This window comes from Antechinus flavipes, chromosome 1 (genome assembly GCF_016432865.1).
Source record: "Antechinus flavipes isolate AdamAnt ecotype Samford, QLD, Australia chromosome 1, AdamAnt_v2, whole genome shotgun sequence".
Taxonomy (NCBI): Eukaryota; Metazoa; Chordata; class Mammalia; order Dasyuromorphia; family Dasyuridae; genus Antechinus; species Antechinus flavipes.
Genome location: NC_067398.1, coordinates 370,775,623 through 370,847,711, shown reverse-complemented (window position 1 = coordinate 370,847,711; position 72,089 = coordinate 370,775,623).

Below are 72,089 nucleotides of genomic sequence, written 5' to 3'. Positions count from 1 at the left end.
CTCTGAGTTCTAAATATGGTCAATTTTTGTAAAAGTTCCATGAAGAGCAGTAGAACCAATGAAAGATCATCTGTCATACAGGGGTGAGAGTGGAATACAATTTAGCACAGGCAATACTCAGCAGGACAGTAGCAAGTTACAGTCCTTAAAGGCAACTTCCAGAATTCTTACCTCATAGATAATGAGAGCCTTGAACAACTAGTCAGAGGAAGATTACAGGGGTCCCTTTGCTAGCTGTAGGTGCAGGAATCTGTTGCTTTACTCATAAGCAGTTCTTGCTTACAATCCCAGGATGAGAAGGAACAAGAAGGAGGAGCAAGAGAACACTAGAGCTTGTGGCTACAAAGAAGTTTAGAACATGGTCACAGTTCGGGGAAAAAAAAGTGATTGTAGTTGTACACAGACCAGACCACAGGCAAGGATAGTAGTAAAGGCATTTCTCCTTAAATCATACCAACTTAGAAAAACTGAAAACTTACCACCACTCCCAAAACTATCTCTGAAAACAGCAGTACAAAAATCCCAAAGCTTAGGGTAGTGCTCCCCTCCTTTAACATAAAGTTCAAAGTCAAGATATAGGATAGGAAAGTGAACAAACCAAAAATGAATTGGAAGGTTGACAAAGAAGATCAAAACACAAATCAGAAGGAGACAAAAATGTCAAATAAGCTTAATGCAAAGTTCTGTGCCTCTCTCCCCAAAAGTGAATTGGTTAATGGCCTAAAAAATAATTCTCAAAATAACTCAAAAAGATTTTCTAAATAAGTGATTGGGGAAAAATTGGGGAAAGAAATGAGAGTGATTCAAGAACAAAATGAAAAAAAAAAGTTAACAGCTTGGTAAACATGTCACATACATGCACACAAATATAATACTAAAGAAAATATATTAAAAGCAGAATAGCCGTTTTTAAACAATAAAAGATGCACAAACATCTATTGAAAAGAAGAATTTCCTTTTTTTCTTTTTTCATTCTTTTGATTTTATTTTATTGTTTCCTGAATTCTCATAAAGTCATTAGCTTCTACTTGCTCAATGTTAATCTTTAATTTTTTTTATTATTAAAGCCTTTTATCTTCAACACATATGCATAGATAATTTTCAGCATTCATCCTTGCAAAACCTGTGTTCCAAATATTTTTCTCCCTCTCTTCCCTTTTCCCTCTCCCTTAGGCAGAAAGTGCAATATATGTTAAGAATGTGCAATTCTTCTATACATATTTCCCCAATTATCATGCTGCACAAGAAAAATCAGATGAAAAAGGGAAAAAATTAGAAAGAAAACAAAACGCAAGCAAAGAACAACAAAAAGAGTGAAAATTCTTTGTTATGATCCACACTCAGTTCCCACAGTTTTCTTTCTGGGTTTAGATGGCTCTTTGCATCACAAGACCATTGGAACTGGCCTGAACCAATTGTTGAAAAGAGCCATGTCGAACTGATGCTAAGTGAAATGAGCAGAACTAGGAGATCATTATACACTTCGACAACGATATTGTATGAGGACATATTTTGATGGAAGTGGATTTCTTTGACAAAGAGACCTAACTAAGTTTCAATTGATAAATGACGGACATAAGCAGCTACACCCAAAGAACGAACACTGGGAAACGAATGTGAACTATCTGCATTTTAGTTTTTCTTCCCGGGTTATTTATACCTTCTGAATCCAATTCTCCCTATGCAACAAGAGAACTGTTCGGTTCTGCAAACATATATTGTATCTAGGATATACTGCAACATATTCAACATATAAAGGACTGCTTGCCATCTAGGGGAGGGGGTAGAGGGAGGGAGGGGGAAAAAAAAACCGGAAAAGAAACGAGTGCAAGGAATAATGTTGTCAATATAAAGTAATCATTAAATAAAAAATAAAAATTAAAAAAAAAAAAAAAGAAAAGAGCCATGTCCAACAGAATTGATAATCATAAAATCTTGCTGTTGCTGTTTACAATGTTCTCTTGGTTCTACTCACTTCACTTTCATCATTCATATGTGTCTGACCAGGCCTGTCTGAAATTATCTTGTTGGTGGTTTCTTATTAACAATAATATTCCATAACATTCATTTACCATAACTTATCTCCATCAATTGGAGAATGACGGTCATCCACTCAGTTTCCAGTTTCTTGCTGCTACAAAAAAGGGCTGCCACAACATTTTTTATTTTATTTTATAATAACTTTTTATTGACAGTACATATGCATGGGTAATTTTTTACAATATTATCCTTTGCACTCACTTCTGTTCCAATTTTTCCCCTCCCTCCCTCCACCCCCTCCTCCAGATGGCAAGCAGTCCTTTACATGTTAAATAGGTTCCAGTATATCCTAGATACAATATATGTGTGCAGAACTGAACAGTATATATATATACATATATATATATATATATATATACATATATATATATATATATTCTCTTTTCCTTTTACTTTGTGTTAAGATTAGAATTATTTATAGAGGGTGGAGCCAAGATATCAGAGATATCAGTGATCAGTTTTCAGATAAAACAATCACAGCTTACTATAACCATAGGAAAAAAGCTCTAAATCACTATTGAACAGAGAAATGTAAATTAAAATAATTCTAAGTTACCACTTCACATCTATCTGATTGGCTAATAAGATAGAAAAGGAAAAGTAAAAATGTTGGAGGGGATAATTGGATGGAATTGTGAACTAGTTCACTTTGTAAATTGGAACTATACCCAATAGTTATAAATCTATGCATAGCCATTGACTTAGTGATAGCACTACTGGGCATATATCTCAAAGATATTTTTAAAGGTTTTTTTTTTTTTAAACATATTCATAGATAATTTTCAATATTCACCCTTGCAAAAATTTATGTTCCAAATTATTTTCTCCCTTCCTTCCCTCCATCTCTTCTGCTAGATGGCAAGTAATCCAATCTATGATAAACATGTGCAATTCTTCTATGCATATGTCCACAATTATCATGAAGAATAAGAAAAATCACATCAAAAAGGAAAAAAAGTGAGAAGGAAAACAAAATGCAAACAAACGACAAAAACAAAGTAAATTTACTATGTTTTGGTTTTTTTGATGGACATTCTAATTTCATAGCCAGTACCAAATGATTTTGATGACTGCTTCTTTACAATATAGTTTAAGTGTACTACAGCTAGGTCACCTTCATTTGCATTTTTTCCATTAATTCCCTTGAAATTCTTGACTTTTTATTCTTCCAGATGAACTTTGTATTATTTTTTCTAGCTCTGTAAAAGAATTTCTTGAGAGTTTAATTGGTATGGCATTGAATAAATAGATTAATTCAGGTAGAATTGTCATTTTTGTTATATTTTCTCAACATGCTGATGAGCACTTGATATTCTTCCAGTTGGTTACATCTAACTTTATTTGTGTGGAAAGTGTTTTGTAATTGTGTTCATATAGTTCCTTTGTTTTGGCACGTAGATTCCCAAATATTTTATATTATCTACAGTTATTTTCAATGGAATTTTTCTTTTTCTCTCTTACTGCTGGTAATGTATAAAAATGATGATTTATGTAGATTTATTTTGTGTCCTGAAACTTTAGTAAAGTGAATTGTTTCTAGTAGGTTTTTTTAGTTGATTCTCTGGAATTCTCTAAGTATAGCATCATATCATCTGCAAAGAGTTATAATTTGTTTTCCTCATTATCTACTGTAATTCCTTTAATTTCCCAAAGAGATTTTAAAAGGACTTTAATATACACAAATATTTATAGCAGCTTTTTTTATGGAATCAAAGAATTGGAAATTGAGGGAATGCCCATCATTTGGATATGTGATATATGATGGTAATAGATTACTTTTGTGCTATAAAAAAATAAGTAGGATAATTCCAGAAAAAAAAATGTATAAAAACTCACATTAACTAATGTGAACTAAAGTGAATAGAACATTGCACATTGTACATAGTATATAGTAATGTCAATATTTATGATAATCAACTGTGCATGAATGACTTGGCTATATTCAGAAAGATAATGGTCTAAGACAATTCTCAAGGGTTTGTAATAAAAAAAAATATTATCTATCTGTAGAGGACTGAAACTCTTTGAGTTCATGCACTGAGGTCCGGACAACTGAGCACTTAAGGCTAATTACTGGTTGGACAATATTCTATAAGTATATACTTGAAAAATGGCTCTTCCCACTATCCTGTGCTGGCTGGATAATTGGCATATACAGAGAATTGTAGAAGGGACTAGGGGGTGGAGTAAGACTAGCCAGGGTCACTTTGGTAGTAGATGAGGAAGAAGGAAGATCACAGAGATTCTGCTTCCATCCAATTCAACCCTACCTCTAAAGACCAAGAATAAAGACTAAGGACCTTTGCATATCCTGACTCTGGCTGATTCTAAGGTATCCAGGGTGCTAATGCGGTCATCATATTACCTCAGTGCATGAACTCAGGAGTTTCAGCCCTCTATATCTACAGAGAAAGTAGTGATGAATGATGTATAGATCAAAGCATAATATATATAGTTTTTTATTTTACTTAGGTTTTGGTGTATGTTTTCTTTTGTGACATGGCTAATATGGAAATATGGTTTTCATGGCTTCACATGTATAATTGATGTCTGTTGGAATCCTTACAAAGTGTTAAGTCATTAGAGTTGATAGAGACAATAATTATCTAATTTAGCATAGTTCAGTATGATTGATTTGATCCTACAAGGAGGTATTATGGGCCAGAACTTGAAACAAGGTACTAAGTAGAACTAATAGACAATAATGCTTGTGTTCACACCTTTAGAGAGCTCATATAAGCAAGAAGTATTTAAGTACTCAATGGAGTTCACAAGTATGGGAGATTCACAAAAATTAACTTTGTAACTTTGTGAATTCATACCTCCCTTGAAGTTCTTAGGGCCAGAGAGCACTCTGGAGGAAATCCATAATCTCACTCTCATATCTCACAATCCCACTCTCAGAGAAGGAGCATAAATAGAGCTTCAGGGAGTCAGTCAAATGAGTTACTTTGGAACATTGCCAGGGGTTGGAGAGGAGCACTCTGGGAGGAAGCCCACAAGCCCACTCTCTGAAGTGGAGTCAGATTCATTTCCAACTTTCACCTTAGTAGTGGCTGGAGACGTTTGGAGTTGAGCTAGAAGAATCAGGTCCATTCCATTTTCCACCTTTGTGCTGGCTGGAGGCTGAAGGACAAACCTTTGGATTTGGAGACATTCAGAGGGAGCTCTTGAAACAGGAGAGAGAAGGCCTCCAGAAAACTAGCTGAGCCCCAAGTGAAGGAGATAAGATTTTGGAAGAGACAATAAAAGACTGTACTTTAATCCCTGGCTGCATTTGGGGTGATTATTACTTGAAATTGAAACTAAGGCTGCCTCCAGAAAACCTCCCCAAGAAACCTGCTCCCAGAGAGAACCATTATTATTATAAAGAAGAGAAACACCACAGATGTCATATTCTGTACTTTTACAAATGGTGAGTAACAGAAAGGAAGGACAGAATGAATTTGATAACAGTAGCTTTTACATGAATGTTAAAATTAAAGTAATTTTTTTTAAATTTTTGTTTCCCTTTTCAAAATGTATTTCTTGCATTTTCTTCATTGTCCATCCTTTCTATTTTAGATCTTTAATCTTTGATTTATGAATTCTATAATTATATTGTCTTTATCTTTTCTTTGTATATTTTACGCTATAAAATTTTCCAAGGTAACAATTTCTTTAGTTGTCTTGCACAACTTACCTTCTTAGAAACTTTTCCCCCATTGTGCTTCAGCCTTAGAACAATATTAGTTATTATAAGTGCCAAAGAGAACAACTACTACAATCCTAAATAAGCATTTCCCTACTTATCTATGTATTATTCCATGATTAGCTTTTTTTTCCACATATGCCTAAAAATCTCTTTCCTGAGTTCATATTTTTCCATTCCATCCTTACCAATACAGGATTTTTAAAAAATCAAGTACCAAATTTCCCAGATGATACCTAGTGTAAGGTACCCATGTTTCTTCACAATATGATTCACTACATCATCACTGAATAATGATCTATAGGTGCAGTCATCACTAAAACACCCTCGAATCAACAAACTAATGCTTTCCTTCTCCTCCAACTTTTTAGTCCTCTCCTTTCTCCTCATTCACTCAACTACAGATCCTTCTCTTTACGAGACCACAGAAGTTATTTTATCCTCATTGACAACATTTGACTTGATACCAGAACATCATACATTTCCTCTGCATTCCTCTCTATTCCTCTCCCTCATTTTCATTTACCTCCCCCATTATGTAATGTAGTTAAAACAACATTATTTCACCTGTAAGCAATAATATTGTTTGATTCTATCCATAATACCCTGTGTCCTCTACCCTATTGTTACTTCTAGTAGATTTCTATTTTCTTCACTATTTCTGTGGGTATATTTAAAAAGAAATTTCTTACTGTTTCTTCTGGTGTCAATATGTTGTTGTTCTTGGCTGATGCCTTTATTCATTCCTTCTGTATTTCTCTTGTTTGGGGTGTTAGAGAAGCAAATAATCTTCTCAGTTCTAGTATTCCTTCTAAAAATGTTTCAGATGTGTCTGTGTTATTGAACATTCACCTTTTTTTTATATGGATATAAGCTCTGGTTTGGAGGATAAGTCATTTTGGGTTATATGATTTAAACCCTTGCTCTTCAGAACACATTATTCCATTCTCTCCTAATTTTTCTGGTGGATCAAAATAGTCTTGTATTATTATTATTATCCTTTTAAATAAATTTTGTATTTGAAGGTCCTTCTTCTGATTGCCTATAGAAATTTTCTTTCTAAATTGAATTCACAAATTTAAACACTATGTATTTTGAAGTTGGAAGTCTTGGATTTTTGTTGTTGAATTTTGTTTGTTTTCTTTTCTTTCCTATAAGCAATCTGTGGAATGTTAAACTGGGAATATATTTTCTGTGTTCATAAATTGTTATTTTGTAAGTTTCATAAGTTCTATTATTTCTTTCATTATGATTGTTATTATTGTTTTTTTTTTTTGGTCCTGTCTTGTTTTTCTGGGAAATCTATATTCTTAAGTTTCTGTGAATCCTATTTTCCTTATCATTGTTCTACTTGTATAATGAATATGTACTCACTAAATGTTAAATGGTTTTGTTGCAATTGTTACTGTGTTTTTTCTTTCTTTTTCTAGATTGTCTTTTATGTTTATATATTTGTTTTCCCAATCTATTGTTCTCCTTTTTGTTATTTTGGTGTGGCTTACTAGCTCAGATTCTAATTCATTTTTGCTATGCAAAACATAAATTCTGTTCTCATTTTTATATATCTTAAGCATTAGAATTTTTATCAGAGAAACTTGCTACAAAGATTTTCTTACTTGTTTCTCTTTAATGTTAGTTTTATTAAATTTTCTTATGCAAAACATTTTATATATACAAAATGTACCATTTTATCTTTTATGGTCCTCTCATATACAAAAAAAAAAATTATAGCATTTCCCTTTGTGATGGCAAATAAAGAAACTTAGAGGTTTTCCCCAAATTGAAATATGACTAAGTCATGATATATGAATGCTATTTTGTTATAAGAAATTATGATATAGATGATTTTTAAAAGACATGGAAAGATGAATATGAATAGATAAAAGTAAAGTAAGCAGAATAGTAAGAAGTTTATACTAGGACATCAATATTATAAAAAATAAACAATTTTAATGTCTTTTATAAAGTGATGAGTGAAATGAGCAGAAATACATACACACACATACTTTTTTAGTTGACTATATTGATTAAAATAATTTTGTTTCTCTTTTTCCTTTTCTTTTTCCCAGTGGGATGGAGGGATAAATCAAAAAAAGATTAATGTTTTGTTTCTTTTTTAACTAGAAATGAGAGAGATACAGATGTGTAATACTGCATGTACTTCCAGATAGGGTCTCTCTATTATTAGTTTTATCTGTTTTACTTTATTATAAGAGATCTTTTAGGAAATGGAAAGTAATCTGTAAATGTCTGTAATATAAGAACAACACACAAATAAAATTAAAAAGCAATTAAAAAAGAAATAGGCATAAGATTTAGCAATTAAGAGATCATTGATTCTCTTTTGGGTCATGGGAGCAACAAGATGAAAGGCTAGATATTTTCTTTGATCCCCCAACCTCACAAACCTCCCCAAAACAGAAATTTTGCATCTAAGATAAAAAACTTAAGTTTCCTGCAAATTTTAGTATACCAGAATCCAAAACAAACCCTGAGTTCATTTAGCACTCATTACCAAACACATTTTACATTTTAATTTGCATTAGCAGAACTGAAGACTCAACAAGATTTTAACAAAATTCAATGCCAAACTCCAATCTTCTCTGCTTCTTGGCAGTGTCAGAGATACCTGGATTCAGGATGGAGGAAGTTTGAAGGAAGCTCAGAATTCCATGGCATTTTGTGCTGCTCAAAAAAACAAAACAAAACAAAACAAATAAACAAAAAACTTTTCAGGGATAAAATTGTGGTCAGGTTGAAATAGCCCATCGGAAGATAATCCTGTATCAGTTAGCATGTCAGCTCTCCAAGTTTCGGCTGATCAACCCCCCCACTCCCTCCCCCAAAAAAAAAACTGAGTAACCTAAAGATCAGCTGCGACAAGTTCTGTGCACCCCCAAATTCGGTTAGAACAAAGGTGTTGGATTGATGAATCTATGACATGAATTATGTGAGGGGAGACTGTACTGCTTCTAGACTCAGAACCCAATAAAACACCTTAAGTAGAGATGGTTAAAAGCTAACTAATAATGATTTAAGAAGAATGGACAAAGTAATGAATGGGAAACTGAGAAACTAAAATGGGTCGTTTTCCACCCAAAGGTCAGAAATTAGACCTATAGGCAAGTGGCCAGGACAGGACCAGGGTTTAAGACTCACCTATAAGACTGAGATACCCAAAACTGGCCACAGACTCAACACTAGGTCCAAACCAGATCAGACAGATAGATCAGAAGGTTGGACTATCTCATATTTATTAGTTGTTTCATTCTTTTTATTTATATCATCAGAACCTAGAATAATGCCTAGTAAGTATCAGGTACTTAATAAATATTTTCTGTCTGACTGAATGAATAAATTAGAAAGAATTTATTGAACACTTACTATGCATAAAGTGTAGTGTTAATTATTGGGGTAATAAATTGAAAGTTCATAGTTCCTGCTCTCAAGGTGCTCATATTCTAATGGAGGATATGACACACAAATAGAAGGGTTCAACTGCAATTCAGAAGGAAAGATCCCATAGTCCTTACAGAAGCACAGAAGATTAATTTTCTTTAAGTGTCATTTCTATTGGAAAAAACATATAAATTTACAATATATGTATTATATATAATATATATGTGTGTGTAACATATTCATTAAAATATATAAATAAGAATTTGACAATTCTAAGGACTTTTGTAGAGAGGACTCTTCTTTCTGGGTTTTCAGTATTCATTATTGTGAGACAGCATCTTGACAGTTGTTGCTGCCCAGGATGATGACTATAGGTGATGTTAAGGCTCATGGGTTGTATATCATCAGAGTCTGAGTAGAGTAGCTAGTCAAAGTAGTGATAGTGGAGCAATTTGCCTGGAACATGTCATCTCTAAACTTTCCCCCAGAGTCAACTTGACTGACTTGCTTGCCCTTTGTGTAACAATTGTTTGGCATTCAAAAGGAATGGTCTGATCCCATCTTCATAATGATGACTCTGTAGGATAGGCTTAAAGGAGATGTGATGGTCTAGGGAATGGGAGTCAGCTGTCTTCTCAGGGATCTTGTGTTGGTGACGGTTGATAACAGATATTTCTGACCATAGAGTGTAAGAGATGCAAGTAGATTTGTTTACTGTATGAGTTGGACTAAATAATGGAGTCCCATTGTACCTCTCAACTTTTGAGATCTGTATAATATTTTTTTTAAAAAAATCTAGGATCTGTAAATGTATAATATATATAAAGGATTTTCCTATGAGATACACAAGGAAAATATTATTGTGTTTATTTTATAGTTGAGAAAACTAGCACTTGGAGAGGTTGTGACTTACTTATAGTCCCATAGCTAATAACTGTTGAAGCAGATATTGAAATACAGGCCTCCTACTACCATGCTCAGCTTTCAACTATCATTCCACCAGACTATGCTACTTTTAAACAGGGACTATGGATGCTTAGTTAATATTTATTAAATTACTATAGCTTTGTATAAAGAGATTTCTTAATGTAAAACACATCTCTGTAAGGCAAACTCAAGTAGAAGGACATCTGCATAATTCATATTAAGCTTACCGAAATATTCAGAGTGTTTTTTTTTTCCAGTTTCTAGCAGCAGCTGAGGTGAGGTTAATTTGGAGAGATTTCATGGAAGAGCTTCTATGGAAGTTGGAAGATGAATTTAATTTTTTTAAAAATGAGTGGGGGAGGTGGAAGAATTTAAATTTTAGTTTGGAAGAAATGAAGGTAAAGGCAACATTCAAGACAGCTAAGTATACATAAAGTCTCAGGGGAAGACAAATCATAAACAAGAGAATGGTAAGTAGATATGTTTTCCTAATTCTGGAATGATCCATGAGATACAAAGCATGAGATGAAAGTAGTTTAAGGGTAGAGGCACTCAAAAACAAACCTTGATATTCTTCTTCCCTTCCTCTCAATGATCTCTCAAATGTCTTTGCTATATCCCCATGATTAAGTAGAAGCCATCCATGGGCTTCCAAATATAATGGGACAAATTACATCATAATTACAACATCTAGAGCTGGAGGAGACATTAAGGGCCACACAATCCAACTCTTCATTTTATAGTTGCAGAAACCTTGTTCTTAGAAAGTAAGTGTTTTAGAACATCATCATTTCAGATTTATAAGATCATTAAAGGATATACAGTTTAATTCCCCCCTCCATTTTACACAACAATAAACTGAAGCTCAAACTGATTAAATAATATGTCAGAGGCTCAAAAGTGGTGTGACTGGCAGAATTAGACCATTTTCAATTTACCAAAAAGGAAATTAAGACCCAAAGGGATTCACTGTTTTATTCAATGTCCCATAAGTATGGCACATAAGCTGAATTTTAATCCAGATTTTGTCTCCAAAGTGAATGTGCTTTCACCTGGACTAACTATGTCTACTAAAATCACATTTACCACCTCCTCAAAGTCATATATACTTCAAGATGTACTCTTTCTAAGTGTCTTGTCCAGTCATAATTTACACTAATTAATGAGCAGCAGTCATAATTCACACTCAGGTTCTCTGACTTTCATATCAATAATGCTATACAAAATTGTCCTTAGTCATGACAAATAAGGAGAATTTCTTTGGAACCCGTGTTTTGGAGTTCAGTAGTGTTGCATGGAAGCAATCATCAGGAGGAATTATAGGAGAATTTATTTTCTTAACTAATGCTTTAAAAACGATTAAGCTACAATCTCCTCCAGCCCTTATAAAGGAAAAGGAGGTAGAGCTGACTCCCCTAACCTTGACTCTCAGACTCTTCAGGTGTCATGTTGTCTTTTTCTGAGTTGTTTTTTTCCTTCAAGATGGTAATGTATAATGAATTGATTTTATGGGTATTCCAGAAGCCTCACAATCCCTATAGAGTCCCATTCAATCTTATAGTATTTGGGAATAAACTCTAGACCATTTCTGTGGGGTTTTCCTGCTCCTTGAAAAGTAGCTGTATCTTTGACGAGGTAAACAGTAAATAGACAGGGAAGTAATGACAGGAGTATTTTAAACAAAAAGCTAAAAGCAGAATGTATGCAAGCTGAATAATGAGAGAACATACTGTGAAAACAGACTGGCCATAGTGATCAAATCTGGGTTTGGAATTAAAAAAGAAGGAATGAAGGAAGGAAAGAAGAAAGGAAGCAGGAAGAAGAGGAGGGAGAAAGAAAAAAAGGGAGAGAGAGAGGAAGGAAAGAATGGAGGGATAGAAAAATGAAAGAAGAGAGGGACAGAAGGAAGAAGGAAAAAAACAAAATATTTTTTTAATGCACGAGTTTCAGTTTTTAGCTGAATCTTGTGCTATGGCATTTTCCTTGATATAAACAGTGAGGAAATGAAAGAAAAAGATGTAGCACTGTGTCATATCTGGATTTAGCAGGTGAGGCCAGAAGAAGAGATGAGTGGCATTCTGGGTTGCCATGCATAGCACGTTCACCAGGAACCAAATCATTTTTAGAACTGCTCTTCCTGTCCCTATCATCATCTCCTTTAATTTAAAGGACATACTGTAATATTTATGATCAAACCAAATTTAATAGAAGAAGTTGAGGTTTTAATTTGGTAAGTTCTGTTGCTGAATGTAACATTAAAGATTTTTGTTTTAAAACTAACCCTAAATGCCTTTTCTCCTTTCAGAGATTGCATTCTTCTTGTCAATGTTGGGTGTGACTGGAGTTTAATAAAAATCCCATTTCACTTTCTTTAGTTAGAGTGGTAAAGGCCAGGGGCCAACAAGTAGAAAGATATGCATGTCCAAACAAACAGCTGTAGCAAAAAGAATTGCAGCTTCAGATTTAGGTGACCTTTGGCCTATGAAGCAGCTTCATAACTGACATCTGCTAAGATTTGGCTGCAGCTTTCTCATATGTCAAATAAGGCTATAGATACTGGTTTTCCTACTTCACATAGTAAGGTTTCTTTGGATACAGATAAGAAATCACAGGAGAATAAAAATTTAGAGTTGAAATGCACTTTAGAGTTATCTGTCCTAATTCCCCACCTCACTTTGTTTGACAGGAGAGGAAACTGAGACTCATAAAAAAGAAATGACTGACTCAAGAATATATACTTTCTAATAGCAGTATAGGAATTTAACCTTAGGTATTCCAAATTTTAGTCAAATGCATTATATATTGCAAACAACCAACAGGCAATAGGCATTTATTAAGTGCCTACTATGTACCAGGCACTGTGTTTCTGAATGATGAGCACATAAAGACAAAATGATGCTATTCATGCCCTCTAGGATTTTTCTTTTTATAGGATCACACTGCATGACTATGCATGAATATACCAATGCCTCCCTCTAATTATCACAAGTCTTTTTGAGTTCTATCTTTTCGAAGAATTTTATAAGAATATGAAAAGGAAAAGTGAACTGAAGGGAGTGGAGAACAAAAACATTAGAATTAGAATTTAAAATTTGAAGTTAGAATTTGTTTAGGATACTTACCTCCCTCCTTCATAAACCCAGGAAATATGTTTAAGACTAATACCTTATATTCTGTGTGACTGGCCTTTAAATAGGTTTGGCATTATTGAAAGGCCCCTACTTGTTACTCCCAGATGAAAGAAAAAGTCCAAAGCACCAGCATACATCGTCTCAATTGTTCCACACCTGACTGGTTTGGCTTCTCTTGTGGTAATGGACCTCCTAACTTTGTCTCTTCTCTGTAGTTATGGCTTTTGGAACCTGACCCTTTATTGCAACTTGTTCAGATTAGGGAATCAAGGGTTAAAGTTGAAAATTAACTCCTTGTGTGCTTGTGCAGAGCTGAAAATGGAAGGACTCATCAGTTCCCTTGGGATTTTGCTTGATTCAAATGCTCCTACCTCCTGGTGAGTTTTCCTTTATAACTCTGTTAACATGGCTGTATATTTCCAGATTTCATTTAGGAAAGCCATTTGTTTATTCAGGGGAAAAAAGATGAATTCCCCAGGGCACATCAACATTGATGAGAAATACAGCTGAAGCCACTTACAGTGGAGTCAAATGGAGAACAGCTAATAAAGGAGAATGAAAATTTCAAGTTGTTTCCTTGCCTCACAGTAGAAATGGCAGCTTTACTTATAAGTGGGCTTCCAGTCAGAGGTAGAACCTTGGAAGTTTTTTAATATATCTGTATCTAAGGAGTCTGTGGGAGGGGTCACAGCTTTTTAGAGTTTTAGTCCAACTTTTCCACTCAGGCATTTTTGGGTAAATAGGTTTGTTTGTATGAAAGAGTGTTAAATGTCTAAAAATCTATTTGACCTTCACCTGTTCTGCCAGTCATTCTCTAACTCGAGTGTCTGAATGAAGAACATGTCAATCTGTCATTGTAAAAATCAAGAGAAGGGGGGAAATTTTTAAATCGATCTTTACCTCAGAAAGGCTTAGTTTTCATTGGCATCTAACTGACTCTTCACAGGATTTCTGTTTGCTGATATTTAATCACATATTCCTGGTTTTGACTTAATAATCAAATATTATCCTGTCTGATGAGTAAAGGTGCTATAGTTTCCATTCGAGTTGTAAAAATAGGGATCAGAATATTCATCTGCATGCATTGATTTTTATTAAATACATGCCCCCAAAAGCCCACTCTATCTAGCCTCACATTTATTTTCTATTCTTAATTATCATTGTCATCAATCAACAAGTATTTATTAGGTCATCAATCCACAGTTATTTATTAAGTATTTATTATATGCCAAATGCTGTGGTTATACTTTGTTTCCAGAGAGGACAAAAATAATATCACTATGATAGAATTAAGTTACAGTGTGTCCGACTGTGACTGGTCAGACCAATAGGATCTTGGAATTCTTTGCCACAGTTTGGATACAAATAGTCCTTATTAACATTTGGGGGACACAAATAGTCTTTATGAACAGCTTCTCTGATTCTGTGCATTTGATAATTCCTTTGGACTATTTCAGTTCTGTTTTGCTCATAGAGCACAGCACCATCTCTGAGGAAAGCACACCATGCTGGACAATCTTGTGCCAGTGTCTCCCAAGTCATATAATCATTCTAAAGTTCTTAAGAGATACCTTATAGAGTGCCAGCCCTAAAGTCAGAAGGACCTGAGTTTAAATCTAACCTCAGACACTTAACACTTACTAGCTCTGTGACCCTAGGCAAGTCACTTAACTCCAACTGCCTCAGCAAAAATAAATAAATAAATAAATAAAAAGTAATAAAAAATAAAAAAGAGATAGCTTGAGATTGTGTCAAGTACTTTTCTAGGGATCGGGGATATAACTTTAAAGAATAATAAAATTCACAAAGAGCTTATTTTTCCAATGGGGACAAAAGGGCATATGCAAATACATACACATTAATGTAAAGCTAACAAATACAAAATACAAAGTAGTTTGAGAGGGAGAATACTAGCAAGTGGGGAGGAATCAGGAAACACTTCATGTACAAAAAGCTTCATCTTGAAGGAAAAGTTAATCTCTGAGGTAAAAGTAAGGAGAAAGTGTATTCAAGACATGAGGAATTAACCAGTGAAAATGTTCAGAAATAAAAACTGGAGTGTCAAACCTGCATATAGAGTTTAAATAAATATACAAAATTAGCAGAATAAAAATCATTAACATGGATAGCATCTAGCATACTGAAATATTGTGGTTTTTACTTTATTGTAAAATATAAATTGTCCTTATTAAAATCTTTAAAATTGGAGACTTATGGAGCTTACCAATGAAGAGGCATTTCTATGTCACAAGATGAATGAACTAAAAAAGAAAGGAAAAATAAGAGGGCCTACAATGGGTTAAAGTGGATTTGGAATGTCATTTCTCCATAAAATACTCCAACTGTGAAGTCTCAAATGACCTAAAATCCTTTCTATTTCCTGATAGTTGTATGAAAACGGAATGGTATTATCTCTCTGACCACAGTTTTTCTTCCAAGACAAAGGTAAGATAAGGGGTCTTCTCTCCCCTAAGAAACGGGTGAACAGTATTTGTCACTCTGCAGCTTTCAATAAGTAGTCAGCTTAACCTCAGAGAGACCCCTTAGAGACAAAAGATTGTTCTTTTCTGACCAGCCTTGACTCTTATTTGAGGAAGTTCAGCCCTGTTGTTTGAAGAAGGAGACAGTGGAATGGAGGTCAGCAGTGAGGCTGTATCATTTTTCTTCCTTAGAATCTCTTCACTTGGGACAGTTCTCCACCCAATAGCATGAAGAATCGATATCATCATGCAGAGAAATCAAACACCAATGCTACATTTGTCAGTCTTTTATCAATTTTGTTTAAAAAAAATTTAAGGGTAAAGGTTTTTATTTGGTTTTGTTTTTGACTTGAATTATCCAGATAATTGTTTTACTGATCCCATTTTGTTTTTCAGCCATAAATATGGCAACGATTTCTTTCTTTACACAAAAACATTTAAGCTCTTTCTTTGGACTGTAACAACACATCAAATAGAAAATAAATGCAAAGGGGATATTTGTCAATTACTGAAATCATGTAAAAAGAAGATGCAGATTATGGGCCAAAGTGATTTTGATCTCAATTGCTCATTTAAAAAATCTATGAGACATACAAAAACATGGTCTACCTATATATGCTATCTATTCTTTTTACATATATGTTATAAATTTCATTGCTTTATTTCAGAGAATCAAAGGATTTCTGGGATTCCAAAGGCCATTAACTAATGAATTACAGTTAAAAAACCTAAACTATAATAAATTCAACATATGGTTATTCAGATTTTATTTGAGAATCTCCAGTGATGAATAACTCACTATCTTCCAAGAATCTTTGTGATCAAAATTAGAAGAGAAGCAGAACTCTGGGAATCAATCTTTACAATAAGTGTCTCTCATAAAACCATCATTTCTTATCGAGATCCTACTCAATAATCGCTAATCAATCCTAGTTCCCAGGTCTATTCGAAGAGATCTCTGGTAAATATAATATCAAATCTTACCTCCATTTTGAGGTCTTCAGAGTCCTCCAGTTGCTGTCTCATATGAACACAGTTAGTGCATAATAGAACACCCAAGAGTTTATGGCAAACAAGCTTAGATTTTATTCACGTGGTTTACACCTTTCTCTATGTCCTCCTGTACTATCTTAGTATCTCTCCCCAAGGCTGAACTCCAGGTGGAAAAGAGAAGAGGAAAAAGAGGGAAGGCTTCCTTCCTCCTCAAGCATATATGGGATCCAAGAGATCACAAGGACAAGCCAATCGCCAGGAAAGGTTTGTCCAGAGGGGTCAGGAACAGACCAGCACAGGCAGCGAGAGGCTAGCATCCTGAGCACCCCAGTAGGGGCTGGAGTGATCTCTGTGGCTAGAGAAGTTAGAGAGACAACTCTTCTATAGGCTAAGTGGTCTGCCTTGATTACAAAGCAGTAAACTGGCAGAGAAATTAAAGCCTAAAACAGAGGGTACTCTAAAAAATGCCAGAACCTAACAAGATCTGGCTATAACCACTTAAACACGGAAGTGACTCAGGCAGACCAGTAACACAGCCCTGCAGCCACATCCTGCAGTTCAGGGCTTTTGCTGGGGGCAGTTACAAATCTGCACAGCAGAAGGGCACAGCCTGGGCAGCCTCTAATTGGCACAGTGTGGGGCTCAGCCTGGGGCAATAGAACTTCCCCAGCAGACTGTGCTTCCTGGGGCAGAGACACATCCAGTCCCTGCAGGGCCATTCACTGCTCAGCTGCTAATACTCAGAGGCCCAAGGCGGGCTTTGGCTTGGAGTAGTGAAACTCTCACTGCTCAGCATCTAGCCCCAGGGCAATCATTATCTCAACAGCAGGGGTTCTTTGCAGGGCACTTTCTCAGCTCAGACCTGCAGGCCTGAGTACTTCCAGGTGGGAAACTCTTTCCCAGAGCACTCCAGTACCTCGCTGCTTTTTGTAGCTGGCTGGCAGGACAGCTACCTGTCCATGCACCTTTCACTGCTCTGCAGAGGAAGCTGGTAACCTCCTGGCTCTGAAGGCAGACCCTACAGGCTTTAATAAAATGATAAAAAAATCAAAAGGACGATTGATAGTTTCTATACAGAAAGAGAGCAACTTTTCAACCCTGAAGAGACTAATAGCAGACAGTCTCCAGACAATTGTTGGTCCGCAATATAAAAGACTCTCCTAAAAGAGACTATTAAAAACCTTAAAAGAGAACTAGAAGAAAAATGGGGAAAGGAAAGAGAAGCTATGCAAGAGAGCAACAACTTCCTGAAATGTGAATTGGAAAAGGTAAAAAACTCCCAAGAAGTGCAGGGAAACAGAATTTATGAATTGGAAAAGGTTAAGAATTCCCAAGAAAGTAGGATTTGTGAATTGGAAAAAGAAAATAACTCACTAAAAAAGAAAAAAAAAATTAGTGAAATGGAAAAAAAATCCCATAGAACAAAACAACACATTTAAAAACTCAATTGGATATATACAAAAAGAAGTTTAAAAAGCTAATGAAGAAAATAATTCACTAAAAATCAGAACTGAAAAAATAGAAATGACTGATTCATTGAGACATCAAGAATCAATTAAGCAAAACCAAAAAAATGAAAGAGTGGAAAAAATGTCAAATATTTACTTGGAAAAACAACAGACCTGGAAAATAGATCTAGGAGAGATAACCTGAGGATCATTGGACTACCTGAAAATCATGATGAAAAAAAGAGCCTATATACTATTTTACAGGAAATCATCAAAGAGAACTGTCCAGAAGTAATAGAACCAAAAGGTAAAGTAGGTGTTGAAAAAATTCATCGAACACCTTCTGAAAAAGACCCTAAAATAAAGACTCCAAGGAATATTGTGGCCAAATTTCAGAATTTTCAGACTAAAGAAAAAATATTACAAACAGCCAGGAAAAAACAATTCAAATACCGAGGTGCCACAATAAGGGTTATGCACAAGATCTGGCTGCCTGAACATTAAAGGATCAAAGGGCCTGGAATCTGATATTCCAAAAGGCAAAAGAACTTGGAATGCACCCAAGAATAAACTGCCCAGCTAAACTGAGCATTTATTTCCATAGAAGAAGATGGACATTTAATGAAACAGAGGAATTCCATTTGTTTCTAAGGAAAAAACCAGACTTAAACAAAAAAATTTGATCTCCAACAACAGGACTCAAGAGAAATAGAAAAAGGTAAAAGGAACTCTTGAGAACTGTATTTATGTTATATACATAAAAACCACATGGATAATTTGATTTTACCGATATAACATAAAAAAGGGAAGTAGAAATGGAAAGGGGAATGTCAGAAAAAGGGAAAAGGGACATAAAAAGAGGGAAACTACATGCGATGATGAGGCAAAGGAAACCTATCATATCTGAGGGAACTTAGAGAGGGGGAGGAACTTTGTGTGAATCATCAGAGTTGCCTCAAAGAGGAAATAATTGACATATTTGTTTTACAGAGAATCTTCTCTCATCTCATTAAAAAGTGGAAGAGAATAAGGGAAAAGGAAAAAGAGTAATAAGGGAAGGGTATAAGAAAGGGGAAAGGATTCAAAGTGAAGAAGGAGGGATCCTAAAGAGGGAAAGCTGTGTGACGCAAGTGGGACCAATAAGTTTAATATTAGGGAAGGGGGGAATTGGGGCAAGAAAAAGAAAAGCATAATCTGGGGATATTAGAATGGCAGGAAATACAGAATTAGTAATTTTAGCCATAAATGTGAATGGGATGAACTCTCCCATAAAAAGGAGGTGGATAGCAGAGTGGATCAAAAGTCAGAACCCTACAATATGTTTTTACAGGAAACACATTTAAAACAGGGAGATATATACAGAGTAAAGGTAAAAGGCTGGAGCAGAATCTATTATGCTTCAGGAGAAGTCAAAAAAGCAGGGGTACTCATCCTAATCTCAGATTAAGCAAAAGCAAAAATTGATCTAATTAAAAGAGATAAGGAAGAAAACTATATTTTGCTAAAGAGTACTATAGACAATGAAGCAATATCAATATTAAACATATATGCACTAAGTGGTATAGCATCTAGCTTCCTAAAGGAGAAGTTAAGAGAGTTGCGAGAAGAAATAGACAGCAAAACTATAATAGCGGGAGATCTCAATCTTGCACTCTCAGATTAAATCAAATCACAAAACAAATAAGAAAAAAGAAATGTAGTCTCTCTCCACATTCTAATAGAAGAGACAATCCATGCAGGAGGAAGTGATGGAAAGGCCCAGTAATCCTTAAGATACAGCAGCAAAAAAAGAATGCAATGCATCTTCATTAACATCAGGTTTCCTTAATAATACCCTGTTACTTTCTGATATTGAATTATTTGATGATGCCAACAAAGAATTATTTTAGGGAAAAGACAAGTCTTCATTTTGAACATGTAAAGTTTTCCCTGCTAGAATCTTAATGAAATGTCTTCTAAGAAGTTAAGAGTATCTATGAGCCTTTGTTATTGGCAAAGAGGGAGTAATTGAAATCATGGAAATGATGAAAATGGCCAAACAGAAGAAGAATATACATGAAATGGAAAGAAGGAAAAGAAAGATAGATATATATGCAGGACAATAGTCTCTGAGGTCATGAAGAATCAGACATAACTGAAACAATTAAACAACAAGGGATCATTAAACACAAGAATAGCATCAGGGGCATATTATATCTTAGAAGGCCAGAAAGAAGAGAATATCTAGAAATATATCATCAATAATGTCAAAATCTTCAAAGAAGTGAAGATGAGGTCTTTTAAAAATTATTTTTAATACGTATTGCTTTAGAAATCATAGTGGAAGAGAAAAATCAGAGCAAAAGGGAAAAATTATGGGAGAGATAAAACACAGAAAAAAGAAGTGAACATAGAATGTATTAATTTACATTGAGTCTCCATAGTTCTTTTTCTGGATGCAGATGGCATTTTCAGTCCAAAATTTATTGGGTTTGTTTTATATCATTGAACTGCTGAGAATGAAATCTTTCATAGTTGATCATCACAAATCTGTTATTGTGTACAATATATTCCTGGTTCTGCTTATTTCACTCAGTATAAGTTCATGTAAATCTTTCCAGGCCTTTTTAAAATTGTCTTGTTCATCATTTTTTATAGAACAATAATATTGCATTACCTTCTACTCATTCAGCCATCTCCTAACTTATGGCCATTTATTCATTTTCCAATTCTTTGCTATCACAAAAAAAGCTGCTACAAACATTTTCCCTCCTTTTTTTTTTCCTTTTCCCTTATTTCCTTGGGATACAGATTCCATAAGGGCACTGTTGGGTCAAACAACATATAATGTATACCTGTACATTGATCTTGAAAAATCTTTAGATTTGGATGTCTTAGCTTATATGTGAGGCAGTAGTTATTATTTTTTTTTTAATTTTCTGTTTACTTAAGAAAAAATAGAAAAAACAAAGAGAGAAAATAAAAATAAAACAAAGCAGAACATTGTCATATTTGTGTGCAGCAGAATGTCAGAAAGGATTAAAAATATATAACAATTCCCAGTTCAAGAAAGAATAGATAATAATAGAAGAAATTATTTTCATGAATGTCCATCTTTTCTTTACTCCCTTTGTTCTTTTGTTCTCTGTTTCACACTTTTTAGACTTTATTATTTTTGCTCTCTTTCATCCCCTTCGCTTCCCCAAGTAGGCTATAGTTAAGTACAGATACATTTAATAGATACACACACACACATACACACACACACACACGCATATGAGACAATAGTTTTTAAAAGAAATTGGGATCATAACTCAATTTTAAAAGGTTGAGGAAAGAAAACAAAAATGAGGAACTGAAGGCATCATTTGTCAAACGATATTTCAAACAATTTATCACAAGACAAAAGAGAGGTTGAATAAAAGTGGATTAAAAGGAAAGGCTAATGAGAGGTTATACTAGGATTAGATACACTCAAAGAGGTCTTTAGATAGATGGGTACAACCCAGAAGACAGTTTTTAAAGATGCATAATAAACAAATGATGACTAGTGAACCTGATCCTGGAGGTAGCAGAGGGAAATAATATCAAGTACATGGGTAGAAAGATTAGCCTTTTTGTCAAGGTTACTTGTAATGTCTGGACTAACTTTCTGGAGGACCTCAGGATCAGCCCAAGTCCTTGGTCTTAGTAGAGGAATGAAGGAGGTAGGAGAGTTGCCATGTGGCTGGTCAAAGATGGAGTCTAGAATCTGGCATGTTCACTTGTGTCTATGGCTGAGAGCTGTGGCTGAGAGAGCATTTCCAGTTGTCCTAGCCCTTAAATACTTCAATATGATTACATCACTACACCACACTGAGCACATGCCAGCTATTGAACATAATATCATTACATTACATTAAGTACCACACTAAGTATGTGCTTAACTAGAGAATCATTATCTCATCAAGCATACTAAGTCTTAAATATACCTATTCAGAGTTCCAGCCCTCTACATCTCCTGCTTTCTTTTGTTTTAGAACAGGTGGTCATACTCTCCCTGACTTCTCAGGAAGGGAGATGAAAATATCAAAGGAAATGGGGAGTCTAACCAGATATTGTTAGCAGGTTTCCTCTGGACTGAAATTGAAACAGGTATACATAAATCCATCATCATGGGAGGTATTATATAAGTACATAGTAATATAACTCAAGCTAGTAGTGATATAACAAACAACATGAATCAATATAGTGATATAACAAACAATATGAATATGCATGTCCAAAAGTCCTAGAAGGAGGGTATATAGATAACAATCACACATACACCTCCTTCAGCAGCCAAGAGATAGTTCAAAACCAATCTATTATCAATTACTTCACATGTCAGGGAATCCAATAATTCTTGCTGGTTTTAAAGTCCTGCAGCAGTCTTATTAACAATTTTTAATGTTTGTAAGTCAATTGTCATAATTGCCATGCTCTTAAGTGGTGGGCACAGTCAATGATGGGACCATTTAATGTTTCTTGGGTCTTGTCCATCTCTTGCCAATGGACAAGGCAAATACGGCTTGTTGGCACCTATCAAATTCCTTCTCCATCTGTAGAGATACAAGCAAATCCTCTCCCCCAAGCAGTTAACCTATCTGGTCCCTTCCATTCACCACTTTCTGGGTCTCTCCACATCACCTGGTGATTATCTAAAGATAGTGGAGCCGCTCGCACTGGACACTACCCTTCTGGCAGGTACAAAGCCTGTCTGCTGGAACCAGTGCATCTTTATCAAAAATCAAAAAATTAATAGTATAAAGAACTAAATTTAAAAGTTCTCTAGGGTTACCTGTGGCTCCTCCTTTCTTTTGTTTTTGGAAGAGCCTCTTGATGTCTCTCTCTTCTCTACTATTGCCTGTCCTTAAGGATTAAAAAGTATGCCAGTGTATATAAAATCTGATACTGCACAAAAGTGTGCAAAATATTCAGAAGTATTTACAGATCCATTATCTCTTTTTATTGCTTATAGCAGATCTATAATTGCAAAATCTTGTATAAGGAATTCAGTGACCACTTGGGCTGTCTCTTTTGTTGCTGGTATTGCAAAAGTAAATCCTGAGAAAGGTGTCTACTACAACATGGATAAAAGACAGATGACCAAAAGATTTATAATGCGTCACATCCATTTGCGAAATTTCATTGGGTCTAAAACCACGAGGGTTCTTTCCTGGAGGGAGCATAGGAGTGTGGAAAAGAAGGCAAGCTGTACAGGATTTTACTATACTCCTAGCTTCCTCCTATGTTATCCCAAATTGCAAATGTAAAGCGTAAACAGCTTGGGCTATGGTAATTCTTTGTACCACACCTACTGAATAAGCCAAATCAGATATTATATTTACATCTCCTGGATAGTAAGTAAGAGCTAGCATGATTGAATACAATCCATTTGCTGAGTGGACTGAAAAGGAGCTCTGACTACTCTCTTCACAATTAAGTCATAAGAGTATACAGCACAAATGTTATATTTGGATGCAGCTGTAAAGATAGTTGATCCTTTAAGAGGAACCTTAGAAACTTTTTCTTCAGAAATCCATTGCCAATTGTGTAATAGCTGGCTTATCTTTAATGGAGACCCGTGTGTAAAATTTGGAGCCGTGGCCAATAAAATTTGCCACTGTGGGATGGTTTAACAGCATATATTAATTTGTACATAGGCATAAAAAGTAGATATCTTGTCAGGTCTTATCCCAGATAATTGTACTACTCTCTTAATGGCCTTTAATAAAATTCTAGCCACAAGCACTAGGTTAGGAGTAAGGCTTTGTTCTGTTGTACTGGGAGGTTACCCACTCTATCACACTGTCTCCTTGATGAAGGACTGCTGTGGGTGCCTCTTTCATAACAAAAACTGATATTTCTAAAGGATTTTGAGTAACTCTTTCAACCACATTGGATAAAGCCAATTCAGCTTCTCTCAAAGCCTCTTGAGCTTATTTTATAAGCTGGCGTGGTGTGTTTAAAGCACTGTCTCCCCTTAAAATGTCGTATAATGGTTATAACTGATATGTAGTTAAGCCTAACACTGGACACATCCATTCAATATCTTCTATAAATTTCTGAAATTTGTTTAAGATGTTCAACTTCTCTGTTCTTTTATTATTATTATTATTATTATTATTATAGCTTTTTATTTACAAGATATATGTATGGGTAATTTTTCAGCATTGACAATTGCGAAACCTTTTGTTCCAACATTTCCCCTCCTTCCCCCCACCCCTTCCCTAGATAGCAGGTTGACCAATAAATGTTAAATATGTTAAAGTATACAACTTCTCTGTTCTTAAAGTTTTTGTACTGAAAGCACCTGGATCTATATGCAATCTGTAGTTCCTTAGTGTTTCTATGGTCTTTTGTAGACATGCTTCTAACATTTGCTCCCATCCCAAGATATCATCCATTTAATGTAACAACATTACTTTTGGAAATGCTTTTCTTACTGGAGTAAGAGCCACATACATTTGACACATAGTAGGGTTATATTTCATTCCCTGTAGCAAAACTGTCCATTCATATCTTTTATACAGCAAATCTTTTCATATCCTCTTTATCAGGAGGGATATAATAGAAACAATCCTTAATGTCTATAACCCAAAGAGGCCATTCTCTAGGCAACTGAGTAGGAGATGGAAGTCCAGGCTGAAAAGTTCCCATAGTTTCTATCTGTTCATTTACTTTTCTTAAATCACTCAACATCCTCCATTTTCCAGATGGAGAATTCCAAGGACTTAGAGAAGATTGTAAGTATCCTTGGTCAAGATGCTCCTGTACTATATCTAATAAGGCCTGAATTCTATCACTCACTAAGGGCCACTGTTATACCCATACTGGTGTATAGTCCCATTGAATGGGGACATGTGAGAGTGCTGGCAGGACTTCAACAGCAGCCCTGCCTAGGCTGAAGTACTCATTTGTAATCCTAACTATTGTACAATATCTCTTCCCCATAGATTGATGGGGATTTGTTCAACTACAAAAGGAGTAAAAACTCCTGTTTCACCTTCAAATGTCCATATCAAAAGTGTAGCACTAATTTCAGCTCATATTGATCCTCCTATACCAGACATATAGGTGTCTGCCTTAATCTTTGGCCAATGACTGGGCCACCTGACACCTCTAATGACTGTACGATCTTCACCTGTATCTACCAATCTTTCTAATGGTATTCCATTTACATAAGTAGTGAGCATAGCTTGGTCAGCTGTAATAGCTGCAGGCCAGGATATTCCTAGATTCTGCTGCTTGGAGTCAGAATCTGGGCAACTATCACCAGATTGCTTATTAGGAGTCTATTTCAGTAAACCTGATGCTACTACTTCTCCTGGCTGATAAGTCACACATTGTCTATCTGTATTAATGACTGGGATATTAGCTATACATTCCCTAGTTTCCCACATCAGTGTATGTATGGACACTGTTTTGTAAGTACTCTCAGGAAGTGAAATGGTCAAACTTACTGTGTCTGGAGGCAAGGGATCCATAGGCTGGAAAGGAACAGATCTCACCTCTCCAGGGATATCTCAGTAGTCCCACATGCATACAACTCTATTCTCCCCAATTGTAATCCTTTCTCTCATCAGGTTGCTTCTTGGCTGATTGATCATGTGGGAGTATTGAACTTCTAGAGACTCTCTGGGTGTAACATCGGCTGCCATCATGTCTCAAAAGTTTTTTTTTTTAATTTTTATTTTTTTTTAATTTTTTTTTTTTTTTTTTTTTTTGCCTGGGGCCCTGGAGCTGAGACCCGCTTCTCATTTCCCTGAGTCAATCTACATTCTGATGCACAATGGAAGCCTCTGTTGCATTTTTGACAGGGGGTTTGGGGTCTTTTTATCCCACCCTGTTTTCTCACTCTATCTTTATGCCAACATTGAACTTCCAAATGTCCTACTTTACCACATTGAAAATATTAACGAGTCTCTCTGGAAGTCCCTTGCCAAAAGGGACCCTGTCTTCCCATGTTCAGATCTTGGGAAGCATGCATCATAGCCTGGTTATAAAAGGTATTTGTGCCCACTGTGGCACAGCATCTTATGATGTCATCTAAGGAAGCATCCTTGTGTAGTTCTAATGTAATTCTTCTACAAACCTCATGAGCATTTTCTGTAGCAAGTTGTCTTATTATAATTTTTGTTGCTGTATTTTCACTAATAGTTTACATGACAGCTGTCTGTAGATATCCCACAAAATTAGCAAAGGGTTCATTTGAACTTTGTGTTATTTTTATGAAGGCTTCCCCTCTATCTTGTCTTCCTGGGAGGGTGCCCCATGCTTTGATAGTAAAAGGAGTTTTTACCCCTTTTGTAGTTGAAAAAATCTCCAGAAGAAATTTGTTCATATGCTGTCAAAGGGTAATTAGTCGGTGCTAAAGTGCTGCATAAGGACCTACCCCTGTTAGTTGGTCAGAGGTGACTAGTATATTAACTCTAGGTTGCCTGTTTCTTTGGGCTTGTATTCCACAGAGTTCACTATACTCAGAAAGCCACAACAAGTTTTGTCCAGGTTCTAAATATGTCTTTGCTATAGATTGCCAATCATTAGGGGTTAAAATTTCAAAAGCTAAATTCTCTAATAACATCTCAACACAAGGTGATCCATTGAGAGTGCAAGGCATTTTTCAGCTCTTTGATAATTTCTAGATTAAATGGAGTGTATTTTTCTTTTTTTCTTGACCTAAAGAGTCAAACTCTTCAGTCACAGGATATGTTTCTATTCTCAAATCAGATGCATCATGCTCTTCCTCTTTACCTTTAATTAGTGCCTTTTCTAGTCATGTCATAAGGAGTGGACAAAGCTGCTACATGGGTGATGCTGATGGTGTCACTGTCCTTCCCCCTCATCCTCCTTCCACCCAGGAAAGAGAAATTGAGGGAGGATGATCAAGAGATGAGGAATGCCCTAATGGCACTTACTCAGGTGCAACTGAGCTGTGAAAGTGAGAAGCACCACACCCCTTAAGTTCATCATCACTATTCTTGTCCAATTCATCACACTTTTCAGCTATTTTGTCAGTATCATTCCCCTCCTCCTCTTTCTCCTCATACTTCCTTGTTTGGCCGTCCTTAGAAATTTTCCTTTTTTAGAACTTGTGGGATTCTTTAAAGCCAATTGTATTATATTATACATAAAGAATGTTTCTTTAGGAATTGAATCAGGACCCATAGCTTCATAATATTCAATTAGTTGCTCTCCCACTTGTTCTCATATATCTGGTTCTAATTTTTCTTCCTTAGATAGCCAAGGAGACATGCACCCTAATATATTTAAGAGTCCAGCGATCTGTTTCCAAGTTACCAACAAATCTTGCTTCTTTATTAACCTAACTATGCATTCTGCATATTTCCCTTGAGGTGGAAGAGATTCTTTTCTTAGTATTTGCCCCATTTTACCTAAAACATGAAAATGACTAATTTAACCCTTACCAAAGTTTCCTGCTTGTCTATTTTTATACTCAACCTATTTCTAGGTCACAGGGACTTTTCCACAAACTCGGCCAGTCCTGTCAGTAGAACTGCTTTGTGCCCTTCTTTGCAAGGCCCTGCATTTCAAAGGCACTTTTGGCCACCAAAATGTAATGTCTGGGCTAGCTCTCTGGAGGACTTTGGGATCAACCTGTGTCCTTGATCTTAGTGGAGGAGTAAGGGAGGCAGGAGAATTGCCACCTGACTGGTCAAAGATGGAGTCTGGAATCTGAAGTTTTCTCTTGTGTCTGTGGCTGAGAGAGCATTCCCAACTCAATTATTTCAGTAAGATTACATCACTACAAAAACACTGAGCATTCACAACCACTACATCACCATATTAAGTACTAAGTATATGCTTAACTAAAAGTAAGTATATATTTCTGACCTAGATTTAAGTATACCTTTTCAGAGTTCCAGCCCTGTACAGTTACTCTTTTTGAAACTTAGCAATGAGAAAAAAATATATAATGGTGCTGAAGAGGTCTGCAAAGTAAAAAAAAAAATTAAGGGGGGAGAGAATGGGGAGGGATATTAGGGAATTCATATGGGCTAGTCTTAACATTCATTCATGGTGAAATAAGTGGCTGGATAATGTGCATGTCAGTGTAGAGATGTGGATAGGAAAGGAAATGGTTTATAGCAGTTTTTATGGGGAACATTATAGGTAGTGAATATGGATTCAGGACCCCCTATTCTTCTAATCTTATTAATAATAATAGTAGCATGTAAGAGTATAATGAATTTTCAGAGCTATCTGAAAGGCTGGGTGCTTTTGCTTCTCATACAGTTTGCATAGTTTGGATGTGACAAGACCTGACACATTCAACCAATGTTCTCTACACACCAATGGCTTTCCACAGTTAGATTATTTGAAGTGGCCTTTTCCTTATTAATAATGTATTATAGCTATCAATATGAATGCAAATTGATATATCATCCTCACTTGTGGTGATAAACAGAAATATGAATGGAATTTGAACTTTAGAGACTGAATGCAGTAGTTATTTGATAGAAAATTAAATGTTATCATGGGTTTGAAAAAATATTTCCATTACCCCATAAAATGTATTTTATTTATGTTTCTAGGTAAGATGTGCCTTAAATCAACTTATAGAGAAAAATCTGTCCCAGAGCAAAATACTCAGGTTTTCATGGTAACATCTTCTATCATATCTTAAAGTCCTTCTGCTACTGTCTGTAGCAAGTATAAATTTATTGTCCCATAAATGGACGCTAGCCAGAGGGTTTCACTACCTCTTGTATTTCCTTCTTTCATTTTCAGCATAGCATCATTTATCTAAGCCTTTTCCAATTAAGATCTATGGATAGTCTAGACCCCACAGCTACTAGTTATATCTTGAGAAGCGCCACCAATTCATCAATCCTTCTATCATGACAGAAACCTTATCATCTGTCTGCCTTCCAGATCAATTACCTTATCAAAAGAGTGTCTATCATGGGACTTCTTCCAGTTTATCCAATTATTAATATAATTATAACTGATCCTATATCAAGGCTTGCCTGCATTTGCAAGTACAATAAGTAGGTACTTGCATTGTAGTATGATCTGGGGGACATTCAGAAAAGAATTTCAGGCCATTAACTATATCTCAACCAATAATGCCAAATTGGTACCTGATTTACTTTTGTTTCCTTCATTTATCACTAAGAAAATCTCCTAAAATGCCAGTGTATCTAAACTGGATAAGAGAATCTAGGAAACTCACTTGAAATAAACCTTAGTAGTCACATATTCCAATTTATATCTAAAAAGAAATCTGTTTTAAAATGGGAGGGAATATTGATTTCTATGGGTCAAATAACATCTGGAATATGACATAATTTCTTGGTGCCACATTGCAGAAGTAATATTAATAAGCATGTAGATCCTCAAGAGAATTATTGGAATAGGCTGGTGCAGAGATATTGAGATTATGGCATATGAATATCTGCTGGGCTGTTTAATTCAGAGAAGAACAAATTTCAGAAGGTCATGATAGCTTTTGTCTTATATTTGAAAAACTGTCACACACACAGATTTCTGACTGATCTCAAAGGCAAAAGTACGGTGTACAGGCAGGAACTGCAAAGCAACAGATTCAGGCTTGGTGTAAGGAAAAGCTTTCTGTTCACTATTAGAAGAGCTGAAAAGTGAAATACCTTTTTTTGGAGAGTAGTCAATTATCCCTCATTGATGATCTTTAAACAAAAGTTAGATGACCATGTCATATCATAGAGAGGATTTTTTTAAATTGCAGATTGAGTTTTCTTAACTTACCCATGTGGGAAGTAGGATGGGACCTCTGGTCTGATCTCAATAGTGTTTAACACAGATGTTTTAAGCTGCTCCATTTTTTCCCAATCTGAGCTGGTTCATATCTCCTCAGACAGTATTCTTTTTTTTTTTAAATAAATTTTTATTGATAGAATTCATGCCGAGGTAATTTTTTATATCATTATCCCTTGTATTCACTTCTGTTCCGATTTTTCCCCTCCCTCCCTCCACCCCCTCCCCCAGTTGGCAAGCAGTCCTTTACGTTACAGTAAATCCTAGATACAATATATGTGTGCAGAACCCAACAGTTTTCTTGTTGCACAGGGAGAATTGAATTCAGAAGGTATAAATAACCCGGGAAGAAAAACAAAAATGCAAGCAGTTTATATCTCAGTATTCTAAAGAGGGATTTTTATTCCAAAGAGCTTGTGATATTGGTATTAGTCAGTGTGAACACCAATAGGTATAATAGTTGTAGAGTAGCTCAGAACTCTTAAACTCAATCTATATATCCTTCTCAGCTTATTTAGCAGTAGTCATCTGTCATATGTTGCCACACACAATAAAAAGAGAGTATTCTTGATTGTGTAGGACATATGTATGGATTATGTGAGATTGCATCAGATTTTCTAGGATGGCATTTAAGTCCCTTCTAATTTTGTGGTAATTGTTATTTCTTATAAGTGCTTATCTAGTCTCCATTTCAGACCTTTATAAAAGATGATTACTTGCTATTTGACCTCATATGTTTTCTCTTTAAACTTAAGTTGAAGTTGGAGTGGGGGTAGGATACAAGGGAATGTTTTGGATTCTTTTTAAGATTAGCTAATCAATATCTTTTCCAGGATGCTGAAAGAAGTTGCTGTTGTTTGGCCTTCATTCTAGAAGAGGATCAATGACATCAGAATGCCATGACATACAAGTAAATTGGATTTAAATGAGGGAGGGCTATGCAAGATCACCTCTCTCATTTTCCCCTCCAGAGACATCTGGGCCAGTAGACAGATATAGATCAGGACTAGTGAAGATGGCCCTGGATGAAATGGGAAACCTTGGTCTTTTTAAGCTAAGGTCTTCAACTGCTCTCAGGTTGACTGAGACCACATGAACATAGTTGAGACAAAGGACCTCCTCTTTCATCTAGCCTTCTCCCAAATCTAAATAAATAAATAAATGGGTGAATCTGGGAGGGGAAGATCCTCCTGGTTTCTGGCCAAAACAGAAAAATCTGCTCTTTAAATTCAATATGAGTCAAATCATAACCCAAACAATGACCAAAAGGAGGTTGACCTAGGTGATAAGATAAGAGAAAAATTTTCATGGAAAAGATATTCAGATAGAAAAAGTTGCCTAGAAAAGAGTCAAGCATGGTCCAATTGTGTGAGGGCTCAGGGAGGTATGGTGTGGTGGTTTAGGTAGAACTCAGAGATAACTAATTGTTTGGAGGGGCGTGAAGAGGTTCTCTGAAATGAATGAGGATCAAGCAGCACCAAAGAAAAACTTAGCTCTTACACACTTTTGCTAATGGCAAAGTGATATCACAAGTAACTAAAAAGTTCAAAACCACAGTATATCCAGGAATGTTCTGATAGATTGGTCTGTATACTAAAGTTATTTGGATTAATATGTCTTTAAATATCCTTCTACCACTGTGGTAGGTGAAATATGTCATGCCTAAGGAAACAAAAAAAAAAATTTCTCTGAGATTTGTCAAACACTGAAGAACTCCTTAGCTTAGATCTGGATCTTGAATTCAAGGGGAGACAGAGTGTAACAAATTTATGGCAAAAGAGAGTTTGGAAGAACTATTGGGAAAGGTCTGTCTCAAACAGGCAGGGAGAGGGGGAGAAAAAGGTGGCCCAGGGCAGGCACAATGCAGGGACACAGGAGGTCTATTGGAAGACTATTAGGCAAAATGTAGCAGCCTTGACTACTCTGTTCTAGTTTAGAAGCCAGTGGATCAACAGACTAGGTGTGAGACCTCCAACTCAACTACACAAGATAAACAGTGCACATAATGAGAGATTAGGTCATGCCCACACAACATGGGAAAGAAGCCAAGAACACTGGACCCAGTGCAGCATGAAGCCACTGTATCCTGTAGAGAAAGCTTGGGACAATCTACTCTTTGCCCTAAGAAGTGTTACAAGCAAAAAATCAAAAAAGAGACAGGGAAAAATAGACCTAAAATCCTAAGGATCCAAAAGGCTAATCATCTCCATGAAGCCCCATGATATGAGTTTCACAAGGCTCTCTTGAAAGAATTCAAAAAGGATCTTAAAAAAGAATTAGAAAAACTGGGAAAAGGAAATGAGAGCATTGCAGGAGACTTTGGAAAAGGAATTCTAGAAATTATCTGAAGAAAACTCCATTAAAATAGATTCAGTGAAATGGAAAAAGAATATGACTCCTTAAAAATATGTGTTGCATTCTCCAACTGATAAATGGTCAAAGGATATGAACAGACAATTTTCAGATGATGAAATCGAAACTATTTCTATTCATATGAAAAGGTGTTCCAAATCACTATTGATCAGAGAAATGCAAATTAAGACAACTCTGAGATACCACTACATACCTGTCAGATTGGCTAAAATGGCAGGAAAAAATAATGATGAATGTTGGAGGGGATGCCGGAAAACTAGGACACTGATTCATTATTGGTGGAGTTGTGAACAAATCCAACCATTCTGGAGAGCAATTTGGAATTATGCCCAAAAAGTTATCAAACTGCATACCTTTTGATCCAGCAATCTCATTACTGGGCTTATATCCCAAAGAGATACTAAAGAAGGGAAAGGGATTTGTATGTGTCAAAATGTTTGTAAATGGTTGGGTAAACTGTGGTATATGAATGTTATGGAATATTATTGTTCTGTAAGAAATGACCAGCAGGAAGAATATAGAGAGACTTGGGAAGATTTAACATAAACTGATGTTGAATGAAATGACCAGAAACAGGAGATCATTATACACTTCAACAACAATACTGTATTAGGATGTATTCTTATGGAAGTGGATATCTTTGACAAAGAGAGGATCTAATTCAGTTCCAACTGATCAATGATGGATAGCATCAGGTACACCCAGAGAAGGAACACTGGGAAATGAACATGGACTATTTGCATTTGTGTTTTTCTTCCCAGGTTATTTTTACCTTCTGAATCCAATTCTTGTGCAACAAGAGAACTGTTCGGTTCTGCATACATATATTGTATCTAGGATATACTATAACATATTTAACACATATAAGACTGCCTGCCATCTAGGGGAGGGGGTGGAGAGAGAGAAGAGAAAAGTCGGAACAAGTGAGTGCAAGGGATAATATTGTAAAAAAAAATTGCCCATGCATATGTTCTGTCAATAAAAAGTTATAATTAAAAATAAATAAACAAAAATAAAATTCAAATTGCAATGTGTGTGTGTGTGTGTGTATTTGTTGCAATGGAAAAAGAAAACAACTACTTAAAAAACAGAATTTGTGAAATGGAAAAAAAAAGTCCAATGAACAAAACAACTCATTTAAAAGATCAATTGGCCAAATGTAAAAGGGGATAAAAAAGCTAACTGAAGAAAATAATTTACTAAAAATTAGAAGAATTGGAAGCGAATGACTCAACATCAAAAATCAGTAAAAACAAAGCCAAAAGATGAAAAAAATTGAAGAAAATATAAAATAACCTCATCTGAAAAACAACTAACCTGGAAAACAGATTCAGGAGAGAGAATCTAAGAATTATTGGACTACCTAAAAACCATGATGAAAAAAGATCCTAGAAAACATCTTTCAAGAAATCACGAAACAAAACTGTCCTGATATCCTAGAATTAAAAGGTAAAATAGCCATTGAAAGAATTCCCTATATGGGAAAAAGATATGTTTAACTCTTGAGAACTGTATCTTTATTAGGGTATACTTAGAAGGCGTAGGTGTGATTTGACTTTATTGATATGGTATAAAAAAGAAACTACAGGTGAAAAGGGATTATTCTGGAAGAAGATGAAAGGGTAGGTAAAATGGGGTAAATATAATATCCAAAGAATAAAAAAGTATTATTAAAATTGAGGGAAAGAAGGAAGGGGGATGAGAATTGTATGAATTTTAATCTCATCAGATTTGGCTCAAAAAGAAATATCCATACCTATTTAGTTTCATAGAAAAATATGTCTCACTTTTCGGGGAAGTAGGAGGGGAAAGGAAAGGGAGAAGAAATGGGAAGAAAAGAAGTAGAATGGGAAAAATATAAGTAAGGGGAGGGATTTGCATTTGAAGGAGGTGGTTGTCAGAAGCAAAATACTGGGGAGAAGAGAAAGGGAGAGAACAAAGAGAAAAATAAAACGTGGGGAAAATAAGATGGCAGAAAATACATTTAGTAATTTTAACTGTTAATGTAAATAGGATGAATTCTCCCATATAAGGGAAGCCAATAGCAGACTGGATAAAAAGCCAGACTCCTACAATATGTTATTTAGAAAAAAACATATTTAGAATATGTTATTTAAAGTAGAGTGATATATACAAAGTAAAGTTAAAAGGCTAGAGCAAAACCTATTTTGCTTTAGCTGCATATTAAAAAACAAAACAAAACAAAACAAAAAAAAATTGAGGTAGCAATCCTTATCTCAGATCAAGCAAAAGCAAAAATAGATCAAATTAAAACAAATAAGAAAGGAAACTACAAGTTGCTAAAGAGTATCATAAATATTGCATTACTATCACTACTACATATATATATATATATGTGTGTGTGTGTGTGTGTATGTGTGTGTGTGTGTGCAACAAGTGGTAAAGCATCCAAATTCCTAGAGAACTTAAGAAAACTATAAGAAGAAATAGACAGCAAAACTACACTAGGGGGATCTCAACTTGGCTCTATCAGAACTAGATAAGTCACACTACAAAATAAATCAGAAACAAATTAAGATGGTAATAGAATTTTAGAAAAGTTAGGTATGAGAGACCTTTGGAGAAAATTGAATGGAGATATACAGTATACTTTTTTCTCAACAGTTCATGTAACCCACATAAAAACTGACCATATTGGGGGCATTAAAATGTCACAATCAAATGCAGAAAGGCAGAAAGAGTAAATGCATCTTTTCCAGGTCATAATGAAATAAAAATTAAATGTAATAAAGGACCAGGGAAAAGTAGACCAAAAATGAATTGGAAATTAAATAATCTAATACTAAAGAAGGAGTGGGTGAAACAATACTTCACAGACACAATCAGTAATTTCATCCAAAATAATGACAATAATGAGACAAAATGCCAAAATTAATGTGATGCAGCCAAAACACTTCTTAGGGGAAGTATTATATCTCTAGATGATTACTGGCATAAAATAGAGAAATAGAAGATCAATGAATTGGGCATGCAGTGAAAAAAAGCTAGGAAAAAAACAAATTAAATGTCAAATTTGAGATTCTGTACATAAAAAGGGAGATAAATAAAATTGAAAGTAAGAAAACTATAGAATTTATAAACAAAAGTAAGAGTTGGTTTTATGAACAAATCAACAAAATTAATAAACCTTTAGTTAATTTGATTAGAAAAAGGAAAGAAGAAAATCAAATTGCTAGCATTAAAAATTAAAAGGATAAACTTTCCATCAATGAAGAGGAAATTAGAGCAATAATTAGGAGTTATTTTGCCCAACTGCATAACAATAAATCTGATAATCTAAGTGAAATGGATGAATACTTACAAAAATAAAGATTTCCCAGATTAACAGGGGAGGAAAAAATTAAATAGTCCCATTTTAGAAAAATAAATTGAACAAGTTATTAATCAATTATCTAAGAAATAATTTCAAGGGTCAGATGAATTTACAAGTGAATTCTATTAAACATTTAAAGAACAATTAATTCCAATACTATGTAAACTAATAAGGACAAAATAATTTGAAATAATAAGGACAAAAAGAATCCTACCAAATTCCTTTGGTGACATCGTGCTGATACCTAAACCAGATAGGGTCAGAACAAAAAGAAAGTTATAGACCATTTTTGCTAATGAATTTTAATGAATTAAGTAAAATATTAGCAAAAAGATTACAGCAAGTTATCCCCAGGATAACACACTGTGACCAAGTAGAATTTATAACAGAAATGCAGTGTTGGTTCAATATTAGGAAAACTATTAGCATAATTGACTATATCAATAGTCAATTGACAATATCAATAACCAAACTAATAAAAATCAAAAAATTATCCCAATAGAAGTAGAAAAAGCACTTGACAAAATCAAAGAGCCATTCCTATTAAAAACACTAGAGGATATAGGAATAAATGGAGTTTTCCTTCAAATGATCAATAGTATGTATTTAAAACTATCAGCAAGCATTATATATAATGGGAATAAACTAGAACCATTCATAATAAGATCAGGATGAAACAAGTTTGCCTACTATCACCAGTACTCTTCAATATTATATTAGAGATGTTATCTTTATCAGTAAGAGAAGAAAAAACTAAAGGAATTGGAAGTAGTTAATGAGAAAATCAAATTATGACTCTGCGAATAATATGATAGTATAGTTAAAGAATCCTAGAGCATCAACTAAAAACACTTGTAGAGACAATTGACAAGTTCAGCAAAATTTCAGGATGCATAATAAATCCACATAATTCATAAGTATTTAGGTATATTATCAACAAAGTCCAGCAGCAAGAGATACGAAGAGAAATTCCATTTAAAAATTATTGTAGACAATATAAAATATTTGGGAATCTATCTGCCAAATAAAGTCAGGAGTTGTATGAACACAGTTACAAAATACTTTCCACCCAATGTCAAATTTAGTCAATTGGAAGAACATTAACTGCTCATGGGTAAGCCGAGTTAATATAATAAAAATTATAATTCTGTCTAAATTAATCTACTTCTTTGGTGTCATACCAATCAGACTTGCAAGAAATTCTTTTACAGAGCTAGAAAAAATAATAACAAAGTTCATCTGAAAGAACAAGAGGTCAAGAATTTCAAGGGAATTAATGAAAAAAAATACAAATAAAGGTGACTTAGCTGTACCAGATTTATAATTATATGATAAACAGCAGTCTTCAAAACCATATGGCACTGACTAAGAAATAGAATAATCCATCAGTGGAATAGACTAGGTACACAAGAAATAGTAGTCAATGACTATAGTTATCTGGTGTTTGATAGACTGAAAAACTCTTGCTTCTGGGAAGAACTCATTATTTCACAAAAATTGCTGGGAAAAATTGGAAATTATTATGATAAAAAGTAGGCTTTGATTCACATCTAACACCCTACACCAAGGTAAAGTCTAAATGAATTCATGATTTGGATATAAAGAGTGATATTATAAGGAAATTAGAAGAACAAAGCTTAGTCTATCTTTCAAATCTGTGGAGAAGGAAGGAATTTGTGACCAAAGAAGAACTAGAATACATTATGGAATGCAAAATGGATCATTTTGATTATATTAAGTTATATACAAAAACAAAACCAATGCAGAGAAGATTAGAAAGGAAGGCAGAAAACTGAGAAAAAAAATTGTATCCAAAGGTTCTGATAAATGCCTCATTTCTAAAATATAGAGAGAACTGCCTCAAATTTATAAGAATACAAACCATTCTTTCATTGACAAATGGTCAAAGGATATGAACAGACAATTTTCAGATGAAGAAAATGAAACCATTTCTATATATGAAAAAATTATCTAAATCACTATTGATTAGAGAAATGCAAATTTAGACAATTCTGAGGTACCTCTCAAATTGGGTAATTCAACAGGAAAAGATAATGATGAATGTTGGAGAGGATGTGGGAAAACTGGGACACTAACACATTTTTGGTGGAGTTGTGAACTGATCCAATCATAATGGAGAACAATTTGGAAATATATCCAAAGGCCTATCAAACTTTGTAGACCCTTTGATACAGCAGTGTTTCTATTGGGTCTGTATTCCAAAGAGATTCTAAAAATGGGAATGCAGAAATTTTTATAGTAGCCCTTTTTTTTTTTTTTGTGGTGGCAAGGAACTGGAAACTGAGTGGATGCCTATCACTTGGAGAAGGACTGAATAAGTTATTCATATGAATGTTATGGAATATTATCAGCAGGGTGATTCTAGAAAGGCCTGGAGAGACTTACATGAACTAATGCTGTGATGTGAGTAAAACCAAGAGAATATTGTACACAACAACAATAAGATTATATGATGATCAATTCTGATGGAACGTGACTCTTTTCAACAATGAGATGATTCAGGCCAATTTCAAAATTCTTGTGATGGAGAGAGCCATTTGCACCCAGAGAGAGGAGTGGGGGGACTGAGTCTGGATCACAACATAGTGTTCTCAGTTTTTTGTTGTTGTTAGCTTGCTTTTTGTTTTATTTTTCATTTTTAATCCTCTCCTCTTTGTTATAATATCTCAATCTGTTAACAAAGCATGTGGCTTCTTCTGTCCAATATGGCATTAGCAAAATTAAAAAATTCAAATTTCTATTCATTAATAAACTCCAAAATTTTTAACTTATTCTAGTATTTGTTGAGCATTCATGGTTGGGTATTAGCCAAGGATATATATATTAAAGTATGAAAGAAAGAAAAATGACTCATTTACATTTTCATAATATTTGCTCCTTTTATTATTGGAAATGGATTCAAGTGCCTTAGCAAAGCCCCAGACTTGACACTGAGACACACACAGAGTGCTATCAGCATTTTTAAGCAGCATTCCACAATGTGGGATAGGAAAATGGCCACATGTTAAAAATTTGATGTATGGAATTTTCAGCCATGCAAGGCTAGGTCCAAACAATACAATAGTACAATCAGGTTTTGTTTTAATTCCCACATTTGAATTAAGTTTTCTCACAGGATGAAATTTGGACTAGTCCCAGGCCTTTTTTTTTTTTTTTTTGCTTGACAATGATTATATGATAAAGTTTGTCAGTCTGAATATAATTCAAATATATAAATTTTTATTTGAATGATACCTGAACTAAAAATATAGATACAAAGAAACTGATATTGAATCAGACATCTTAATTGTGTCTACATTAACAACAAACCAAAGGTCTAAGATCATTTGTGAAAAATTTAGGTTTAAAAAAATCATTATAAATTTGGAGGGGAAATGATTTTTTTTAACAGAATCTGTATTATACCTCTTTGCTAGTAGGTTTCATTTGGTTTTGATTTTATGTAAATATTTTGGATCAAAATGTAAAGTTTGAGATATAGATATTAAGAGCTTCACTTTCTCCTTTTCCTCATTATAGGGGATTGTTTTTCATAAATTCCTTAATCAAAATATAATTTTATGAACAATTTAAGTATTTAAATAAATTTTTTTCAATGAGAGTTGGGAAATATAATAACTAATCTTTTTTTTTTTTTTTTTTTTTTTTTACTTTTGATGTTAGGGAAGACAACCACAAAACTCCCCTGACAAAGACAAAAGATTGAAGATTGCTAGGTAGAATGTGATTCTAACTATTGGCATTTTTTGTAAATTAAGATCAGGTTTATGAATTATATTGATGTTACTTCTGACAAATTTTGCTGTAAGAGGAGGAAAAATGGCAATTTTCCTCTCGTTTTCAATAGTTGGAAAAAGAGAATAGGAAGGATATATTACCTAATGAGTCATCATTCCAGAAGTATCCTCTTGTCTATTGTCTTTATTCTTCAAATGTCTCTTTTAAAAGAATTCCAAAGATATGCAGGGAAAAAAACAACAAACAACCAACCAGAAAAAATATGTTATTATTACTGATTCGTGAAGGATCCTCTTTTTCACTATATTTTTATCAAAGTGACAAATACCCACCACAAATCACCTCCAGATTTACCTACAAAATCTCCAATCTCCATTTACCTAGTGTAATTTCATTTAGTTTGTAAACCCTGATGAGATCCCAGCTGGAAATGAAATGGCCATAGGCTATGTGGCTTGTTCATCAGGAGTAGCATCAGTTAGGAATATGGCTCTGACTTTTATGATAGGTTTTGAATCAGATTTTCAGTGACTTAAAAGTTTCCTTAAATGTGTACCATATGCTAAGAACTCTTTTTTTTGACATTTATGAAGAAGGTTATTCTCCCACTGAGTTCTCTGGTTACCCGACTATGAGAGAGTGTGATGCAGAGAACACTTACCGTAAGGAAAATGTTCTTTTATAGCAACCTTTAGTATGTATTAGAGCTTTAAAAGAAATGGAAACCAAGATTGCTGGATATATTGGGCTCTCAAGATAATCACTCAACAATATTTTGACATGAGGGATGGTGATAGGTGAAGTTTGCACAATCCTTGTTAAATTCCTAGTTTAATGATATTTAGGACATATCCAAATGGCATCATTAAAATATACTGCCAACCCTGCAGTATAAAAAGTGCATACAATAAGTTCACGTAACGAATCCCATAATGACTCAACAAAATGAATGGTGAAATGAAGCTAGTATTGCTCATACTGTGTTTAAAATAATCTTTAGGCATTTGAGGAGTTTTATTGGCAACAATTTGGTAGCAAACTGCTCTGTGTAAAAGAGCAGTTTAACACCTAATAGGAGAAATCTGGCCTTAATAATGTTGGTGGATTATAGCGATAACAATGGTGAAGTTGCTGCAGAGAAGCATCTTTTATAGATAATCAAACTTAAGTTATATTGGTCCAAACAAGATAGAGAAAGAGGAGGAGGATAGAAGAAAAATAAGTTCAAGGTGGGGATGAAATTGGAAAGAAGAAGGATTAGGAGGAGAAGGAGGAGGAGGAAGAAAAGGAGAAGGAGAAAGAGAAGAAGAAGAAGAAGAAGAAGAAGAAGAAGAAGAAGAAGAAGAAGAACAACAACAACAACAACAACAACAACAACAACAACAACAACAACAACAACAACGAGAGGAAGAAGGGGAAGGGGAAGGGGAAGTAAGAGTAGGAAAGGGGAAGGAAGAGGAGAAAGAGGAGGAGGAGGAAGGAAGGAAAGAAAAAGATGATGATGATGAAGAAACGAAAGAAGAAGAAAAATCAAATCTCTTTACTTACCTTTGTATTTGTAGATCAGAGAAGGGTAGGTTTTTAAAAAGGAAAGAGGATTATATTTTCCCAGAACATTTTAGGCACCATTGCCTTCTCACCTGAAAGTGAAGCAGTGATACTTTGACCCCAAGGGTTCTATGAGCCTGGGAAACTCTGTAGGGACTACATTTCCCCCCCAAAAAAAATGGAATTAGAATATAGTGGATTATTTTGATCTCATTCTCTCAAAATCAGTTATTAAATCTACCCATTCAGCAATTTAAATATATTCTGAGAGTATGGATAGCTTTCTTTAATGTTACTAGGTCAAGACCTGTTCTTGTATATTACCCCAACTTTTAAACACCAGTTATCAACTCTCTAATTCCATTTAGCCAATTAACATCACAAAGATTTTACAAAAGAGTATATATTTTAAAAACATAGGAAGTACAGGAATACTATCATTTATTTCACCCCAATAATTTGGGGCTACACTCTTCCTTATACCACACTGAACCATGGAGTAAGTAGATTCAGACAACATATTTTCTACAAAATATTGATCCTAGTAAATCATGTCCAAATGTGGTATTGCTGCAGAATGGTAAGAAAGAAAAATTAGAGTTAGGGTAAGAAGAAGGGGGGAAGAAAGTACAGGAAGGCAAAAGGGAAAGGAGATACAAATGCACATAGACACAGAAAGAAAGAGAGAGGGATGAGAGAAACAGACAGACAGAAACAGACACCAATAGAGACAGACAGACAGACACACACACACACACACACACACTCCTACACAAACATACAGAGACAGAGAGACAACAATACAGAGACAGAAACAGAAAGATAAAGACAGAGACACAAAGATGAAAAGGCAAGAAATAGAAAATAAATATTATATGAGGGGAAGAGAAGAAGAGGAATATGAAAATGTGAAGGAAAAAACTTAAAAGAAAATAGTGCACTATGGGGTTGGAAAAAAATTAGGAAATACTGTCTTTTAAAAGTATTGCTTGGCCCTCAAATCAAGTTAGTTCCATTGTGTCTGAAGCAGACCAGATATAATGGAATAAACTTCAGTGCCCTTTCTCTTCCTTATCTCTCTTTCTCCTTCTGTTTCCACAAATAAAGAGAAACCCCGTCTAGTGTTGACTACAAAAAAAAAAAAAAACTGAAAAGATTATCTGTAGAATGCAAGTCAACCAATAACCCTTTTAATTTTATAGAAGCTCACATTAAAAAGTGATTAAAACAGCCAATAAAGTGAAACTATGAAGGCATAGCTAAAACTTTTTGAATATTTGGAAGCCCAATAAGTGGCATCCAAGATCTTATAGGCAGAATGAACACTAGAAGGTACCATGAGCAGAATTGGAAATGAATAAACTGGAACATAAATCATTAGGTGTTTTAATGAGTACAACATTATTTGATATGTTTGTGTCTGTTGCCCAACTTATATGATAATGAGGTTGATATTAATCATAATCCACCCAACTCTAAAATTAACTAAACAAGAATTAGAAGATCTTATCATACCAAACAATTGTGTTACTATGTTAAAATGATGAGTTTTCTGGAAGATTATTACACTCCAAGATTTATTTTGAAAATTCATCAATGATCCAAAATAAACAAAAACAAAAACAAACAACAAACAACAAACAGAAAAACAGTTATACTTCAGTGATCTAAACTATCTTTGTAATGAAGTTGACATGTCAAGAGCCAATAGAGAGGTCTTTGATATCAAAATTTGTGATGTCAGGTAAAGATATTTATATTAAAAGGTTGAAATCGTATTATTCTATGATCCTGTAAAATTGGTAGGATCTCTGAAACCCACATCTAAAAGGATAGTAGTATTGTGTTCTAATTCAAATATGCTCTAATATATCTTCAAATACCTGAACACAAATTTGGCAATAGGGGAAAAATAAAATCCTGCATTCATAAACAGTATTCACCTGAAAGACACATTCAACAGTCTTTCATTTGGTTTTCAAAACAATTTCATAGGTAGATTAGGATAGAGATTGTGATTCAGTGTGACAGATGAGAAAGCAGAAACAGCCAACTCTTCTCCATTCTTGGGAGGAGATATTCTAGATTTCTTTATGGATTTGTTATCATTACAGGAGTATATAACCTATGTAATAAGGTACTCTAACCAAAATGATTTCTTTCTTCCTTTGTATTGGCCGTCCCACAATAATTGAACTTACCCTCCTATTCTAAATGAAAATTTTCCATCTCTCTGGTCTTCATTTTCCCATTACTTCTGATATATATTAATATTATATATCTGCATTGATATAGTCAGCATCTTCCAAGTCAAGGTTTATTTTTCCCTGGCAAATTATCTCAGATTAATGTACAGATAAATAAATGTCTGAGATGCCTAAGACAATTTGTATCCCCAGAGAGCCTTAAGTTGAATAGTTTAGATTTGGCTACTCTCCTAAAATCTATATAATTAAACATTTATCCTAAAACTAGTTAAATGAATAACAGAGTCCTTTCCATTTCTTAGATGGTAAATTCTGATGGTATGCTAATTAGGAACATTCTCTTCACCATAAATCCATCCATGAACCATTTGTCCTCCCCCTCCCACCTTTTTTAAGACAAGATCACTTTTCTAAAACCAGTAAACTATCTCTATATTTGTCCACTCCTTTTGTCTGTTAGTGGTCAAGAAAAAATGCATAGTTCAAATTATAGAGTCATGGTAAGCTTTCCAGGACTGCAAGTCAAAGGAGGAAATGGGAATCAGTATTCATTATGAATGCTTCCAAAGTCATTACCAACTTACCAATGTAATTCCATTAAACCATGATTTAATGTGTTGAGTAGAATTTTAAGAAGAAAAATGGTATGTCAACCAACAGCACTGATATTATAATGGAGTGGGAAGAGGATAAAGCTAATATATTGCTGATCAAAGCAGAAGGCTATCTTAATGCAGAAGTTAATGAGAAATTACCCATTCTTTAAGCATTTATAATATGTTTTGCCATGACCCATCATATACTAAACTCACTGGTTTTGGTTTACTGTTATGGATTCCTTGGTAGCTTCTACCTTGTCTTTGGATTTAATTATAGGAATCTACCAACTCTAACCTGACCTGCTATGACTCCCTACCCAATCTTCTCAGATAATGATCTAGACTGTCCTTTCTCCTCAGGAAGGTTCTATCTCTCAGGCCTCAAATTACAGGCCCCAAATTTCCCACAAAGTAAATAATTATTAGATCTATGGAATGGGTGGGAGGGAGCATTATGTTTTTGGGATGGTTGGAGATGAAATTAAGAGATGATTGAAACAGTTTTAGAAAGAAATAATGAATGTCTAAAAAGCGATAGTGGCATGGGAATAAAAGAGTTGAAAGCTATAAAACATATTTTTAGATAAATTTTATAGTGCTTGGCAACTACCTACATGAAAGAAGAGGTGATAATCAAAGATAATGAAAAATGTTTACCTAGGAAAATACCAGTGAGATAAAGAAGCAGGATTAAAATTAAGGTTATGAGTTCAGTTTTATACATGTTACTTTTGGAGTTTTGTTGGGGCATCTATATAACCATAGAAGAAGTCTTAAAATTTTCTAATCTAACTGTTTCATTTGATAAGTGAGAAAATTGAAGCCCATAAAAGTTAAGTGATTTATCCATGTTCACACAGCTAATTAGGGCTAATGATGAAACTAGATCCAGACTTTCAAATACCAGGCCCAGTATATTTCCTATGATACCATATTTCCTCTTAAATCAATATAAAGTTTCACCTGTGGTCCTGAAAAAGGGTAAAGTTATAGAGAGATAATATGTGAAGCTGCAATTATTTAATGAATTGAGTTTGGAAGAAAATGTATCAAATGAAGAAGAAAAGATAAAAAGTTAGAAGAATATCACATTCTGTTTTACTCTGGAAAGAGGAAGGAAAACCAATGAAGAAGAATGTAGAGACATAGAACCTAATAAAGGAGGGAGACTCTAGATGTAATAGCCAGTTTATGATTTTTACTCATAGTGAGGTAAAAAAAATGGCAGAAATAATATGTTAAATAAGTAGGATATATAATTACTAAGGTCATGAAGAAGGATGGAAAGGAAAAAGCCTCAAAAAGAGAACTTTTAATATTACTTAAAATAGATCATTTTATTTTAAGGGCAAAAATCCTACTAATTAGGCAGCATAGGTACTTATTTTGTGAAATATCAAATAACTTTAAAAAAAAGAATAAAGATTTGAAAATAGATTTCAAACTTTGTTAAGGACCTCTTCTTCATAAGTTTGAGGAGAGAGTGTGAAGGTCATAAGATCTGGTTCTTGGGAGGTCATCAGTAACCACTGAGAAAGCACAGAAATCTAACTATAAAAAACTGAGGAGTGAGTGGATAGTGGGGAAATAGATACCGACAATCAATTCTTTACCAAGGAAATTTTGAGTTACCTGGAAGTTCCCGGCAGGGTCAGAGAATAAAAAACAAATAAACAAACAAAGACATGTAGCAACTAATATGTGCTAAGTACTATGCTAAGTGTTTTGCAGTTATTTCTTTATTTTATGTCAGCAATTCTGGGAGGTATGTGCTTTTATTATTCTGACTTTGTAGATGAAGATGACTGGGGCAAAAAGAGATTGATTTACCAAGGCACACACAGATAAGTATCTGAGACTGGACTTGAACTCAGGTTGTCCTGACTTCACGCCTAATGCTCTGTGCACTATGGCATCATATTTCACCTTTCCTCTAATATTTCATATGTATAAATATTATCTCCTCAAAGAGATTATAAACTCTTAGAGAATAGGTCCTCTATTCTTTACATTTTCATGATCCACAAAGCACAAATATTTCCTGTCAGGAAACAGAATCCACCTCAACCCTATCCTTTCCCCCTGAAAATTAAATGTTATCTATGGATAAGGAAATTGTCATTCAGTAGCCAATTTACCTCGTAAAGAGCCTCTCCAAGCTTATCTGCGCTGGTCCTAACCCAGGAGAAAATACTGCCCATCATTTGCCTCACAATAAAAATTTTTGCCTCATGATGGAATTTGCCACTGGGGTGTCACTTGAGAAAAACAAAGGTCACCTCCACAATATGGTTAGTTATTGAATTCTGTCACTGTGTAATGTAGGATATATTTTATACATAGTTTATATGACAAATAGTTTCATATAGTTTATCATCTATTGCAAGACCATTATTAAATCTATTAGATTAATTGTGAGCTCCTCGAGGACAGGAACTGTCTTTTGCTTCCAGCACTTAAAACATTGCCTAGAGCTTAGTAAATGCATAATAAATGTTTATTGATTGACCTATATGATGTGCATATATTTTTGCTCATAATAACGCTTACCTCTGGATTGACTTTGTGCTTAAGTAGCCTGAGAAAATGGCCTCAAATCCTGAGTCCTATTTTTAATCAAACAGAAGTCTTACCTAGACTCAGTTTTCTCATCTGCAAAATGAGAGATTTAGACATTGTTTTTGAGGTCCATTTTGGCCTTATATCATGATTATATAAGTCCATAAAATTAATTTTTCTTTCTCAGAAGCCAACTCCAAAAAGAAAATGTTTTCCCCAAAATATATCTGCATACAAGTATATGTGTCTATGTATTTATACCTGTACAAACTTATACACATATATACAACTCTTTCTCTCTATCTCTGTCTCTCCATTTCTGTATGTCTATCTTTCTGTGTCTCTCTAACACCCTCTATATGTTTCTATATTTTTAAACCACAACTTTGTCCTTTACTTGCCCAATCTAAAGAATGGGGTTACTAAAATATTTTCCTATTCCAATAAAGAAAGACCATAAGAAGATATGTTAAAATTCTACTTTCTTCACTCTTTTCACCCTTACCTCCTCTGAATTTTGCCCCTTATTTCAAAAGCTGAAAATTCTGAAGAGGATCTTTGCTGGATGGGAGAATGGGGGAAAAGACAATACTTTGCAGCTTAGCTTTGTGAATTCCTGAAGTGTATGTTTGAAAAATGAAGGTGCATAAGTTAGCGTAGCTGCAGGGCGCTGGCTTACCCAGTGTTAGCATAGCTGACACACTGACAGTTTATATGGAATTTATGTGCCTATTTACTCTGCTTTTTATGGGAAAACATGTTGTTACCTTCCAGCTGCCCACATCACATGCTACTGATCTTGCCTCTGAGCTATGCAGCACCTTTCTCAAGGAAACATACATACATCAAGGGCTTATGTATTTTTTACAATGTTGTAAGGGGGAAATAATAAAATATGGGTTATTGTGTACGCCATTCCTGGGTTTAATTTTTTTTTATTTCACTGGTTTAATTGACTCTGACCATTTTTATTGCCCTTTTCCCCACCTCATCTCCCCATTTTAATTGTTTATGTGTTTGTGTACAATTGGATCGCATCTGGAAAAGGACAGGAGCTGTAACCACAACTTAAAAGCCAATTGCAGAGCTTTAAAAAGTAAATAAAGCATTTAAGCTGCCACATCAGTAAGAAGATATATGCAGACGTAAACAGACAAAAATGTACTTTTTAAAGCAAACTGCTTAAAATTGCCTTCTTGTTTCAATCTCCTACTGACTAAACCCCTCCATCCTTTGTAGGGGTTTACAGTGGAACTAGCTTTCTAGTGGACAGTTTGCTCAGGCTGCAATAGATTTAATGCATTCTTTCTTGGGGGATTATGGAGACTCTTATTGGGCTACTGTGGTGTTCCCCTTGAACACAGATAGATGAATAGTTAAGATTTGGTTTTTACATCATGCTCACTTGTATGAGGCAGTACATGGAATGGTCCTCAAAAACCTGGGTTTTGCTCTGGCTCAATCTTTGGTCTTATGATTTGATTTACTGTCTCTATAATCTCAATCAAATTACTTAATTTCCCTTGCCTCTAAAATGAGAATAATGACACCTCTTTTGCTTGTTTCATGGCATTGCTATGAGGTTCAAATGAGATCATAAGCTGGAAATTGTAAAATTTCATATAAACGAGAGATCCTGTTGTCATTATATCCTCTCTCCCATCTCTTTTGGGTGATCTCAGGAACTTCCTTCCCAAAGTTTCTTGCATTATAATAGTAATATATTCTTGAACCCAAATGAATCTCTAAGTAGTTCCATATCAGGCCTAAGGGTCTAAGGGAAGAGCTTTAGACAGTGGAGGGCAGGAAATCCTTGCAATCAGAATAAGAATGAGAGCACTTTCTCAGAGTATGAGTGACCCTGGCTACAATGACTTGATGCAAGAAAAGATATGTCCAGAAACAGAGAATCTGCTCTTGTCATTTCTGTGCTCCCCAAACTCACCAGGAAGGTAATGTGGTACTTCTATTCATAAAGTATTCATGTATGGCTTTACTAGAAGTAGCAAAACAGGTTGTTTTCTTCACATTTAATCTCCACCCTCCCTCACCCTTTATTCAATATGATGTTTTTCTTTTTTTTTTTTTTTTCCTACAACACTTCCTTTGGGACTATTATATACAGAGCAAAAGGAAAAAAATTTTAAATGGGTATTTATTTTTATAATTTAGTTCAGATAAGAAGTTCACTTGAAATGGCCAGATAATTGAACCTAAAAGGGTAAGATGTCTGAATTACAGATAATTGCCTAATTTCTCTGTGTTCTGTATTTGTCAATGTATTTTGTGTGATTCAATACAGAATCATAGGAGCATAAACTAGAATAGATATCAGAAGCAACTAGAAATTATGTAAGAAGCACTCTAATACAAATCTTTCATTTTATAGATGAGGAAACTAAGGTCTAGGGAACACAGTGATTTGCCCAAGACCAAGCAAATGGCAGAGATAAGGAAATGGGAAAAAAAAAAAACAATTCTGATTCCAATATTTTGTCTGCATGTCATATTAGTGACCAGTAAGTCCAACTTATATAAGGAGAAAAAAACAGAAGAATAATATGGACAAATAAAGGGTTACAAAGCTATGAAAATAAAAATAATGGATAAAATAATAGTTAACCTTTATATAGCATTTTGAGATTCACAGAGTATTTTACAAAGATTATTGCATTTTATCCTTTGGAAGGGTGGATGTTATTATTGTAATCCTGATTTTGCAGATGAGAAAGCTGGGGCAAGAGAGTAGTTATATGATTTGCCAAGATCACAAAACTACTAAACTTTTGAGTCCAGTTTGGAACTCATATTTTTCTGACTTCATGCCCAATGCTCCATCCCCTGTGATACCTCATAGGAAATTCCAAATCTAGAAATGTAGAGAATATATATTCTTTCTGAATTTATTCTTATATACATAGGTTGTTGTTTATATTTCTCACAAAGCCACTGCAATTTTCTATTTTGAAAATTATATATCATAAGGAAACTGTCAACTTAATCTGTCAAACATATACTGCACTGCTAAGTTTTGGACTATATTCTCTGTTCTTCAAAATCTCCAGTTATAGAAAACCAACTGTTAGAAAGAGCTAATAACTTTAGCACTGAATCAAAAAACCTCACAGTTGGTAGGGACCAGAATGCAAACCACATGGGAAATCACCTGAAGCATTCAATTTGACTTGATTTAAGACAATGTAATTGCATTTAATAGGCATTTATGAAGTACACACTAAGTGCTAAGCTCTAGTCTATGTACTGGGGCTTCACAAACAAAAATGAAATATCTATATTTTAGATTCTTAGATTCTAGGGGTATTGGTGGGAGGGAGGGGAAGTAGAAGTGTCCTGGAGGCAGTTCAAATCCATTTAAAATTGGAAATTGTTATTGGGAACATTTACAACTTTGGCTTCTGTAAATTCTATATATGAAGTATTATTTTACATATGAAGTATTGTCTGTCCAGATTCCAAAAAGTGATGGCAAATGTTAATAATACAGATTAAGCTTGAAAGCTTGTTATACTTTTTTTTTTTTTGAGAGTATGTTGTAAAGCATATGCTAGCACACAACTGGTAAGAGTTAACAACTTAAAATCAAATTAAAAAAGAATACATTTTAGATACCATATATAGACAACCAGATATAGATGACTTTATTGTGTGTATATGCATATTTATACATGTTTACATTTGTACATACTCATATAATTTTAATAATTACATTTCAATGGGTTTCCTTTGTATGCATTTATTAACATTATTCTGAGATGAACCCATAGTCTTCATCAGACTGCTAAAGAAATCTATGATAAATATCCTCTGACAAGGAATTATGTTCTCTGTTCTTCAAATTCGTCAATTATGGAAAATCCACTACTTATGAATACTAATCACTTTATTTTTATTAATATGTATTTGTTTAAATCTCTCATTTACTTATGTTTGCATATTTAGTATTTACTTATCTATATACACATTGTTTCCTCCAAGTAAGATGAAAGCTCTTTGAGGAAAAGAACAAATCTAGCACCACAATTGACATGGTAAATATATAATAATTGCAATTTGCATTGAATTGATTGTCTTTAATGTTTTTATTTGATAGCAACAACAATAACAATCAACATTTATATAGAACATTGTGTATTATCTTAAGTCCTTACATTAATTATTTTGGCTGCCATATTGCAAACAGGGTTTATTTTACGTACAATGTATTTAAACATTTAAATCATTTCTAATAAATATCCAATCATTAATTCAACAAGAATTTACTAAGTATCTACTATGATTAAGTTCTAAGAATACAAAGAAAAAATGGCAGAGATGTCAAATTTCAAACTGTGGACTATATACAAAACTCCACTTGAACTAAATTAAAATGTAATCGGTAAAAATTTAAATATATATATATATAATGTTTAACTCACTGTATGTGTGTGCATATATATGTGTACTACATATACAGATATGTTACACACAAATATCTAATCTTCCTGTCTGAATAAGCTTTCACATATTACTGTATGCGTAGTAACTCAGTTCAGTGTTTCTTATGTAAAGTTAACTTTTAGAATTTCAGGCAATGGCATGAGCTCTCTTTCTCTCTCTCTCTCTATATATATATCTATATTTACATACATATATGTATATAAAATATGGTATCTTTGAAATCTTATTTTCTAATTAGTAGGGTACCCTCATGATGGTATTTGGTGTTCACACCCTTAAATATCACATACTATAATGGCATCAACTTAACATGGCATAATTACTATTTTCCAAGATCCATTTCCCCAGACATTTCCTTATTTGAATGAATTACAGAATTCTTCAAAATATATTCCTAGAGTAGAATTGGGGGATTTAATATGCTAATACAGTAACAGAAGCATTTTTGGGAGAAAAACTAATTTCTTTTTAAGTGAATTCTACTCTCATCAAATGATGCATGCAGATAACACAATGATATAATTTAAATATTCACATTTTTTAATGTCCTGCAAGAGTTTGGTTGATTTTATAGAAGTATGCCAAAATGGAATGAAGAGGAGTTAAGTAAGAAATTTTAAGTATGGAAAATATGTATTAAATAAAATTGAATCATTTTGTAATAATGAAGGCCATTTCTTAAATTGACCTTTCCATTACATTTATCTGATCATATCTTCCAACCTCCAGTCAATAACTCCAGTGGATCTCCATTGTATCCATGATCAAATATAAAACCCTCTGTCTGTTTTTTAAAGCCCTTCATTATCTAGTCTCTTCTTATCTTTAAAGTCTTCTTAATCTTAGCTTTTCTCAAAGCAGTCTGTGATCTAGTGACTCCTTGCTGATTCTAACATGAAATAGTCTCTCGATGGCAAGAATTTTTACCAACTATCTCCCCCTGCCCATGCCTAGAATGCTCTCTCTCCTCATAGTTCCCTTCACCTAGCCCTGATTTCTTTAAAGTCTCATTTACAAGAAATCTTTCTTAGTCCTACTTCATCTTAGTGCTTTTCATCTCTGACTGATCTCAATTTGTCTTGCAGAAACCTTGTATGCATATTGTTGTTTGCGTGCTGTTTGTTAGTTCCTTGAAAATGAGGATTTCCTTTTGTCTTTCTTTGTACCCCCAGCATTGAGCACAGTGTCTGCATATAACTTTAAGAAACGTTCATTGACTCTCAGATATTATATCTTCTCCTTATTTACTCATTAGTATAGATAAAAATTGGAACAATATCAATTAGTTTCCCTAATAATTTCTTGACAATGGATCTATCTATAAGGAATGAGTTACTCTTTGTAAATAAGAAGTTACTTTATTACAAATCAATAAATTAAGCTAAAGAATACAATTCTGAACAGAAAACTTTTATACTATAAACAATGATATAAAAGAAATTACTGATAATAAAATAACCAAATATGTATAGTTGCATCTTTTGTGGGGGGAGGAGAAAGGAGGAACTGAGAGGGAGGAATCAATACTCATAACCTGAAGAATGATTATACAAATTACGGTACATGAATGAAATGGAATAATGCTGTTTTATAACAAAAATGAATATGAAGAATGCAGAGAAACTTAGAAAGATTTATATGAACTTACTCAAAGTGAAGTTAGTAGAGCCAGAGAAAACAATTATAGACAATGACTACATAATGTAAATGGAGAAGAAAAAAATTAAATCTCCACATAATAGAAATTGAATATTTGAAATTATAATGAAGAAACTTAGCCCCAAAGAGAACAACAAGAAAACATATTACTCACATACTTCTTTGCAGAAGCTGGGGACCATAGTTATGAAACATTATATATAATGTCAGGTTTCTTTTTTCTTTTGTTTTTGTTATTTTCTTGATGAGATGACTTGTTTAGCTATTTTATTTCCATTTTCTTTTTAATCCTTTTGAATTCTTATTATAAGTGATAACTATTTAGGAAGGAGTGGGGGACAAGGGACATTAGGAGGAATCTAAGTAGTGAAAGAATATATCTATAACAACCTATTTATCTATTTACTCATGCATATATACTATAGATGCATATGTATATATATGCAGATAGAGATATAAAGATAAATATAGATAAACACATACATATAACAATCTATTTTGTAAAAAATAAAGAAGTAAATTAGAATTCTGGTTTATACATCCATATTGAATGAGTTTAATTAGCTTAAATCAATCTTCAAGTCACTAATCATGGAGAAACCTCTAAATCTATGAATCAAACTCCTAATTGGGTGATCAAGTCAAAGTGCAGTTACTGTAGAAGGATTAAACTTAAATTACCCATCTCTTCCGGCTTTATGTATTTCTTCCTTATAAAAACTTAACACAATTATGACATATTATAAGTAAGTTTTGGGCCATTCATTTACTTTAGTAGTAATTTGGGCCAATAGATCATATTATATTCCTTTGCTATATATGTGTATGTGTATATGTATGTGTATAAAACACAAACATGTATGTATGTATGTATCGGTATACACTTACTTATACATTATATATGTGTGCCTCTGTGTGTGTGTGTGTGTGTGTGTGTGTGTGTGTGTATGTTTGGAAGCTGTAATGAAGAGCCATATTTCTTCTAATACATTCATTTAACAAGTCTTTGTTAAATTCCTAGTATATTTAATGTCTATGTGGCATGTGCACAATTCCCTGTCCTCAAAAAAGATGTAGTTAGATGTAGAAACTGTTCTCCAGAAGCAACAGGATTTTAAAAAGCACACACATTTGGAATAATTAGATTATTTGAATCTAATTCTAATTTTTTCTGTTCTAATTTTTTCCCTTTAAATCACTGAAGGAATTTTTGTTCACTGCTTAATTTTGACTTCTCAGAGATAATTTTATTATATAGATGTTTTTCAATACTGTTTTACTAATACAGCATTCCACAAAATCTTCTGAGATTGCCTTACAACCATTCACTTTACTCATGAGATCTTCTATGTCATGGCCCAAATTTTGTGATAGGAGGAGTGTTAAAAAAGGAAGAGGAGGGAGAGAGCTGGGGATGGATTTTGAGCATATAACAGAAGAATAATATTCTTGGGCTTGTTGCAGATTTTGGGCTCTAGCAGAGAACATCTCAGAAAAGAGAAGCAGTGTTCGACAGTGACCCATCAATCCTACTAAGATATCGAAGTGACATTTGCCAAGGCTCAGAACTACAGTGCATGTCAGAGGAGGTGGTAAGAGCTGGAAGGAGTAGATTACCTGTAACACATATGACTCTGTGATTGGGGAAGCAGCTGGAAAGAGATTTATTCTCTTCTGCAGTTATTTAGATAATGTTGAGGATAAGTTTTCATTTTGGTTTTATCTCTTATTGGTTTTAGGTTTCATGTATGCTTATCCTATTTCATTTATAAAGTGCCTGTGTATATAATTGCTCACTATTCTCTCGGCATTGTTTCAGAAGGTTATAAATATATTCTTCATTTTTCTCTCGATGGAGTTGTACGTCCAGATAGGAAGTATGGGTAAGTAGAAATATGACAAGAGGGACTTGCTGTCAAATCAAGCTGCTTTTATTTAAACTACTTAGCCAGAGATCAGAAAAAGTCACAATAAAAGAACAGGAAATGACTTCATCACCCTCAAAGGAGATAAGTGTAGAGCAAATATGTCAACTTTTGTGATATTACCTGGACCAGATAAGCACAAAAGTTATGTGAACATGCAGGTAAACGTGCAAACCATAAAGGAGATGCCATCTGAATTAACAAGTCATTGATCCCTCCTTCAGGTTTTCCCTCCAGCTAATAAACTTCATAGTCTTACAGCTTGGAGAGGACATATGGATAAACAATAGATGAAAAAAACTGCTCAGTGAAAAGGCTCCAGGTCTAGAATCGGATGTGTATTTAGAGATGTTCTATGCTACTTTTGTGTGATGTTGGGAAAACCATTTCCCCTTAGTTTCAGTTTCTACATCTATAAAACAAGGATGTTAATATTTCCAAACTCCCAAGGTATTTGTGATGAAAATGTTTTGTAACCTTAAAGTGTAATATAACTGTGAGTACTTAGAGAGTGGAGAGAGAATTAGAGTTGGAGTTCAAACAATTTTCTTAGAATACAGATCTTCTGCCTTCAGTCCACTGCTTAACCAGAAGTAGAAGATTGGAAGAGTTAAAAAGCTACTTCAGACATTTAAATGCTTGTAAATGCAGGCAAGATACTCTCACATGTTCTTTTCCATCACCTCTAAAAGGAGAATGATAAAACACCTTCTTCATGGACTCCTAGTAAGGATCAAATGGGATAACCATGTGTAAAGTGTTTTTCAAACACTAAACTACTATATGAATGTAATCTTGCTTCAGCCCTGATAGATTAGAGAAGAAACAACCTAATACCTCACACAATGTATAGAGAGAATTGTAATTACTGATTGGTGAAAAGAACAATGAGTTGTTTAGCATACTTTTATAAGTGACTGACTGATTTGCCTCTTCAGAAAGGACATATGGACAGTGAACACTTTAGGGAGATGGAAATGAAAGAGTTGAAAATAATTGAGGATTAATTTTTGTCAATACTTGAGACAAGCCACAGTTGAAAGGTAGACAGAAATAAATACCACATTAACCAGATCCCCTCATTAAAATACCTCTCCCTACATTATTCAAGTCCTTACCTTATCACAGCTTCATTCCTGAACCCCAACTTTATTATGATAATGTTCTTCTTAACCTATTTCACTACAATCCATTACTATTCTCTGCTTTGATTATGTTACTGTTCTTATGAAAACAAAATAATTTTTCCACATAAAATATATCCCGTAATGTCTTCCCTATCCTTTTAGGATAAAATCTAAATACAAGCTGCTACTGAAATTTGCTTTTCCAACCTTACCATTCATTACTCCCATACATAATTTTACAATTCAGATAGATTGAATAATTTGCTTTCTCCCTCCCTCAACCCTAATTGCCTGGCATCTTTATGTATTAGAACATTTACTTGTGCTACTCCTATCTTCACCTATTAAAATTGCTTTATGAATTCTCCCAGTATCACATGGAAATATTTTCTTCTTAATCTTATCTCTTTTGACTAAAATTGTTTATCCCTGCTACATCACTTTGTTGAGTGAACAAGATACTCATGTTGCTTATATGGGTGGAGAATTGTTTGCTACAATGGAAGACACCTAAGACTCATCATTTACCCATTGTGACTGACATATTTTTGAAACTCACAATTGTTGCAATTCTGACTTTCAAAGCAATGTAAAGATCTTTGGTTATTCCAATCCACTCCACTAATGCAGCCATCCTTAAAACATCTTGGGATTCCCCATCTTCTCTGTATAGAAACTATTCTATTTGTGCAATTTTTCTCATTAGAATTTGAGCTTCTTGAAAGCCAAGTATCGTCATACTCAATGTTTAGCATAGCACTTGATATGTGGTAAGCATTTTTTTTCACTATTATTAAATTCACTAATTATTCAATTCATTGGAGGAATTCCTCAAACTATAAGAGGTTTTGCTGGTCAACTCCCTGCCTCAATATAATTTAAATAACAAATTTTGGTTATATTTATAAGCTTGGGTTTTCAGAAATCAGAAAATAATAGGTGACCAAAACAGTTTTTTTCTGGTAAATATTCAGTTGTCTTCCTCTTGACAATATAAATTCAAGAAGAGACTTTTTTATTGTTTCAAGTCTCTCATGAATTTTGGCTAGACTCCATTAATACCATTCTATTATGTATTAGTTAACTAATCACTTTAAAACATATCTCGTTTGCACCTAGATCTAGAAGAAAAATTCTTTTTTTAGTGATTTATCAACTGTTTTTCTCTAATAATCTTAACAAATCAAAAAACCTCTAATTATCAAGAAGGAAGGAAGGAAAAAAAGAAGGAAGAAAGGAAATGACAATTCATATAGTTTATAAAGCCAAAGTAACTGACTGAAAGCTTTTTTCACTAAGAGTAAAAGTATAAGAGTTTCAGAATAGTTAAGTGCCTTGCCCACATTTACACAGATTTTTAAGTGACAGAGTCTGGGCTCAAATATAATTTGCCTCTACATCTTGGGAAAATAAGGAAATCTACATATATAGATCATCTTGGGGAAAATGCCTTACAGTCATAATAATGCTTTGTATTTACATGCATTTGGAGGTGTATTAAACACACTTTTCTGCATTACAACAAAGGTGAAGGTTTGCATCAAATGGCACCTTAATGAAGACCTGATTATTAATTTATTTTCCAAAAGCAGGAAACAGTGGTCCCCAGATGACTTGGACTATAATTAAAGCAATGATGAAGTGTATTGATTGGTTCCAAATTTCCTTGCAGGAGTGATTAATTACACCCAGACTTTGAAAAATTCCAAAGGAGATTGCAAAAGATGAGTCTTGGTCTGAAGCCATATGTGGTATATTTTATTCATTCATGTTTTTAAAATTTATTTACTTTTCTCCACATCTTCCCTCCACCCCCAATATTAAAGTAGCATCCCTGGCTATACAGAGTCTGCGAGACTATGTCTGGTGCTTAAGAAGATTTAAAGAATGACCCTCACTGTGTCACAGCACATCACTAGACACTTTACGATATGCTGGAGACACCCAGTCAATAATTTAGGAGAAAACGATCAATATGTGGACACTACATAATCCTGGACTCAGGGTCCCTGATGGAAGCCTTGGCAGTTTCTCTAATGGTGTGGGGTGATTGGGTGTGCTTTTTTTCTTGATGCTTCAGTGACATAATTTAATGTAACACAGGACTTTTTTTCACTCTTTTGCTACTAGCCCAACTTCAAGGCAGAATAGAAAAAAAGCAAATGTCATAGAAGTAAGGGTCATTCACGTCAGAGAGGGAATCAAAATACAGAGACAGTTTCTTCCCCTCTCCTGCCCTTACTCACTAGAATTCTGTCAGCTTTTCTCTTCTGGGTAAAATAAGAAAAAAATGAACAAAATATCATTGTAGTCTTCATTCATCAAACATTTATACTTCAATAATTTAGTGTATCTTGGACTTTATTGTTTTGTTTTATTTTTAAACTCATTTCACTACATTCACCACTACCCATTGATACCTTTTATTCATATGTGATTTATGTTGTATCCTGACATAACTTTTATATCTACATCTATTCAATGCTCTGACAATCTTTTCATTATTTTGCTATTTGTAAGTACCATTTTAATATCTGAGCTCTTCCCTTACTATTGTGTACTCTTGTAAACAAATCACTTTTCTTTTTCTTCCAATTATACATAGCCTTGATTATATTATTACTTCTGACATAGTAATTTTTTATCATATGTGCTATACTACTTAATACCAATTTAGTATTATATTTTAAATTGACTAAATTTGATTTTTCACAGATGATATTCTCTCCACTAAATCCTATGCTGATACCCCATAATGGTATGGAAAAAAAATCTGACCTCTTCAAAGTCTATCTTGACAGAGTATACAATTTTCAAGGCCCCCTATAGTTGTAAAAGCTTCAGATATGAACCCAGTGATGAGCCCATATAAAAATTATTCTAGCTAAGATGAAAGGCTCTCAGGACAATTAGATCTACTGATCTTTTCAGACTCTCCCTCCTCTCAGCAACCTCACCTCTATTTTCACTTTATCCAAATATATTGATTGATTGATAGATAGATAGATAGATATTATGAATATTATCTGCCAAGACTTAAGATTAGGTCTTGGTACATAAGTATCCTCTCATTTGCCAATGAGTTTAGTTGTTGGCTCATAGTCTTCCTCTCCATCTCAGATCCTGTTTTTTATACTAGGAATTGTTAGAATCCTTACAAAGTATTAACTCATTAGAGTTGATAGAAACAATAATTATCTAATTTAGCATGGTTCAGTATGATTGATCTGATCTTACAAGGAAATGTTATGGACCAGAAGAAACAAGGTACTAAGTGAAACTGATAGAAACAATACTTGTGTTCACACCTTTAGAGAGCTCATATAAGTAAGAAGCTCTTAGGGTCAGAGAGCACTCTGGGACAGATACAGAGCACTCTGGGAGAGCCAGAAGAGATTCATTCCATCTTTCACCTTTGTGCTGGCTGGAGGCTGAAGGGAGCAGAGGAAAAGAACTAGTGGCAAGAGCTCTTGGAACCAAGGAGAGAGAAGGCCTCCAGAAAACTAGCTGAGCCTCAAGTGAAGGAGATAAGATTTTGGAAGAGACAATAAAAGACTGTACTACACCTGGCTGCATTTGGGGTGATTATTGATCTGAAATGATACTAGGGCTACCTCCCCAAGAAACCTGCTCCCAGAGAGAACTTTCATATTATGTTTTAAAGAAGAGAACACTACATTTTCCCAAATGTGAACTTTTGGTGATAGCCTGATAGACCTGTCTGATCCTGTCTGGATCCTTGGCCTCCAACTCTTGGTGCAGGGAATAGTTGATCCAGAGGTATATATACCTCTTCCAGTGTCTCTTCTCTTGGGTCGGTGGCACATTGGCAATAGCAAGGAATGTCATAAATATATGCTGAGGTTCCCTAAAATATTATAATCATCTAGTCTATCAATCTATTCAATTCCTCAATCTATTTCTTTATTCTATTTCAGCTACATATGGAAGAGTTACAACTTTGAACTAGCCCCTAACTCATAAAGGTTCTACTTCCATGAAAATAATTCTGAAATACCTTTATCTTAATGTCATCATACACAATATCCTCTCATTACATTTTCCCATATACTTTAGTCTTCCTAAGTCTAATCTTCATCCTCAAAATGGCCTCCAACTCCTCTATTTTTCAGTGTTTTCTGAGGACATCATCCCTCCTTTATCTGTACTATCTTTTCTGTATCACAACAAATGATCCTTTATTGGATCAATTTGATTCTACAATATCCTCTACTCTTAAGTATTTAACATCTTTGTCTATCATGGTCATCCTTTCCTAAATCCAAAACCTAGATTTCTGCGTTACTACTATTTGTCTTCTTTACTCATATGCTATAAAACAGAGTTGGAGGAAGTGATACAACTGTTGACTGGTTTCATTATATATATATTTTTTATTCAAACAAATATACAATTACCTCAAAAAAGCAAGTCAATCACAGCCTGACATCTCCTAAGCCATCTCCTCTATGTTGCACTCCCCGATCAGCCTAGACTACCCTCCAGTAGTTGATGGTGTGTAGTGGGAAAGGATTGAGAAAAGCTTGAAAGCTTGAAACCTTGATCAACATACCTGTAAAAGGCTCAGGCCCTTCCCTGCAGTTGTTTCCCCAAAGGTGAAAATCCTTATATCTATCCTTTTCTAAAGAAAAGATTAGAGCCAGTTTCTCTGTTCCAGAGCACAGGACAGTGCTGCTGACAGGATAGCCCTTCCCCTGATGCCCTTCCTCATCGGCATCTCTTCTCACAGAGGGGTCAACCCTGAATGAGATGCACTCTTCAGGCTTCTAGTGTTGACCTATATTTATTGAATCCATCTATTCTACGTAGCATCTTAAAATAAAATATTTTCTATTTTTTAAAAAAAAGCAAGTCAATACTTTTATTCCTTTATAATTGATTCTCAATCTTACTGAGCACACCTGTTATTTGAACCATTCTCTTCATTCTTCAATCATCTACTATTAGCATTAACTCCCATGACCTTTTAAATTGAGAACTTTTCTCTATATGTTATTAAGAAAACTGAGGCCACCGAGTGTATGCTTCTTTTTATTAATTTCTCTTAATCTCACATCTCCCATTATAATCCAGCCTGTGATGAAAAAGTAGTACTTTTCATCAAACTCAATCCTTTTACATGTCTCAATTATTCCTTCATTTCCTAGTTTCTTCAATAGCTGGTTCCTACTATTATCCTTTCTCTTTTTAAATCTTCAATTTGGTTCCTTTCCTAGGAATAAATCCATCTTACCCATAAAAAAGAAAACATCAAAAATTAGCTCCTACCATTAGCATTACTTTAGCTAATTAAAAAAAAAACTGTTTACTTTAATTGAGCTCATACCATTCTTCTTACTCTCTTCTAAAATTTCAGAAATTTAGCTTGTAACCTCATCACTCAATTAGAAAATTCTTAGAATTATTGTCTTCTTTTAAAACTCCTCTCAAGTGTCACCTTCTGCATGAGTCATTTTTTTGGTTTCTCAAATTATGAATGCCTTCCTATTCAAGGTTACCTAATACAAAATCTGCTTTCTGTGTATCTTATGTATTCCTTCATGTGTATATGTGTGTATATATATATATACATATATGATTATTTTTCTATTGGAATGTAAACTTTTTTCTTTGTGTCCCTGTTAACTGTCATCATATCTAGGAAAAAGTAAATATTTAATAAATATTTTGATTAAAAAAACAAAAATTATAGGATTTAAAAAAAAAGATACATTTAACAAAGATAAATGTAAAGTTCTCCCCTTGGGGTCAAAAAATTTCACAATATGAAATTTAGAAAACTTGACAAAGCAGATAATTGGGTGAAAAATTAAACAATGGAATTTAGTGCGCTATAATTTCAATATGAGTAAACAATATAACATGACAACCAAAAAAAATTTAATAGGATCCTAGAATGAAATAAAAGAACAATAGAGTTTATAATATCCTATGTCCATGTTAGATCACATCTCAAGCAAGAATTATGTCTATTTCTGAGCGTTTCATTAAGAATGAAACTGATAAACTTGGAACCATACAGAAGAGGGAATAAAAGGACAAATCTTTATATTATGCAAGAAGGAGAACAGCTGAAAGTAGTGGAGATAATCTAAAAAAGTGGGAATATGATCAGATTCTTCAAGCATGTGTGGAGCTATATTATAGAAAAGAAATAGCCTTGCTAAATTTTTTTTTTGTCAGAAAGCAAAATGAAGAGAAATTGGTAAAGTTATAGAAAGGCAGATTTTGAATTCATGTAAGGAATGGTTACTAATAAATCATAGCTATCTACAAATGAAATGAAGTGTTGGGAGAAAGTGAACTCTTCAGCATATGTCTTCTAGCAAATTCTAGATGGTCATTTGTCTAGAGGCTTATAAAGGTAAAGTTTGATCTCAAAAGTCTCTGAAGTCTCCTATAAGAATGATATTTTATGATTCTGTTCTATAAATGATCATTATGTGTACTCAGCTGTGGTATTGAGGAGTTAGGAAGAGAAAAATTATAATATATGTGCCCTCACATCAAGGAGTTTGTTGACTAGTCAAACCTTACTTGTAGAAGTGATTTTAATTTTTGGATTCACCTTTTAATTTCTTCTTTTAATTTTCAATATCATATTCTTCTCATTTTTATGAATTGGTAGGATTAAAAAAAATTAGAATTGGAAAGAATCTTAAGAGATTATTTAATATAACCCTCTCATTTTCTCACTAAAGAGGAAATTGTAACCCAGAAGAGTTATGGCACTTGCCTAAGATAAAAAGATAGTAAACAGAAAAGCCATAATTCAATCCCAAATCTTCTGATTCCAAACCCAAATGCTTTCCCACTCTACCACCCCACTCAGGAATGACTATAAATCATAATTGTGATATGTTATCACAATCTAATTTCATTTCCATCTTTTTTTTCTTTTTTTTAAACTTTTAATTTTCAAAGCATATGTATGGATAATTTTTCAACACTGATCCTTGCAAAACCTTGTATTCCAAATTTCCCCCTTTTTCCTCTCACCTCCTCCCCTAGATGGCAAGTAATCAAATAGGTTAAACATGTTAAAATACATGTTAAATTCAATATATGTATCATATTTGTATAATTATCTTGCCACACAAGAAAATCAGATCAAAAAGGGAAAAAATAAGAGAGAAAACAAAATGTAAGCTAACAATAACAAAAAGAGTGAAAATGCTATGTTTTGTTTTTCCACACTCAGTTCCCACAGTCCTCTCTCTGGATATAGACAGCCTTCATTACAGAATTACTGGAACTGACCTCAATCATCTGAAAGAATCACGTCCATTAGAATTGATCATTGTGTAATCTTGTTGTTGCCATATATAATAATCTCCTGGTTCTGCTCATTTCATTCAGCATCAGTTCAGATGAGTCTCTCCAGGCTTCTCTGAAATCATCCTGCTGATCATTTCTTATAGAACAATAATATTCCATAACATTCATATTCCATAATTTATTCAGCCATTCTCTAATTGATGGACATCCACTTAGTTTTGTTTCTTGTCACCACAAAAAGTGTTGCCACAAACATTTTTGTACATATGGGTCCTTTTCCTTCTTTAAGATCTCTTTGGGATATAAACCCAGTAGAAACACTGCTGGATCAAAGAGTATGCACAGTTTGATAGTCCTTTGGGCATAGTTCCAAATTGCTCTCCAGAATGGTTGGATCAATACACAATTCCACCAACAATGTTTAAGTGTCCAAATTTTCTTACATCCCCTGGAACATTCATCATTATCTTTTTCTGTCACCTTAGCCAATCTGAGAAATGTGGTAGCCAATATGACAGGTGTGTAGTGGTACCTCAGAATTGTCTTAATTTGCATTTCTCTGATCAATAGTGATTTGAAGCACCTTTTCATAAAACTAGAAATGGTTTTAATTTCTTCATCTGAAAATTGTCTGTTTATATCCTTTGACCATTGGAGAATCATTTGAATTCTTATAAATTTGAGTCAATGAGGCCTTTATCAGAACCTTTGAATGTTAAAATGTTTTTACAATTTATTGCTTCCCTTCTAATCTTGTCTGCATTAGTTTAGTTTGTACTAAAACTTTTTAACTTAATACAATCAAAGTTATCTATTCGGTGTTCAATAATAAGTTCCATTTCTTCTTTGGTCAAAAATTCCTTCCTTCTCCATAGATCTGAGAGGTAAATTATCCTATGTTCTTCTAATTTGCTTATAATATCAATCTTTATGCCTACAACATGAACCCATTTCATTCTTATCTTGGTATATGATGTTAAGGTGAGTCAAAGCCTAGTTTCTGCCATACTAGTTTCCAATTTTCCCAGCAGTTTTTGTCAAATAATGAGTTCTTATCCCAAAAGCTATCTGTACTGTATCATTCTGGTAAATGGCTGTATTATGATTTATTTATGTTTGTTGTCTAACTTCTAATGGGAACCCCAGGGTACTCAACTTGTAAACCTGCCAATATGAACTTGGGAATTAACTCATAGGATAAAGGATATACAATTTCTATGCTTATACATGGATATGATGCACAGCTTTACATATATGTGCATAGATAGATAGGGACTGGAACTGTTTTATTTACATAAGCTTTTACTGATAGTTACTCTTTCTTACATCACTATTGTATACTATTTCCTTCCCTAACAGTCATCCCATATGACACAAGATATTTTTTGGGAGTGTGTGGGGGGAAAGAATGAAGGCAAAATAAATGATGGATACATTGAAAATGTATTGTACTTGAAGACATTTGCTATGTCTAGTATCTCTGGACCTCCCACATCCTTGAAAGGATAATAAGTGGTCCCATATTTCTTCATTTGAGTTCTGTTTGAGCTTTATGATTTTGTTACCTTTCCTTTGTATTTATTTATTTTTGATGTGTCATTCTTTCCATTGTTGCAGTCACTATGCATATTGCTTTCTTGACTCTACTTCATTTTCTCTCAGTTCATATAAATCTTTCCATGGTTCTTTATATTCATCACATATATCATTTCTTGCAGCACAGTAACATTCCATTACATTAATTAATGTGCCAAAAATGTGTTTACCAGTCCCCAATTGATGGATATCTTCTTTGTTTCTGATTCTTAGCTATCACCAAAAATGTTGCTAAAAATAATTTGGAGTATATGGAAAATTTTTTCATATCAATGGTTTCCTTGAGGAAACTCTCAGTAACAAAGTCTCCAGAATTTGTTTATTCATTTGCATAATTCCAAGTTGTTTTCCAAAATGATTGTACCATTTCATAGCACCACCGATAGTATATTAATGTGCCTATCTTTCTATCACCTCTTCAATATGAAACTAAGATTTAATTGATATAGAGAACTACTCTGTTGAAAAAAATTGCTTTATCAATGTAGGGTGGCAATTTCTCAGTAATTTATTATTTTAATGGTTTACACTGAGAGTTTGTGATTTTCCCAGGGTTATAGAATTAGTATATATCAGAAGCAGAACGTGAACATATCCAGAGAAAAGATTCTCTTGCATCTGTGTCACAATGCCTCAGTCTAGATTTGGTCTCTCTCCTAAATTCAAGTTTTATATCAATCACCAATTATTTGTTGGATATCTTTACCTAGGCTTTCAGTAAAAATCTTAAACTCAGAATTTTAGTTTTGTTTAACTGAAGAAGTTTCAGTTGTTCCTTATATAATAATATAAATATCTAATATAAAATATCAACTCCTTTGACATTTTAAAACCCTACACAAATTGGTTTCACTCTATCTTTTCATCCTGACAGACTTATTTCATATAATTCCTTTCATTCACTCTACATTGTAGTCCATTTTCTATTCCCCAAATTTAAAAATCTAGCTCCCACCTCAATGCTTTTGAACAGACTTTCCCCCAGACCCTTCCTTTATGCTTTGTGGGTCAACTACATTTCCACATTCTTTACGAGGCTTATCCTGATGCTCCTAATTATTTTATTTTCGTCTTTCTTTTCTCAAATAATCAAATACATATTTATATGTTTATATATTCTATTCCTCTAGGAGAATATATGCTAACTGATAGGATAGTTAACTTTTTGTTTAAAGTTTGTCTACAAAGGCTCAAACCAGCACACAGTAGGCACTTAATAAATTCCTGAGGAATAGGAACAGATTCAGGTCAGAATGTGTTTCCAGCTTCTTTCATTTCCTACACAGTACAACTGATAAAATCCAACATATCTCTGTAGTTTGAAGACCAATAGTACAGTTGAAGCAAAGCTTTCCTGTGGGGCAGAATCTCCTTCAGCTGCATGACTTTTTTCTTGCTTTAATTTTTCTTTTCCCTCCCAAGTCATCCTTTTGCCTTTTGGAAATAGCATGAGAAAAATGAACCCAGAGAGCTTTCCCCCATTTTGAACTTCCAGGGAGTGAAACAGTCTAATTAGCAGGGTCCTCAGTCCAGGGATCCTTCTTTTGCTAAGGTTCTGGGGCCTTCAGTAATTATCCATGCTGAGATTGGCACAGGACCCTAGGTGTCTGTTCACAGTATTTCAGCCACCTCCAATTGAACAGAAGCTTTACTCTGAGAGGACATAGAGGGTTTTCACTAAACTTGGCTCAGCAGGAAATCAGTGGATAACTAGGTTGTAGGCAGCAACAAGGAACTCTAAAAGGACTGGAGTTAGCTAGGGACTTTCTGTTCTTTAGAAAGGGACCGTTCTTATAGTCATGGGGAAGAGGGTATAGGTATTGAGAAGAGATTAGAATTTATTTTTTAAAGAAACCAAAATCCTTTAGTACTGTTTGCTGCACTAGCACTTGGCCAAAGTTTTAGTCCTGGCTCTATCACCAATGGTGGGACTTGGGGAAATTATATAATTTCCTTAATAATTTCCTTATCAGTAAAATGAGGAAATTGGACTAAATCATCTCTAAGATAGGGGTTCTAAAACTTTATTTTGTCATGGACCTTTGGTGAAACCTATAGACATCTTCTTATTAAAATGTTTTTACAAGCACAAAATAAAATACATAGTATTTCAAAGGGCACCAATTATATCGAAATAGTTATCAAAATATTTTTTAATGAATTTATGAACTTCAGGTTAAAAGTCCTTGATACATATTTAACATATATCAGATTGCTTACTGTCTTGGGGAGAGGGGAGGAAAAGAGAGAGGGAGAAAAATTTGGAACACAAGGCTTTGCAAAGGTGAATGTAAAAACTATTTTTGCATAAATTTGGAGAAATAAAATATAATTTAAAAAAAAGCTTTGTTGCAAAACCCCTTATAGTTCTAGCATTCTATGATTCTAATAACATTTTCATCAAAGTTTCTATAACAGACTTTAAAAATGGAAGGTGAGTTAATCTCAAAATATTCAAAATAATCAAAATAATTTTTAAAAAATCAAAATAATAAAAATGTTAATAGTAGCATAATAATCAGAAATATTAGTCTACAAATGCAAGATACATTTCCACCTGGAAGAATATGCTTCCATTCCTCAAAAAATATATAATTCTCAATAAGTTTTCATTAATAAGATACAGAAAAAACCAAGGGAATGATTATAATTAAAAAAAGAAGAAGAAGAAGAAGAAGAATGATTTTTCATAGGAAAAATCACCAACATAATAAATTAGACTGAGGGAAGTTAGGTTCTAAGTCTAAACCATCACAATGACTTCCTTCAAGTCTCAACTAAAGGCATGCTATAAAGAAGAAGCTTTTATTACATTTTTTTTTTTTTGAGCTCCTTCCTTCTGAGACCATCCTCAATTTATCCTGAACATATTTTATTTGCACATAGCTACTTGCATGTTGTCACTCCCCTTAGAAGAAAAGTCCTTGAGAGTCAGGGATGTTGTTCAATCTGAAAATAAGGATAATAATACATGTAGTATTTGTCTTACATGATTATTGTAAGGATGAAAGAAGGTAATGTGTGGAAGGCTCTTTCTTAATCACTCAGGGCTCCAGTTTTCTTATCAGAAAAAAAAGGAAAGGATTTTATCAGGTGACCTCTGAGGTCCTTTCTAATTCTTGAATTATGATCCTATGATTGGATTATCTCTAAGATCACTCCTAGCTTTATATTAACCAATTCAATTGTGTCTCTGTCAAAGGTGAAATCACAAAATCCCTTTATTATTTTGTATCCCATGTAACTCTTTTTTTTTTTTTTTACACTTCCCCTTATCATATTTCTCTCTGTTCTACTTGATGGAAATCAGAACATATGTGGGGGGAAGGAGGGATAGAGTCAAGATGGCAAAGAAGGCACATGCGACTTTCTGAGCACTCTCATATCCTCAGTACCAATTGTTAAATTCAGCCTCAAAAATAGCACTTAACTGGTAAAATTCACGAAGATTGTAAGTGCAACAATTTACCAGCCCAAAATAATCTGGAAGATCTCCAGAAAAGGTTAGTCCTGAGCAGCAGGAACAGACCTGTGCAAACAGAGATAGAGAATTAGAGGCTAGCATATTGAGCAGACCAGGCAGGGGTGGCCTCCATGGCTAGAAAATGTACAGAGATGACTCTGCCATAGGCTAACTGCTCTGGTCTGCTTGCAAAGCAGTAGACCAGCAGAGAAATTAAAGCCAAAGGTAGAGGGCACTCTAAAAAACTCCAGAACCTAACAAGATCTGGCTATACCTACCCCAAACCGGAAGTGACTCAGCGCAGACCACAGCACAGCTGTGCAGCCTCATTCTGCAGCATGGGGGTCTAGCAGGAAGCACTAGGGAGGTGCAACCTAGGGCAGCCTCTAATCTGCACAGTGAGGGCTTGATCTGGGGCAATAGAATTTCCACAGTGTGACTGCTTCCCTGGGCAGAGCTACTTCTGGTGCCGTGTGGAATTATTTGTTGGGCAACTGCTAAAACCCACAGCCCCACAGTGGACTTTGGCTTGGGATACTGGCATTTTCACTGCTCAGCCTCTAGTCCCAGGGCAGTCACTAATCCGCATAGCAGGGTCCTTCACTAGGCACTTCCACAGCTTGGCAGTGATACTTAGGCCTAGTCATTTCTGGTGAGGAACTTTTTTCCCAGAGCACTCTCGTACCTCATTCTTTGCAGCCCATTGGCAGGACAGCTACTATTCATATATCTATCCCTGCTCTGCAGAGGAAGTTGGTAGTTTCCTTGCCTTGAAGGCAGACTCTAAAGGCTTTTTTTTTTTTTAATTAGTAAAAAAAAAATCAAAAAGATGATTGATAGCTTCTATACAGAAAGAGAGCAGGTTTTCAACTCCAAGGAGATTAATAGCAGACTGTCTCCAGACCATACCCCAGAGGGGGATCTAACTTGGTCCCCATTACATAAAGCTCTCCTAGAAGAGACTATTAAAAATTTTAAAAGAGTGCTAGAAGAAAAATGGGGAAAAGAAAGAGAAACTATGCAAGAAAGTAACAAATTACTGAAATGTGAACTGGAAAAGGTAAAAAAAACTCCCAGGAAGTGCAGGGAGACAGAAATTGTGAATTGGAAAAGGTAAAGAATTCCCAGGAAAATAGCTATGCAAGAAAGTAACAAATTACTGAAATGTGAACTGGAAAAGATAAAGAAGTCCCAAGAAAGTAGGAAATTTTCTATCTTTAGAGGCCTACTTGCATAAAATACAGAACGAGAAAATCAATGCATTAGGCTTGCAACTAAAAAAGCTAGAAAAGGAGCAAATTAAAAAACTCCAGTCAAACACTAAACTTAAAATTCTAAAAATAAAAGGAGAGATTAATAAAATTGAAAGTTAAAAAAAAAACTATTGAATTAATAAATAAAACAAAGAGTTGGTTCTATGAAAAACCCAACAAAATAGATAAACTCTTGGTAAATTGGATTAGAAAAAGGAAAGAGAAAAATCAAATTGTTAGTCTTTAAAATGAAAAGGGAGAATTTGCCACTAATGAGGAGGAAATTAGAGCAATAATTAGGAGTTACTTTGCCCAACTTTATGTCAATAAATTTGATAACTTAAATGAAATGGATGAATAGCTTCAAAAATACAGCTTGCCCAGATTAAGAGAGGAAGAAGTATATTGTTTAAACAGTCCCACTTTAGAAAAAAACAAGTAGAACAAGCTATTAATCAACTCCATAAGAAAAATCTTCAGGACCAGATGGATTTACATGTGAATTCTACCAAACATTTAAAGAATAATTAACTCCAGTGCTATATAAACCATTTGAAAAAAATAGAAATTGAAGGAGTCCTACTAAATTCTTTTTATGACACAGACATGGTACTGATACCTAAACCAGGTAGATTGCAAATAGAGAGAGAAAATTGAAGACCAATCTTCCTAATGAATATTGATGCAAAAATCTTAAATAAAACATTAACAAAAAGATTACAGAAAATCATGCCCAGGATTATACGCCATAACCAAGGAGGATTTATACCAGGAATGCAGGGCTGTTTCAATGTTAGTAAAACTATTAGCATAATTGACTATATCAATAACCAAATTAACAAAAAACAGATGATCATCTCAATAGATGCAGAAAAAGCATTGGATAAAATCCAACCTCCATTCCTATTAAAAACACTTGAGAGTATAGGAATAAATGGACTTTTCCTTAAAATAGTCAGGAGTATATATTTAAAACCATCAGTAAGCATCATATGCAATGGGGAAAAACTGGAACCTTTCCCAGTAAGATCTGAAGTGAAACAAGGTTGCCCCCTATCACCATTATTATTCAATATCGTATTAGAAACACTAGCCTCTGCAATAAGAGTCGAGAAAGATATTAAAGGAATTGGAGTAGGTAATGAGGAAACCAAATTATCACTCTTTGCAGATAATAATATGGCATACTTAGAGAACTCCAGAGATTCTACTAAAAATCTATTAGAAATAATCCACACCTTTAGCAAAGTTGCAGGATACAAAAGAAACCCACATAAGTCATCAGCATTCTTATATATCACTAACAAAACCCAACAATTAGAGTAACAAAGAGAAATTCCATTTAAAGTAACTACTGATAGTATAAAATATTTAGGAACCTATCTGCCAAGGGAAAATCAGTACTTATATGAGCAAAACTACAAAACACTTTCCACACAAAAGTCAGATCTAAAGAATTGGAAAAATATTAAGTGCTCTTGGATAGGCTGAGTGAATATAATAAAATGACAAAACTACTAATCTATAATACTACCAATCAGACTCCCAAGACATTATTTTAATGACCTAGAAAAAATATCAACAAAATTCATATGAAAGAATAAAAGGTCAAGGTTTTCAAGGGAACTAATAAAAAAAAATCAAATGAAGGTGGCCTAATTGTAACTGATCTAAAACTATATTATAAAGTAGTGGCCACCAAAACCATTTGGTATTGGCTAAGAAATTGACTAGTTGATCAATGGAATAGGTTAGGTTCACAGGACAAAATAGTCAACTATAGCAATCTAGTGTTTGAAAAACCCAAAGATCCCAACTTTTGGGATGAGAATACACTATTTGACAAAAACTTCTGGGAAAATTGGAAATTGGTATGGCAGAAACTAGGTATGGACCTACACTTAACACCATACACCAAGATAAGATTAAAATGGGTTCATAATTTAGGCATAAAGAACAAGATTATAAATAAATTAGAAGAACATAGGATAGTTTACATCTCAGACCTGTGGAAGAGGAAGCAATTTGTGGCCAAAGAAGAACTAGAGATCATTATTGATCACAAAATAGAAAATTTTGATTATATCAAGTTAAAAAGGTTTTGTACAAACAAAACTAATGCAGACAAGATTAGAAGGGAAGCAATAAACTGGGGAAACATTTTTACAGTTAAAGTTTCTGATAAAGGCCTCATTTCCAAAATATATGGAGAATTGACCCTAATTTATAAAAAATCAAGCCATTCTCCAATTGATAAATGGTCAAAGGATATGAACAGACAATTTTCAGATGATAAAATTGAAAACTATTTCTACTCATATGAAAGGGTAGTCCAAATCACTATTGGTTAGAAAAATGCAAATGAAAACAACTCTGAGATATCACTACACACTGGTCATATTGGCTAAGATGACAGGAATAGATAATGATGAATGTTGGAGGGGATGCAGGAAAACTGGGACACTGATGCATTGTTGGTGGAGTTGTGAATGAATCCAACCATTCTGGAGAGCAATTTGGAACTATGCTCAAAAAGTTATCAAATTGTGCATACTCTTTGACCCAGCAGTTTTACTACTGAGCTTATATCCTAAAGAGATGTTAAAGAAGGGAAAGGGACCTTTATGTGAAAAAATGTTTGTGGCAGCCCTTTTCATGGTGAGTAGAAACTGGAAATTGAATAGATGCCCATCATTTGGAAAATGGCTGAGTAAATTGTGGTATATGAATGTTATGGAATATTATTGTTCATAGAGAAGCTTGGAGAAACTTACATGAACTGATGCTAATGAAATGAGCAGAACAAAGAAATTATCATATACTTCAACAACAATACTATATGAAGATCAATTCTGATGGAAGTGGCTATCTTTGGCAATGAGAAGATCCAATTCAGTTCCAATTGATCAGTGACAAACAGAACCAGCTACGCCCAGAGAAAGAATACTGGGAAATGAATGTGGACTGCTTGCATTTTATTTTTCTTCTCAGGTGGTTTTTACCTTTCTAAATCTGATTTTTCTTGTGCAACAAGAGAATTGTATAAATATGTACACATATATTG